This window comes from Achroia grisella, unplaced genomic scaffold (genome assembly GCF_030625045.1).
Source record: "Achroia grisella isolate CSIRO2021 unplaced genomic scaffold, CSIRO_AGI_Agris_v1 utg146, whole genome shotgun sequence".
Taxonomy (NCBI): Eukaryota; Metazoa; Arthropoda; class Insecta; order Lepidoptera; family Pyralidae; genus Achroia; species Achroia grisella.
Genome location: NW_026712636.1, coordinates 505536 through 570155, shown reverse-complemented (window position 1 = coordinate 570155; position 64620 = coordinate 505536). Strand labels below are relative to the sequence as shown.

The 64620-nt window shown below is 30.8% G+C and overlaps 2 protein-coding genes across 2 annotated transcripts; one reads left to right on the top strand and one right to left on the bottom strand.

The window, feature by feature from the left end:
- Window positions 1-4424: 4424 nt before the first annotated feature.
- On the top strand, window positions 4425-35116 carry LOC131855601 (fasciclin-2-like). Its single transcript, XM_059206886.1, has 16 exons — window positions 4425-4623; window positions 20840-21002; window positions 21352-21512; window positions 22214-22344; window positions 22768-22908; window positions 23501-23638; window positions 24461-24601; window positions 26523-26668; window positions 28369-28463; window positions 29727-29874; window positions 30603-30825; window positions 31219-31493; window positions 31811-31946; window positions 32244-32412; window positions 33339-33522; window positions 34227-35116. The coding sequence occupies exons 1-16, from the start codon at window positions 4554-4556 to the stop codon at window positions 34360-34362; spliced, it is 2457 nt and encodes an 818-aa protein (XP_059062869.1). The 5' UTR covers window positions 4425-4553; the 3' UTR covers window positions 34363-35116.
- Window positions 35117-50094: 14978 nt separating this feature from the next.
- On the bottom strand, window positions 50095-63794 carry LOC131855634 (galactosylgalactosylxylosylprotein 3-beta-glucuronosyltransferase I). Its single transcript, XM_059206929.1, has 5 exons — window positions 63474-63794; window positions 59963-60116; window positions 57583-57714; window positions 53571-53792; window positions 50095-50934 (listed from the first exon to the last, which is right to left on the bottom strand). Exons 1-5 carry the CDS (start codon window positions 63659-63661, stop codon window positions 50767-50769), a joined length of 864 nt encoding a protein of 287 aa, XP_059062912.1. The 5' UTR covers window positions 63662-63794; the 3' UTR covers window positions 50095-50766.
- Window positions 63795-64620: the final 826 nt, after the last annotated feature.

The window sequence follows — 64620 nt, the reverse complement described above, 5'->3', positions numbered from 1 at the left end:
TTTATATAAAACAATTACTAAATAATAAATTTATGAATTATTTTATAATTATAGTCATATATAATTTTTAGGTCACCATTTTCATACACACCATCAGGACTGTTATCCCAGATAAGGATTTAGTCAGAGTATTTTTTTTAATGGATGATAATGGAATGGTACTCCTACCTATGCTGCCGGTATTCGCTGGTGATTGTAACAAATTCACCAGGAATTTATCATGATCATTTCCAGGAGAAACCGCATACAGGTTAATTTGAAATTACTAGTAATGAGGTCTACAGTCCACTTCCCTTCAGAGGCATTGTCAACTGTAGATGTTGTGGTGAATGTACAACATTTAACATCCATACTTAACATACATACATACTTACATGCACATATTTATGTGTTTGAAACCAACGTAGCGTAACGTTGTTTTCGATGTGATATCAGTGTTTACATCTCAGTTAGAGATACATATAAATTGACACAAACATCTGAACTCACGATCTCTTGAATGTAATTCAGGGTAGTAAACCTAACTAACTAGGACACAACGGTCACTTACTTATTACCATTTTCATATTTTCCCATAATCGAGTTTGTACCTATCCCTAACAACTTTTTGTCATAATCGAGTGTCCCTAACAACTTTATCAATAAAACTGGAAGTTCACTAAGGGTATTCATTGTGTCATGACGATTGTGGAACTGTAAAATATTTCGACACAGATGTTGAATAGTTATTAGTTACGGAAATGGTTGGGGGCTGTCATTTAAAATTTAATTACGGAGATGCTGAACCGATTTGATAATATAAGTAGCAAAACTGGGTACACTGTGAACTATATTCCGATTTATAAGTAATATAATCTTTCATTTATAGTATTTATATACCTTTATTTATCACATGTATACCAAATACAATGTATAAATTACAGAGATTTTACTTTGATACCAATAGAATTTCCTCTAGGTTATAAGTATGTCGGTAGTTCTTTAATTTCATAAGGTTTACGTGTAAAGTTGGTTTATCTCTATGGAGTATGTTTAGGTAATATTAAATTAAATATAGTTAAATACACAGTCATATATTTCTAGATAAATGTAATGACCTTTTCTGTGCCCTGAAAGGGGTACCACTTTCAGGGTATGGCTACGGTTTCGCGCAGTTTTTCGCAGATTTCGTGTATTCTTGAAGAAAATAAAACCAACTTTCTTTTGTATGGATTTTTTACCTACCTTTTATTAATAGAAACTAGAAATAATATTTATTCAAATAAACTCAATACAAGTATTTTTGAATAGTCATCGCACAATAGAATAGCACATTTATCACAAGATGAGCAAGAAACTTATGTATTGCTCTTTTGAATAGATGTTTTTTTATATAAATAATTACACAATAACAAGTAAGAGGCATGCGATAATCAACATAGAATCCGCTACGCACTCATTTTTAGTGCAATCAGATAATATTGTCAGCGTTATGGACTTTCAGTTTTTCTGTTTAATTAAAACATTATTATCATTAACGGACTCTTCAATTTTATAGTAAGCTTTTTTTTACAAAGGATGTATTTTATATGACATTTAAATATTATTTCAGGTAGATTTATAATTTATTATTTAATTAATTTTTAGTGAGCCTTGGCTTTCATCCCGTCATCTTGACGTATGTCAATATTTTATTTAACACTTTTTTATTTTTAGTAACATTTTTGTACCTATACAAGCTGCATCCGAATAATTATAAATACAACAAAAGAATTAGCCAATTAGGTAATATTTTAAGTTTTACATCATTTAGATAAAAAATGAAGTGGGTACGCAATACTGAGTGTCTATATATAAAACTTTTCCAGTTCCCTTACAAAAACTGTCATTAGCAATGTCCATTACATAAAAGGCAACATAATTGTTTACACAACCTGAACAAGATAATAACTAAGTGAGAGGATTAGCTACAGACATGGCAACATTCGGTGTAAGGACTGGTAATGTTTGGACATCGCTCGGAGCGCTTACCTTCAATTAGGGAGAAGGTGCCCAAAATTGTGTCGTTAAGGGGAAAATGTTTATTCTCCATCCGTCGTTTGGAGAATTATCTGCTTTTGCCTTAATTTAATTTGACATGGTATTTTGAGAGTGAACACTGGTTATTTTTTTTAAATAATAAAATTATTGCTGGATAATTTGGGAATATTGGACCGACCTTTTTGTTGAAGCCCGAAATTTTTATGTTTATATAAAAAATGGACTACAAATGAGTTATTGGAAAGCCTCACATGATTAAGACAATTACGATTTCTAAGCGGGTTTTCTTATAGTATTATAGGTACCATAACATTTTGTATATGTAGTGTTGCGTTCGTGAGTTGTATTTTCGCAACAAAAATTCTCAAGAAAATTCTTTAAACAAATGGTCCTACCTACTCTAAAGATCATGAATGATCACTGAATATGTTATGTTACCAGGAAATTAATAAAAATAAATAACTCTAGACAATTTACACAGCGACATCTAGTCCCACGGTAAGCAGAGTTTGTGTTATGTAATAGAGATACTAGATAACTGATATAAATACTTAGATTTTTTTTGTAAATACATACCTATAATGTACATAGGACAGTCAGGCCAAACAAACAATCCTACACGCAGCACCTAACACGATGTAAACATTTAATTCAAGAATACAGAATTAAATATTTACATCGTGCTGGGAATCGAATCCGCGACCATAGGAAGTAAAGCGGTATGCTATACCGCTAGTTCACCGAGGCCATCAAATATATTTGCAATAATTATTATTAATAAATCAAATCCTTTTAAAATCGATAGGTATTATAATAATTAAAATTCAAAACAGAATGATGGACACACAACTGTTAAAAACACGAGTTTCGGTTTAGTACAAATACAACATAAATAGCTCGCGATATTGATGGTATGGGTTGAACAACAAAGAAAACTCGTACAACGATGGACCGACTGATTCTGTTTGAAAGCAAGATCCATCCAATCCCACGGATGATCTAAGATTATAAATCAAATAGTAGAAAGTGAGTCATCTGAAAATGTAGCTGAGGTTGTAACTTGCTGGTTTTAATGTAACTAATATTATCAAGTTGAAGAGTTTATTTGTTTGTCTGAATGAGCTAATCTCAGAAACAGATTGGAATTGAAAGATACTTTTAGTGTTGGATAGTACATTCATCGTGGAAACCTATAAGCTATATAAATTAATAGGTCGATGCCGAAAGATAGCTAACTATTAAGTTAACTATGTATATATACCTATATATAAGTAATTTAATTTCAATATGTACTCAATTGACATGTAAAACATATACAAATCTTTACAGCGCGAAAACAAATATGTTTCGAGCAACGGAAGTGCAAATAAAATATTGAAAAAATGGGGAAAATTTGACTCAGACGAAGTTACACGGGTGAAATAGTTTAGTGATAAAGAAATTTCATTTGTGCCTAGTCTGATATTGTTTATCCTATGATAATCGTAATAGACATAAGATTTATCATCATCTATGTCATAACCGTCAAATTAAAAAAAAAGCTTTGTGTTGATGTTCCACCAGCAAATAATACAATATTGTTTGATTAATTAATTTGCATACCAAGTTGATGCTTAAACAACCTAACCATTACACGAACCCCTTCTTCTTTTATAAAACGTTATCTTTTATTTCCATTTTAATGCTTTGCTTTTTGGTAACAAGACCCGATTTATTTAAGTGGGGAGACAACACATTGCTCGCTGGGCATAATAAGATCCCCTGATGATTTTAGAAAGGGTGGCATTCATGGGAAATATAAATATCATCGCTATAAACGGCAAAGTAACGATTGTACTTAAATGAAGAAAAATGGTCAGATCCTGCTTTTCCCTATTTTGGTTTAATTTTTAATTTTGTTCAAATAGCAATATTTAAAATATTATATAGTATCTATTCTTATTATTATCTAATGGCTCCTTTATAAAAGTAACTTATTACATATTGTCTACCTATGTCGGTACAGTATTACTCAATAATAGGATAGGATAGGAGAATTACTGTAGTGCTATTAATACGATTTTACAATCACTATTTAACAGGGAAGAAAATTAGGAGTAAACTCTCACAATTACAACAAAATGAATTGATAAAATTGTTTCCGAATTGAGATTATTCTTGAAAGTCTATTTCAATTAAAAAGCATCTATTCAGTCTAATAATTAGGTACATAATTAATCAATCATTCGCAGTAATTCTCAAGTATTTCTTACTGGAGAAATGTTGTCGGCTCCTTTATACTATAGAGTGACATTCCATAGAATAGCGACTGCGAGAAAACCGCTCTAAAAATAATCATGATGTTTACACTCCAGTGTATGACGTGCTTGTATGTCCCATTTCCGAGCATAGTGTCAGCACAAGAGGCACGACCAGTAAACGTCAGTTACGTTGCGTTCAGTCACAGCAGGCGAGAATAACATTTAAATTTCGTTCTATATTTGAACGGAAAACGCGGGAAAGTTCCATGTGTCAATGTCAAAATAGTTGCGTTAATGTACTACCGGGAAAATAAAATGGAATTTAAGTTTGCTGTTGTCTTTATAATATTGTTGTCAACAAAAGGTAAGTTAAGTTTTTTTTACTTTTAAATCATATTAATTATACTTAAAATGGAATCAATGGTATTTAATTAATTAGTTAGCAAATTAGTTCATGATCATGTCGCTGTATTAGACGTTTAATTACTCATATTTAAGAACTAAAAAATAATGTTGGATTTTTAATAACTAAAAAAAAATCAAAACAAACAACCGACAAATATGTATTACTTTTATCGGCATTGTTAGTTGGTTTTGTTTATCACGGGACTAAATCTTGAAAAATAATGGTTGAAATTCGGATAATTTCTAATAAGATATCACATTATTTTATGGTAAATAGAAAATAAATAAAGATAAAATACCATTAAAAATAATGTTTTTTATAGGATTGATGACTTATTGCTAACAAAGTACTATTCAGGTGGACCTCCACGCGGATCCCCCTGGAACAGGTTCCAGGTTCCCACAGGTTGCATAATAAATACTAGTGAATTTATCATGATGGGCTAACTGACCTGACCTCGTGTTCATATTGTCATCCTCCACTGGTGCCCCGCCAGCGTATACCGATAGTGCAGGCGGGTGCACGATTCCATTAATATCCGATTAAAAAATATATAGTAACTATACAGACATATTGTACCAATTATGAAAATCATTACAATTACTCTAAAATAATATACACTAGCGATGTGAAGTAGTGTATTATATTACACACTTAAATCTTTATCAGTAATTACTCTGTTGATATATGTATGGTATATATATATAATACAAATACGTAAATAACTAGTACATACAGTACCTACTCATTTTATTTTACTCTTCATTTTTTTGGGATATTTGTACACAAAATGTAACAATGATAATCCCACTGTAACTGTACAAAAAACATAAAGAACAACTTAAGTTCATAACCAGCCAGAAAAATAACTTACCTGCATCAGGAAAAGCCAACTAGGTGGAAATAACCAACTCATGAAATAAAATATTTATTTTTTAATGAATTATAATGGAATGGTGCACCAGCTTGTGCTAACGGTATATGCTAGCGGGGAACCAATAGAGGATGATAAGATGTACATGAGGTCAGGTCAGTTAGGCAATCGACACAAATTCACTAAGATTTATAATGATGGTTTCCAGGGGTAACCGCGTGGAGATCACCCTAAAAAGGTTTATTGCAAGCAATGGGGTTACTAGTCCTCATTAGTAACGATCCCTCCCTACCTTTCCCTCCATGAAAAATATTATATGGTAACTTTTGATTTATTCCGTTCATATTACACTCATTTTTATCCTTAGTATGTTGTAAATGGTGATTGAAATAAATGATAACATAATACTAAAAAAAAAAATACTCGAAATACACTAAATAATCCTATAGCAGTTTATGAAAGTTAGTACTAATAACCTAATCTCATGGGATTGACCTGAGATCAACAGTGGGATATTAAAGAGTTGTTATACATAAAAGAATTGACTGACCAAGGTCATATACTTATCAGGACTGTGTCGATAACCATTACTATATTTCCATAACTTCTTATAGTACAATTTCATGGGTAGAAGTTGATATGTTTAATTTATTTCTGCCACCAATTGCGTCTAAACTATTTCGATATAAGGGTGGCAATACCTCATGTGTTATGGTTGGTATATACAGCGCCTTAAATAGGAGTCTACCTCAGTCACTTTTCAATAGATGTTCGTCATACATACAAAAAACAAGCCCGCATGTAGGTACACCACATACATTTATTAAAAAGCATAACAGATCATGAAACGCGTGCATCAAACGACAATTTGATGCGCTCGGTCACCGACTAGTTAAGCTCGTTAAATGAAACAATTCCTAAAATTATACCCGCCATATTGGTGTCATGGTGCCGCTAAATAGGCCATTCGTTAAATAATATTCGGGATATGTATGATACGTTTCGTTCATAAACCATTAGTGGGAATATAATCGGGGATCGTAGTCTGTTAATTTTTGTATTATCCAAATTGCTTGTTATTTTATTCAATAAAACAAATTATTGGCAGTTCGTTTAATCTTGTGTTTTTTACCCTATCTTTTCTAATAACTTGATACAAAGTTACTAAAAGCAAAAATCAATACAATATTATGTATATTATGTATAATAATTTTATTTACTTTATATTTATATCATATGTATGTATATATAAATAACAATACAAGATATATTTCTCTCTTGTATACGTATATCAGTAAAGTCACTTTCTGATGATACTCTAAGGTAAGGGAGAGAATGGCATTCACCTCGCATATTAAAGAATAAATAAATAGATATACATACAATTTTGTTGTTAGCATACAGCATATACAAATTTGTAACTCATAAATGTTTAAAGTATAGTTATTGAGTACTTTTACTAGTATTATAAAGGGAAAGCTGATTTTGTTACAACCAAAACTCTAGAATCCAGGAATGGTTTTTTTTTTTTCTGGCTTCTGGAGCCGGGCGAAACTGAATGTGACTATATATTTGTATCTTTTTTATATAACATTATGTATCGTTCCTCATTTATTCTTTGTTAAATAATATTCTTTACTTAAGCATACAACATAAAACCTAGTTTCATAACTATCTTTCATATTTAGATTTCCATACATAGAGACATACTAGGTGACACGCAACTTCGTGTCTGACCCAAATTGTCTAACTTTTTTTAAACTTATTTGATTCTAAATTAGTCTTTCTTAATAAATACCTATATCCAACACTAAAATATTTTTTAAACTGGATTAATAATACTGGAAATCACTCGGGAGATAATATCCGAACTCTAACTAAACTAAAATAAACTTTGCCTATTTACAATATTACTATCTATTATTAAAAATGAAAGTCGTGTATTACATTATTACTCTTCTAATCCTGTTTCTAAAAATTTGTGCGTTAGAAAATTCCTGAAAAATAATATAATATTTCGTTTATAACTACGATACCATGTTCGTATATTTATACAATATTATTTGGATAGATTAACATTTATTATTGATGTAGGAGGTATATTACGATTACAACTCGTTGTAACCCACTGCTTTGCTGTGTAAATTGAGATACGTATTCTATTAGTCTGTTTATAATAAGTATTCTTTTATAAATTCATTGATCTACGAAATTTATAACAAATGTAATGACTACCATCTATAAAGAATCACTTAATATATGTAGATCTTATACCAGTATTTATCACTCAAGCTTTTGGTATAGACCTTATTCTACAACTTGGGATTTCTTGATATGGATTTTACCCACGAGAAATAACGGTGTACAGGGGGCATAATATTTTAGTCATCACCCACACCACGAAAATATTTTGCCGCGTAAATTTATTCTACGTCAAATAAAATTTATCGCACGATCTACAAAAATTGTAAGAGCTCAATAAGGCCTATTTTATCTATAATATATGTACCATGTGTCTTCTAGTCATTATCATTTGGGCGTTAGTAAGGGCATTTTTATCGCATGGGATTTCATTCACGAGAATTTACGGGACACATAGAATAGATACAGAGGAATCACATTTTAGTTCTAAAGGCATGAGGGGTACAATAAGTGTTCCTAGGTATACAGGCGATGCTAACTTACCACTTACCGTCAGGAGGACTATACATATGTGTATTTACCATTTTAGTTACCTAAGACAAACGTTTGGAGAAATGAGAAAAAACACAGTATTACTTCTATGAAAAAAACTATCCTTCATACCGCATCAAGATGTCATATATACAAATAGATTTCATAATAAGTCTCAAGAAGTACAAGCAACATCTGCACTAATTTGTTTGATGTTAGGCTGTAATTGTTGAACACTTAATGAAAACAATGACATGTTATTTTTAAAGAAAGCACGTTAAAAATAACAAACCGTGTATCGTATCCTGCAGTCTAATATTTCTATCACTTACTATATACCTATATAATATTCATAAGTATGCTATGAATCAAATAGCAATATATTTCCACAACTGGGACATAGGAACTATATCAGAATATAATAATTTTGATATAGTTCCTGACTATCACAATTTGAAAAAGACGTCATTTCATATTAATAACTTAATTAGAGTAAAAGCTTTCCTACTTGTGTGTATTGAAGTGTGTTGTGCTTAATTTACTAAAGCCGTACAGCAAATTGCTTATTATACTCCACTAATCTATCTGATTACTAACAAACCGAAACTTAATATCATTAATCAATCATTAATATCATTAAAATCATTATGTACTGGTATAGCTTCAATCTATTAATTAATATAATTTAAGTTTCATAGTATAAATGGCAGTACCTGTGACTTTGCTTTGATTTATTAGAATCTACTACAAAGTGATATCTATATGTAGATGAAAATTTATGTATAGATTCTCAAAAAAGAAAAATCTATAAATAATTGAATAGAAAAATTATTTATATTAATATTAGTTAATATAAATATAATATAATATATAATCCCGAAATGTTAAAATTTGTCACAAAAAAGGGTATTATTGATATCTTAGTTAATTTATCGTTTTATATTATACTAGCGAGCTAGTATTATGCTCAGGCTTTACACGTGTGTACATATATTATACATATAGTGTTCGCTTATTTGTTATTTATGTCTTCTTGTATGTAAGTTGTTATCGACGTAATATCGGCTCGTTAGCCATAGCTCCATGTCTTTGCGCAGGGAATCCCTTCCCTCTTGCGCACGGCACGGCGGCGGTCCGTGTACCCTCAGCTCGAGACGATAGATAATAAACTACTAGTGTTTCCACATACACTACAATACATATTAAACCTTCCTCTTGAATCACTCTATCTATTAGTAAAAATTGCATCAAACTACACAACGGTGTAGTTTAAAACATCTAAGCGAACAGACAGCGGAAGCAAAATCATTTTATACTATGTAAAGATTTAATGCTTACAGTGTTTTGTATTTATCCAAATTTAGTAGTATTATTACTAGCCATGAGGATTCGTGTATAATTCGATTTCTAGTAACTTTCCCTATAATTATATTTTGTTATTTTTGGCAAATGAATGGCAAACAATTTGAAGACTCACATCGTAAGCGACATCTGTCTATATAGCATTTCATGCCGTCATGTGTGCCGATACCCTTGGTACCTCTTCCATTGAGATTCCGTAGAACTAAAGACAAGTCAATACCTATCGACGCCATTCTAGGAATGAAAAGGAGACATATTATAATGGATCTCAACTCAAAGACCTTACGGGGGCGAACACGGTCATGGCATGTACAGTTTTGAATGACGACTTACTAGTAAATGCATTACAATAGCCCACTACATAACCGTAGGCAAGTGGGGCTGAATAGTGCAGCTCTTTCATAATTACCGCTTTCCCGAGTAGAAACGAACCACATTTATTATTACACAGTAATCACATATAGGGAATCTAGATAGAGAGGTACATAAGAAAATTCACTGAAACAGTTCTAAGTGTCTGGTTTCTCATTAAATCTGTTAATATTCAATATTATCGGTTCTACGCTTCTATATATCTTAATAGATTGAACATTAAAGCCTTATTAATAACATTATGAACACCAAAATTCTTTAAAGCTTGTTATAAAATATTTATAGATTAATTAGTGTTACCAGAGGCGAAGAGTTATTTAGTGCTTCATTGTAGATACTTCAAAATGTGCTCCAATTTGTTCAAGGGTAATCTTAATTGAAAAAAATGAAAATTCTATTTACATTGTATTAATGAGCGGTTCCCGTTTGTGGCGAGCGGTGTTTTTTTAATTGCCCGTTTGATCTGATGATGGACGGATCATTAAAGGTACTCGTGGGGAATAAACAAGTGAAATATGTATATTTATTTTTATCAATGAAATCAATAATCATTCAATGCCATTCTTTGAAATTGTCTGCTACGTCTTGTCTGTTATTCTGAGTACGTACTATGTATACTTATAAATTTACATAGACTTCAATGCCAATGTATTTTTTTTTCGAGATTTTTCCGTTACATAAGAGCAGATATCATTAGCACTGGTAGTAAAGTAGTGGTGGTAGTAGCAACTGGTATTATTGGTAATAGTAGCAGTTCTTCAAGTATTCTAGGTATAAATATATATTTTTTTATTTCATTTATGTTACTAATGGCCACGGTCACGGCACTGTTGACGGCAATCTGCCATGGCAGCGCTGATGCACCACATCCTTCGGCCAATAGTCCTTCTTCGTGAAGGTGGTCAGCAAGTTGGTGGGGACTCGGGCCACAAACGCCTTGAAACTAGTATTATGTTTCGTTCCAGCTGCGTCACCCTCCATGTCAAGCTACACATGGTCCGTAGTCGATTAATAATTAATAATATTCATTAATGAAATTATATAATATATTTTCAAATATAGTATAGGTATTAATATAATTCTTTGCAAGGAACAATAAAATGTGTCCTAGCTATTGTAGACAAAGTCACAGGCAACAGCATTATATTATTACACTAACAACGGAATGACACGTGCATAATTTTCAGATAAAAAAGGATTACACAAATTTAAACCTTATTCCTATAGAAATAAAAACTGTAACATATTACGATTATCACGCATATGTATGTAAATAGACAGCTAAACCGTGACGGGAGCTATTTTTGTTTTATTTAGATGGACACTGATTAACATGGATCAATGTCAAATAAATAAAATGTGACATGGTGTTAAAAGCATTCATAACCACATGAAAATAAAAAAATAGAGCAAGGTGATGTAACCGCGAGTATAATTCATTGCCATTATTTTTACGGATAAGAAACTATACCTATACCAGAGATTGGCCAAGTTAATTATTCTATTATATGAATATAATACATATCCTCACCGTTGCCTCACAGTACATTTATGAAAATATTATGTATACAAGGAAAAACTTAGATAGTTTCAAGAAACTTAAAGACTGTACAAGTAGAAACTTACGCAATAAAAATAAGCTAATTTACCTAAATGCCGTCTACACAAATATAATTCATTTTATGGTAATTGCGTAAGATTCTCTAACCAACTGCCAGAGTCTACGCTACATCTTACAGAGAGGCAATTCAAATCTTATATTAAACAAATGTTATGTAAAAAAGCCTATTATAAGATAGATGAATTTATAGATGATAGCAATATATAGCAAGAATAAGTTTATTTGCGGACAACGTTATAATTTTAATTTTCATACTGCTTTCTTGATATATGATAGCCGCATGCATCCTTATGTAAAGTGCGAATACTGTAACTACCATATAGTAATTTTTGTAGCTGTGACGTGGTCGTGTGGAATGAGTAGTCATGCTCACTAAAATGTCCAGACATGTGGCGGCGTGGTGGGCCGGGTTAATGGGCTCCCTAAAATATGGTCGAGCGCAGTGATGGCTGGCTCATCCGTCATACTCGTGAACGAGTGCTGCTTGTAGGGACTGGTCTGCTCTTATCACTACGACTGATTTAATCTTATTGCATATTTATATTTGACCCAAAAATTAGTGCTTGTTGGTAGTTTGTATTCACACGTTTCGACTTGTAAATGTAAACTTACAAGGATTATTTAAAGAGCAACACACAAGTTTCTTGCTCGTTCTTCTTGTGATGAGACAGCTTTCCGAACGAGTGGTAGATAAAAAACAAATTGTTATGACTATTCAAAAGTGCTTAAATTAAATTTATTTGAATAAATGATTTTCTATTCTATTCTATTCTATTCATCATTATATTATATATTACTCATAGATCAGAAATATTATTTATACTCAATATCGAGGAGAACGCAACATTTGATATTCCCATATTTAAAATATCAATAATAATAATGATAATCTCAGGAAAATTAACACAGCGCCATTTAAACCCAAGTTAAGGTAGCTAAAGCTTGTGTTATGGATACTAAACAACCGATACGTAGATTTTTTTTTTACAGTTTATACAGACATTGTACATAGAAAATACCCAGACCGATACAAACACATATACCTATGAATACAAATGTTTGGACCGTGCTAGAAATCGAACCCGCGTCCATCGGAAGTAAGACGGTGTACTACTCCGCTAGATCATACGGTAATAACGGTAAAGAACTTTTGAAAAATGGTTCTCACTTTTGGTGTCGGCATATTCAAAGTGATATAATGCATCAATGCAATGATACACAAAGTTTTTTTTTTAAATATTAAAAAAAATATATATATTATATATAAAATATTTATATATCAATTAAGTATTACTTTTTGAGTTCTTGCGTCACCCAGATTTTTTTATATGTAATATTAGTCCAACAATTTGCTGACCGAACTTTAGAAGTGGGTAGATACTAATCAGTATTGGTTTTCGATAAGAAATCTAGTGCTTGTGACCGAAAAGTAAAAGTTCAGCACAGTTGAACACCGAGAGTTCTATAAGGATTATGTAGACTTGTTCGCTTTGATCTGAATTCTTGAGATGCACTTGACAGATAAACACGAATTTACATTACTAGATTTGGTATCTGAAGCATACAAACTAATCGCAGCTCTAAATACTGTAGAGTATGGTCGAGTTTCCAATCATTAAATATATTGAATTCATACATATTAGTCGTCTTCCAATATTGGAAAGATAGTTACAGTTTTTTGTACAAATCTTTTCCACTATAGTACTTTTTAATACGTGCATAGTGAACCAATAATGAAGAAGTGTTAAAACTTAATATTCATTAGAAACTGCAACAAAAGTAAAGGTAAATAACATTTTTAGTATTGTATTTCATAAGTTTCAAATAGAGAGGTCTGAGAGTTCTTGAGCGTTTCTATTCTATTCTTGAGCGATCGGCTTTTGTTTTCATTTTTGTACATTTTACACACATCAAGTGTATTGGAATTATTAGTGAAATTTAAAATATAATTACTAATTAATTTCAACGACGTTTTTTTTAGTGGTATTACTATTCTATTCTATCAACGCCTCGTTGAGAGACATCCAATGTCTGTTGCGAAGGCTAGTAATTTAAATTTCACATGAATATTGTTTTACATTATATTTACGCCAAAAAAGTAAAGACTTCAAATATGGTTGAAATAGAAAAAACTGTGGCAAGTGTTGTCTTCACGACAACTTCAACAGTTGACAGTGAACTTCTGATTACCCCATTTACAAAATCTGTCATAAAGGAATGTTATAAACATATTTTATTTAAAAAAAAACCTAATAGGTGCGAATTCACGAATAATAAATAATATAATATTAGTAGGTAATTTTCACTTCTTATAACTCATATACCAAGAAAATAAATAATGTATCAATTTTAGATTATTATCTCAAACTTAGTGTTCTCAATTTCAGTTTTGGAAAAAAACCTGCCTAAGCACTTTCCATATACTTGGAAAAAATTATTATGTAAATATTATTAATATGTAAAAAAAAAAAGAGTAATGACTCCTGCCATATTGTATTAAAATTTTGGGTGTTAGGTTCTAACATATGAAATTGGCGTTTTGTAAGGGAGTAACCTAAAGTCGATTTTTTCAAAATATAATATATTTATTTAATCAAAGTATGTACCATTGCTATTTATGCACTTTTGCCATCTCATAGGTAGTTCCCTCTCATAGTTCATTGTCCTTTACTAAAAAACCATTCAGACATCACTAATTCTTCGAGACGTTTCTGCAATACTGGTGCCACGGCGGAACTCTTACTCGTAAATAACGGGATATTTTAAGTTTCCATTTTGTAAACTGAGTAACGCAAAGAAAAAACCAAAGATGAAATAAACATAAGGACTATGGCTTTCGAAAAACAAATACATAAGTAAATAGCTGTATAAATTTGAAATTGGAATTCCGAACCAAAGAGGAGATATTTGAGATCAAAGTGGCCAATACGACAATACGCCAATTTCATATGTAAGGAGGACCTAATATTTTCTTATCATTACGTCAACAATGAGAAATCCACTGGCATCTCACTGAGGAGTGAATATACGAAAACAATTGCGTCACTTCAAAGTATACTTAATTATATCTACTTAAGTCGGTGGATGATTAAATAACATGAACATAATAAAGGAAAATCTCTTTTAATTAAACTTGAGAAACCTTCTAAACCATACGTATATTAATTTAATTTGAAATTAATTTTACTTTATTTGTCTAATAATAGAAAAACAAGTCAATGAATATATTCATATTATTTATTTATATAAAATTGTTGCACGCACTACGAAACGTAAAAGTTTATTTAATTAATATTATCACTTCCGGTTTTTAGAGAGTAGTGGGAATAAGATGGGTCTATGAACGGCGACTCGGACAAAAAGGGCATTATACGAGCAGCCCGCGAACGGCACGGACTACAACTCGTCAATGCAGGTTTCTAACATGAACTAAACATCTTGCCAAATTTGTCGCTAATATAACAAACTAGCTACTCGCCCTGGCTTCGCCCGGGTGTATATATAAACCTCCCTCTTGAATCACTCTATCTATTAAAAAAAGATTGAAGCATACATATGGACGGACAGACAGCGATAGCGACTTTGTTTTAGACTATGTACCTAATGATGATAATAAGCCAGAATACATTATTACACATTTACACAACGCCATCTCAAAAACTAACCAGAGCTTATATTATGGGTACTACAAAAACTGATACCAGAAACATTATAATATTACATACTGATACAGACCGAAGGATAGTCCAGTAAAGTAGTGTACTAAACCGTTACACTACTGATATACCGGCATAAGCTTCAGTAAAGTTTGATAATAAACAGCACGTGATTTGATAATAAACTAGTTAATTCCCGCTGGTATGCATGGGTGGTGATGTTAAGGTGCTAATTTGAAAATCTTTTCTTAGCTAATGCTTACATTATAAAACAGAGCTCTAGGTATTAAAAGTTTTAGCATTCTAAGCTGTTGTACAGATTATATAAACGAGATAGTTGTAATGATAATATCTATAAAGAACTCACCGTCATCTTCAGTCGACTACATGATCAGGGCGTTTGTAAAGCATTGAAAATACTATTACGGCCAATGTCCTGATATTTTATACTAGGAAACAACCCTGAAAAATGTTTAAAACAGTATTTCTAAACTTATCTATATAAAGTTTTAGTTGTATTGTTGCAATCAGTCAGAACAAAGGGTTTTGTATATAGTATATGTATGTAGCCTTATAGATAGGTACAATATTTAATGGAGATACGTAATTTATTGTAACGAATAGGTGGTGTGCGTTTCACTCTACAAATTAACCTCTATTTAACCTTTGTTTAGTGTAGCAGAATTTCATCCATATAGCAACTACGTCCGTTGTATTTCAGTATACAGAATAGAGCAGTCAGTACATTACCTCTCACATAATAATAGATTAGTTCATAGCGCTAATTATAAGCACAGGCTAGAACGTGAGGTAAAAAAGCCTAAAAACAACATATTGGATACTACATTACTAGTTGTCAGCAGCGACTTCGTCTGTTTTTTTTTATATAACGGTAATAGACGGCTTCGACGGTTTACAGGTTTAGCCCACCGCCTTACTTGTGACAGTCATGGGTTTGATTCCTGGTACAGTACCTACACACATTTGTATCTCGGTCGTCTCTCGGTCTCCGTGTTTTCTATGTATGTAATGTATGTATAAAACATGTACATACATGTTTTTCCATTAGTTTTTGTAGTAGGTACTCATAGTCTAAACTCTGGTTAGTCTGGGACTAGATGACGCTTTGTAAATAATCCTGGGTTTTTGTTATTAGATAAAAGACAGCTTCTATTCACCCTTATGACATAATCTATCTTTAGAAAAAAATTCATTAAGATTCATTCAGCTGTTTAGTCGTGAAAAGCTATTAAACAAATATATAAACACTTTCGCTGTTATAATATTACAATCCAGAGATTGAGATCATTGTGAAGCATCTTATTACCTATTCTGTTCCTTCCAACGAAACAATTAATAAACATGTCGCAATATAAATATACCGTGGCCAATATTAAATTTATTAAAACTTCAAAAACCGTGATAATAAGATGTGATTTATATCATAAAATACCTTATGCTTCAACTTCACAACATCCATAAACAGTCACACATCAATACTTTTTCTATTTCCTCATGGAAACAAGATTGGCAAGGGCTGCCCCTACGATGTTTTCCATGTGCTAATTCCTACACTTGGGAGTAATAACATTAAATCGTATTCTGCAGCACTTTCAATGCTTTCCCTTTAACGAACCGACAATTCAGGGGGTGGATATTGCTTGTTATGCTGTTGTTGGATTTCCAATTTTATTAATAATTTGTGTTTTTCTTTTTTATTTTTGGCTTATTATTTTTATTCTATTATATCCAATAAAAATTGAAGTACCATCAATATTGTTCAATATTGATGGTACTTCAATTGTCATTGGATGACTATAAAATAGTAGCTAGATGTGTGATGTTAGTGGAGGATGACAGGATGAGGTTGAAGGTAATTTAGCCCATCGTGGCGAATACACTAAGAATTATCCATTATGGTCCAGGATTTCAGGGAAGACTTTATGGAAGTTGACCTGAAATGGTACAGTTCTAATTACTGTCTAAAATTTACCGATAGGTTATAATTTAGCGCCGTTGGAAGTTAAAAAGGTATTTAAGGATTAATTACGTAATAAAATATTTAACGGTTAATACGTATCGTCTGAATATAAACATACGAAAATGTGCATAATGAAATTATTACTTAAACCTTGAACGACATATGCGTAATAAAAATTTCACTACCAATTCTAACGTAATGTTTTATTAGTTGCACATTGCGTACATACTCAGCAATCTTAATTATTTCGACCTTGTGTCCACTAAAATTGTAATAAGAAAAGTTAACCACATGAATTATATTATCCAACAAGAACCGGCTAGATTAGACAAATTGTCGTAAAAACTGTCGTGTTAGATCGTCCACACATATACGATACGAGTCGGACGGTTCCTTTCAATGACGCAGTTCGATTCGATATATAGTGCCCACCATTACATTTTTAGAAATTTACCAACAGAACATTAACGTCGCGTTCTGAAGGTGTTACATATGCATGGATGGTTATAAGGGCGGACGACCGAAAAAGAGATGGAAGGATTATGTGAAAGATGATATGGTAAGAAAGGGAGCAAATAACGAGATGACTGCGAAAAGAGGTGAAAGGAAAAGAAATACAAATTACGCCAACGGCGAATAAATGGGATAAGGAAGAAGCCGATGATGACTATCCAGAGTGAACCTGATAATATGACGCCAGGCTTACAACCACAATAAGTATGATGTCACTTTTATCTTTATTTAGATTAGGTACATCTCTTTGTGGTATGAGGTTACAGTGAATAGTAAGTTAAGATTATTTAACCTAAACAACAATATATTGCATGTGACATCATTCATTGCTGAATATGGATATGACATAGTTAAACAGGTACCTGTTCACCTATGTCTGCTACCGAATTATAACGAATCGTTAAATATTAATTATATTCCGATTTACATTTTTTATATTATTCTAAATAATGGCAATGTTTATATAGATAGTCCATCATGTTTGTTACTCTTTCACAAAAAAACTACTGGACGGATTTTGATAAAACTTTACAGTAATATTATACATCAGAATAACATATAGGCTATAAATTTCATGTGAATGAAACCGCAGACATAAATAATTAGCTATAATTTTGAAGAAATAAAAAAAAAGAATTTCCATTCTGAGGAAGTTATTTTCAACAGTTACTGAATATTTGTAACAGACATAATGGTTAAAATTTAAACAATGTTGCCTGTAAACAAAGTAACATTAATTCAGACGTTACGTTGGACAATATTAAATATTGAGCATGGTACCGTAGAGATGGCGGAATACAATATAATTCATAGTAGAATTAATATTTCATTGTGTTGATTTATGAAGCTATCGTATCGCTTTGCAGTTCATACTATTATTTTAATTTTGTATACTAGATGTATTCGTAACCTATTGGTTATTTAATAAATAAAATAGCAGTGTATTAAAAAAAATATTTGAAAAAAAATTCCTTCAGCCCTTTGATATTTTTCTCAGCTTTTGACTTATTTAATAAAATATTCTGTGAAAATTTCAACCTAATTCTTGCAGCCATTTTTATATGTAACCAAAATACACCAATAGACAGTTTTCGCTTCATTTCTATTTTACCGGATAAGAACATTATAAACGCCACAGACCAGAGATTCTCTTCCTGGATACATGAATACAAGAATGTTTACAATTCAGTAATTATAACTGGACCCAAACACATAAAATACACATTATAGTTTGTTTATTAAACTACAATTACTCGACCCATTAAATTTTGTGAGATGTATCTCAATGTTTTACGATGGCAATAAAATGGATACTATGCACTATTTCTATGAGGTCAAAACTTTATTGCTTTCAAGATCAAAAAACTATTTTACAGTCACTTATGTGGATTGTCTCTGAAATTAATTATCGCACAAATTGGTCGTTTGATATATCAAAACAATATATACGGCTTTTCACAAATAATAATCAAGATATTGATACCTAAACACAAACACTTTGTTCCCCATGTCTGAAATTGGGCAGAGTTAAAATTTATAAGTAAAAAGAGTGCAGAAAGCATTTTTATAATAATGATAAAAAAATAACACTACTCATATTATCTTACATGTGGTCATACACACACATTTAAACTCTGACGATAGAACCTTCAAACTTAAAATGGGCGAGCACTAGTCTGAGTACTAGTGCCAATACTATATTCTCAAGAGCCTACAGCACGGGGGTTTTTCAAGAAGGTTAAGATTTCTTAAGGAACTGCAACACGCCCGTGACACCACTAGTGTTTATAGGCGTCCATAGGCTGCGTTAACAATTTACCATCAGATAGGCCGCATGCTAGTTTGCCACCATAAAAAAAGTAAACAACGTGTCCTGATTTACAAATACTTCTAAAATATATATTCTAAATTAATATAGGGTAACAACAGTTCATTTACTGTAATGTGTAAATGAACTGTTGTTACTCTACATTTATTTATTCATTCAACCACATATATAAAAAATAATTATTTTATATATACATAATATACCAAAATAATTGGTTTCTTATTACTAGTTCTTCTCAATAGAGCCCCAGCAAGCTTTCATTATTGATTACATGCGAAAAGACATTCCGAAACTATTTTTGGCTACTCAATGTTATTTCATTATAGTCTCTATGGGGTTTCCTCATAATAGCCCGTGGGGGTAAACTTATTATTTCTACCAATTGACATGACACGAGTCCAAAGTTGTAGATTAATTAGGTCCTTTCCTGTAGCATTTTATTGCATTTCATAACTAACTGATCTGGAAATTGTTGGTTTGCCATAAAAATTAATATCGCTGTATCGCTCGGGTTGACGGTACATATGAAAAATAAATATAACGTTATTATTTTATTAAAATTTATATTTAATAATAATGAATGTATACGCATATTTCTATTGCTAATCTAGGTAATTTTGAAAATTATCACTTATATGTGTCCAATGTATTAGATGCTTCAAATATGAATTTTCCGAAGTACCCCTCAAATAATCTTAAAATTAGACGGCTTACTGCTTATCTAATCTAGACAATCATTTCATAGAAGACTAGTCACTTTTCTAATTTTGTATTCCTACTGAAAACTCAGTCATCGATAGATGAACTTTTATAAAACTTGATATTACATTACCGACGCTTTAGATTATGATCTTTCCTTTCAACTGACTTTCAGCAAACTTTAATAAGATCCTCCATGGAAAAGCTCCTCCAATCTCCTACCTGACATTCGAAATTGCTTTGGTTGGATAATTCATGACACGGTTGAATAATCTCTTGCTTAAAATTATAATATTCTTGTTTGTGGGAAAAAAACAAAGCTTTATATAAGTTGACATTAAAATATTCAATGTTAGTAAAAATACAACATATGTGAAAGCGTATGTTGTATTTTTGGTCCGAAGCTTGTTCTTCTTTTACAGCTAACAAACACTAACAAAGGTTTGAGTAAGATAAGCACATATGACAATACACATTAGCATAAAAAAAATATAATATTTAATATTTCACTAAGTTTCCGCGCGCGTTATAGCAAATACGATAAAGATTTTTTTAATAAATATTTACAATAATCATTTTTATCTTTTTGTTCCAGGATCTTACTCGTGTAATAATGATATATCTATTAGTCCACCAATTATACAGGAATCAAAAAGAGCAACCACACCTATATATCTCGAATGCCACTGTATTGGTTCAAAGGTAAAAGCCAATCTTAAATGGTTGGATATTAACAACAAGGAAATTGAAGCATTACGGTAAGTTTTGCATTTATTAGAATCTGTATATGTAGTGCATTTTCTAGTATATATTTGATGGATTGTTTCGATAATTTCAATTTAATATGATTGTTTTAATTTTTTTTAAGTTGATTTAATAACATACTTAGTACTAAATATTAAGGCTCATTTTCTCGGAAAAGAGGAACAATAATAGGTTATAATTTTTTTTAATTACTTTCGTTATATAAATTGCTATACTATTCTATTTCACTACTACTACTGTTGTGTTCTATTTTAAGTTAGTTTAGTTTATTTAGATATCATTTATTTTGTACAACAAATCTGTTTAAAATAAAGCATGCCACCCAACAATTATTTTCATAAGATCAGGTCCAAAACCGGATATGTATACAGAAATACAACAGAACAAAATCAGTCTACATATACCGAGTTTAAGCAAAACTATGTCGGGAGCTTACAAGTGTATTAATGAACACAATAATGGAAGCAGTAATGAAATTCAGCAATATATATTGGATGTTTACGGTAAGTATGAATTATGTTCTGAACCTCTGCTCGAAATAATTCACAGTGAAGCAAATAGCGCAATAAAAATGTGCGAACCATTTACATCCTATATAGTGGTTACTACAGAATTAACGAGTCTTCGAAGTTACAAATCAAAATTGCTCTGAAATTACCATCAACAACAATCAACCATCGTCTTCTGAGTTTTAATATAGTGTATCTATTATAACTTCCTTTGTACTTTTTGTATTTTTATGTAAATACAATGATAACGAAGTTGATAACACAACTCATGGTAGGTCACAGTCAACGCCCGTCAACATGGTAGTAACAAAACTACAACCCAGTCTAAGTATAGGCGGGATGAAACGCCCCTGAATCCGCAGAAACGGGACCATAGTCCTCACGTCGACATATAACGCTGGTACTTCATGCGTTTCCAATACCGGATGATTTTTATTACCCCCCTGGGTACCAAAGCAAGTTGTTATGGCTCAGTATCCTGTAATTTCAGAGCCATGTCTTGCCTTCAACTGAAACAGAGCTTATAAACTAAGCATGGCGCCCGAAATAGAAGAGGCAAATGCGTATGCATTGCATATGCATCTGCGTGTATACGCAGATGGCATTGTACAGAATCTACCTCCGTATTGTACTAAAGACCAGAATATCTCTCACATTATTACTGCTTTAATAAAAGTATACAATGTATTTTACAGAGCGACCTTCAATCCGCAAGGATGATAAGCAATTCATTTCATTGGGAAAAGATTCCAAAATAAAATGCGAGACATTTGCCGTCACTCTTCCCATGATCAGCTGGCATAAAAAATCTGACGACCTCATAAAGGTATGTTTTTTATTTAATTTATAGAATAATCTCTATATTATAAACACATTTCTTAATTTAAAAAAAGCGGGACTAATCAGGTTGAGTTAATCATCTACGCCGCGCATTCTAAAAAACTATGATGAACCCAAAAGTCAAAGTTTATGATATTGTTACTATTTTTTAGTAAGCATTAATCATAAAATATTACATAACGTTTAAGTAAAGTAATACATCTATTGAACATTTTTACTTCTTAATAATGCGAGTAACCTTGTCAGTATATTCTACTAGAATCGAGACGCTAGAATATGAAAATGATGATAGAAAAATATGTATGATTTGTTTTCAATTCTCGAAATAGAAATCCTTATAAGAATATGTGTAGATATAATAGCATATATTTAAGTCATGAAGTCTGTTATCGTCATAAAATCTTTTCAGATATTTAGCGACGACAAGTATGAAATATTTTCCGATGGACTTCTTATAAGAAATGTAACACAAGAAGATGCCGGCAGTTATCTTTGCTCAGTGTTGGACCTAAAGTACAGCGAGGAAGTGGATATGGAGATTGCTGTCGAAGTAAGCCTTCTTATCCTATTTTTAAAATAGCATCTGATATTATTTTAAATGTATACACTCATAGATAAGTATTAGATGCTACTTTCAAATAGTAATTGTTGTATTACCCCGATACTGTTTGTATTTACCGATTTTTAAACTTTCTGTATCAATTGCTATGTTAGTCTACTACAGTCTCTCGGATTAGATTAGATTATAGATTTGGATTTTTATCGGTATTTCGATCACCGCATCAGTCTGTCAGTCAGAATTACTCTGAGAGACTATAGTAGGCAAACAGGGAACGTCGGATTAAAATATAATTTGGCTCACTAAATATGGGTATATCAAGTATTATGTTCATCACAACGCCGATCTCGCTAAGCAGAGCTTGTTATGGGTACTAGACAATTGATATAAATAAATGGATACCTTTTTTGTAAATATATTGAAAACACCCAGACCTATACAAACAATCATACTTATGAAAATTATTATACATTACACGGATTCGAACCCGCGACCATCGAAGGTAAACCGCTGGACCACCGAGGTCGTCAAACTGTAACACTGAATCTGCATTACATTGATAGAGACAATGCTTTTTATATAGGTAATGATTGAGCCAAAAATAGAACATCTCGTAGCCAGTCCAGACCGAACGCTAATTGCTGGAGAAGCATTAACGTTAGAATGTATTGCTGATGGTGTACCGTACCCTGAATTTACTTGGAGCAAGATTACAAACACGGTATGGTATTTATCTATTTATAAATATGATATGAAGCAAAACGGTTTCCTTGTGTCTTTGTCACGTTCTAATCAGAAACTGTCAGTAGGATTTGAAAAAAATCGTTTGATTAGCGAATTCTTAAAGAAGGCTTTTAAACATCTCGCTACGACCTCGAGAAGCTGTGTAAAACAACAGTGAGAATAGCCTCGTACGAAAAAAAGTATTACCTCGGGTAGGTTATGCGATAATGCATATAATTCGGGAGCCGGAGAAAGGGCTGACGTTACTCTGAAATTGAACGGGATTAAAACCGTGGGGCATGCTTCATTTTTACATATCAAATAGCCATAGTACTAATGAATCACATGTGCGGTCGGGTTTCGGACACCCATGATGCCAAACTTAAATAAATTCTCTAATTTGCGTTACATAGCAATTTCTTTACGTATTTGTTCCTCGAAGAAATTGCTTAGCTTGGCCCAGTTTAGATACTAGTGGTAAATTCTCTGAATTCTCTTTGTGTGTTTAATAACAACACAATATTTTATGAGAATAACTATAAATTTGCAAATATGGTATCAAAAAATTATTATTATTAATAAAATATAGCACTGACTGCAGGATGCACTACAAATAAGACCAAATTTAAAATTTCAACATTAAATCAAAAAATTGAAATAGATATGCTTTAAATATTTTTTTAAAACATGTTTTAATATTACTATAATTTTAAATTTCTTGTTTATATTAAGCAAGAATATTCCAAATTAGAATATTATAATAGAATTTTTTAGGCCTTACGTAAATATCTGGATAACCAGTATTGTAAAAATGTTTCAGAACCCAGCTGTAAATAATACAAATTGGATCGTCTTAGAAAACAAAATATTGTTTGAGAACATAACAGGAGAAGACCAAGGAACTTACGAATGTACAGCAAAAAATAACGCTGGCGAAGCGAAGAAACAACTCGTAATTGAGGTAAAGTTCTTAAGCAGAAAAAAAAAATAGATTAATTGGTTTCTTTTATCAAAACTAATATTATAAATGGGAATCGTTAAAATAAATAGATACTTATCTATTTTAATAATTCCATTAACTTTCTTTTCAAAAACATTGGAGTTTCCTACAATAATGATTCCAATTTGATCCTAAGTCCAGTAGTTACCTAGTAGTGTATTGTTATTGGTGTATTATTAATACTGATTTAAAAATAATTAAGTTCATTACATATATTGTTCATATTTCACAAGTAAAGATTTTATTACGCTCGAGGTTTAGCTAACCTCGTTAATTTATAGAACTAAAAATGAATCTGGTAATTTGGAAAGCGCATAATAATTTAGCTATTATTTTTAATTAATATTACTTGTAGTTTGAAGACGGTTCATAAGACTATAAAAATCTACTAATTTTCCTAGTTGTAATTTAATCAATTCTTGGACATAATACATAAAATAGGGTAAAACGGTTTAGAATGAAATAATTTATTGGAGGAGAATAATAAACACAGGGATATTGTATAAAATATAAAAAAGGCAAATATTTTAAGTAACATTCATTTGATCAAGAAGAATGTCATTTTACAGTTAGGGTTATACAACATTTTCATTAAAGACTAATATCCTAGTTAGTTGATCCGTAGTAACCACGTAAACTTCTCAAAGCTAGAGTATGCAGAACTAGCAAACTTCGAAACTGAATGCAACTCGTAATAGGTTTCCAATATGCAAGGATTTCATATTGATAGAACAGTATTATTTATCTATAGAATAAAAGTAATTTTTTGTTTGTTTGTATTTAAAAATTATTCATTATTCTAGCTAGACTATACGATATTATAGGAATGTATACAAAACTCTCAAAAGTTTGTTAAGCATTTATTAAGACTAGCTGTACGCGCGATTTCGTCCGCGTGGAATTTAACTTTATTTTCAAATAAAAGTATCCTTCCTAAGTTACTCCTTATTACATCAGCTACCTGCCAAAAAAAGTCCCGCCAAAATCGGACCCGCCATTTCAGAGATTAGCCGGATCAAACAGGCAGACAGACAGACAGACAAAATTGTAAAAAATGTTATGTTGGTGTATGTATCGTATTTATATTCATATTCAAGTAGCAAAAATGGTTATTTCAATATTACAAACAGATACTCCAATTTTATTTATATGTATAGATTTGCAAAATGTATTAAAAAAGAAAATAGAACTATTTATATAATGTTTCTTATAATGGCAAACAAAATGATGCTAAGTGGTAACTGTCGTCTATATGATGAATAGCACATTGTCTACTGATGCCCTTGGTACCACTTATGCGTTGCTATTCCGGAGGTCTAAAAAGACGTATTTCTGTTATAATAGCAATGCATTCTCACCTTTCAACGACAATATATCTTATAAAACAAGCTGTTAGGCGGCTGAAATAGGTGAGACAGAAGTTCCTACCCAAAACTACCTTGTACAAAATCTTTACTTTTAATATGATAGTTACCTATAATTAAGGGAAAAAAAAAACTTAAAGATTTTTATTATTTTTTTTAAATTATGTTAGTATGTGTGTGTAACCTGGCCAAGCGACTACTACCTGTAACTATATGCAAACTCTATGCATTGCCTGATGATGTCTCGTTTAGAGGCGAAGCACGTGTCGCAATATGGATGTATATTCGATAATAGTCGGAGTATGATCACTAGTGCGGATGGTCGTAACGCATCTGGTAGCGGTGGTCAGGTTTAATGTTGGTGGTCACACCCTACAAACATTTAGTGCCGATAATAGCAGCGGAATTAAACAAAGCAATATAAATTTATTCGGCAATGAAATGGACTTTCACAAAGTAACACCTAATGCTATAAAAGAATATAAAATATATATTCGTATTAATTATTATTTTCGCAGGTTTTAGTTCCACCACAAATAACGGAATTTAGTAATAAAACTGTCCCCGTTGGATCGGTTGCGCAAATAGTTTGCAACACAATCGGCCGACCGACACCTAACGTCTCCATCATTTTCATAGGAAACGGTAATGATGAGGAGCTCAGGTTAGTATGATTGATGTAATAAAAATGTAAATTGTTCCTGTCTGTGCTTAGAATATATACGAGTAAAATATTTTTGAAGGTCTTTATAACCCAAAAGAACATATAAAAATGTTTATTAAATTTTGTTTATCTTTTGCCGGGAATCTCTAAAACAGGTAAACAGATTTGGATGCAGTTTTATCCAATGTAATGCTGTAGGCGTCACTTAAAATGTAATCTACGTGATTTGCCAATCAATTTACATGACATAAAACTTATAGCTAACGAGGTATACCCGCGGTTTTATCAGCATGAAATTTATAGTCTTATACATCAGAATAATGTGGTTTTCTGATGTATAAGACTATAAATTTCACGCTGGTATAACCGCAGGTACAGCTCGATAGTTATAAGTTTTATATTATATAATACTATTATATTATATAGCTACATATTACTTCAAAAAATCATCAAAATCCGTTCAGTAGTTATTGCAAAAGGATAACAAACTTCCATCCATAGTCATAAACTTTCCCGTTTATAATATTAGAACGATTATTATTCCGATTATCGCGGGCACGAAGTCGCAACTAGCTAGTTGAAACTAAATATTTAAAAGCAAAATCTACTGTTAATCTCTCTAGTCAAGTTATCAATCAATCACTAATGACTGGCTAATAAAGAAATCTTAAAATTTACTTTGTCCGACGAAATTGATCAAGTTACTTTTTTAAGATTGATGGTTGACAAGTAGGTATACGTTATATAACCTACGTAGAATTTATATAAAATACTATACATATATACCGCAATCTCACTAATGCAGCTATTGGAAGCTGTCTCTTTGTTCAAAGAGATAAACAGTGAAATTACTAGATACTGTCAAGTCAACCATACTTCCGGAATGTCAATGTATCCAAAATATGTTGCCATTCCAGCCAAATCTACCAAGTGCCTCTTTTGTTAGGAAATTTTTATATAATTTATTTCCGTATTGGTGTATTTTTCGTATATACGTATAAATATAGAAGACTTAAGAATCATAATTTTTTTATAGTCTGTTTGTTTAAAACTGGTGAAATGTTCATTACTAAGCGGTTGAACAATCGTCTATAATGATGTAATGTTTTCTCAGTGCATCACCATGAGTAATGATTGATAGTTTCGAAACGGGAACAGAGAATCTGAGGCATCGGTATCTCAATTGGTAATGCACTGGCCCCGTTATATGATGCGGGTTTAAACACTCTACGTACTACGCTTAGATTTTTTTTATGGAAACACATATAAATTTATATTTCTTGTTTTTATACATTAACTAGAGGCCAATACTTAATGTTCATTTATATTGTTTCCAATTCCTTCAATTTATATTTAAAAAAATAATATTTATTACAGTCAATTTTTGTGAATAAAAATATATCGACCTCAACTATTAGGTTTGTTAAATGTAGTTTTTTTAGGTTTCTGAGCATTTTTTTGGTTCTAAACAAATGATAGAAGTACTTTAATGCATTTTTTTGTAAATACAAATAAAATATGCCTAAAAAGCACCCTGACTGATACAATAATCATACTCATGGGTACATCGTGCCAAGAATCGAACCTGCATCCAAAGACATGTTATGACATTTTTGTCAATTTAGAATTCAAATGTTTTTAATACAAGGATAAATTTTTATTTTTGTTTTATAATATTTAAGTTTATATTTTCATTTCAGTGAATCTACTGAGGATGATATTTTGAACAATTTGTCATTCATAACAGTAGACTCATCGTATGAAGGTTTTTATATCTGTAACGCCAGTAATGAAAGTAAGTCTAATTTTTAAGATTATTTAATAAAAATAACAATCCCGGACAATTCACACAGCTCCATGAAGTCCCAAATTAATGTTGATGATTGTTCACTAATGAGCATGTGCTATGGGTATTCTATAACTAGCAAGAATTCTTATACACAATTTTTAAATAAATACATACGTAATGTATTTTGAAAACACCCCGGCCAGACATATTCAGTCACACAAAATACAAATGTTTGTATCGTACGAGGAATCGAACCTGCAACCATTATAAGCAAAGAGGTGTGCTAAACCCTAACCTAAACTAGACCAGCTATACATATAGCATTAGTTAATAGAATTTATAACGTGAGTCACTAATAACAAGCGAACTTTATAGTCATGATACTCAAAGTCATGTTCTATTGATTTATTACCCCGTCTGGAGACTAACTATATGTTTACTCAGTGGAATATAGTCTCTGATAATATTAAACATCATTGACAAAATTACTCTGAGAGCAGATAGCTTCCGTCCTATTACTGCCACCCTGGATTCTAATATACTCGGGAAAATATCAGTTGGTTATACAAAAGTTTCTTATATGACTTTAAATTACATTCTGAATACTTGATGCATTTTCATTAACATCTTATTATTTCTACTATGATGTATTTTAGCTAGATATTTTATTACTTATATTGTAAAGGTATGTTGTACTTTCTAATATTGTTTTAACTTTGAGTTCCTAGATATTACGTTAATATGTAGCATAAATCACTTGAGAAAATTATATCGTATATATATTAAAAAACAAAATAGATAATAAAGCTTAGTATGCACCTACCAAACAGAGAGTATCTCAAATTGGTGCAATAGTTTTGAAGTTTACTTATGTTATAACAAAATCTACTCTCATTTTACATCTGATTATGTAATCAAGTATGGGTTAGATATAATAATGGTTCACAGTATTAGTAGACTTTAAGACAGAGAAGAACTTCCATGAATGAAATTCCAATATCCGCGAATCTATGGAATGCTTAATTCCATGGATTCAGCGTGCCGGGACTTGTGACCCAAGTGTAGGTCAATGAGACCCCTTTGTCGCCGTACGTTAACACTCACCTTCACCGCTCGTGAATCTCTCCCTGCCCAGCAAAATCTGGTAGTCTGCTAGAGCATCTTTTAGAAGATTGTCGAAAGATTTTGTTTGTATACCTCTCGCTTCCACTTCGACCGCATATAAATTGATCACATAGCCATTTTTCTAATATATATATTTTGCTACAGTTGACTTTGTAACCAAGACGATGTATTTGTCTGTATTGAAAAAGCCATATTTCAAACAACCAAATGAAACTATATGGGGTTGGAATGGGAAAACAGTTAATCTGAGTTGTGAAAGCGAGGCAAACCCCAAGCCAAATATAACATGGATGTAAGTATTGAAGTAAAACTGATATGATATATTGACTACACTCAAATATTATTCAATAAAAAAAATACAACTTAAATTTGTTCGTTGATCTGAAATAATCACGTAAATTGACATTCATGAATATTTTTTATTGTGCTTTAATTATTAAAATTATATATTTAATAAACTAAAACGCTTTTGAGTGTTAACTCCCTAAGAAACTGTGAACTCCCTAAGGTTGGCAGGTACAAAATGCTATTAGCATTAAACCCGCCTCTTGTACAAAATTCAATAAAATTTAAATAAATGAATAATTTCTGAAACATATTGACTGAATAACATATTAGTGTACTAACTAAAATCGCGGGCATTATCAGCATTATTAGCAGTGGTGGCCGTAAATCTGTTTGCCCTTCTAATTATATATTATAAAAAATGCCCCTGATAATTGTCATGTGTTTTTAGAACACAACATATATTTTTTATAATGTACAAATGTCATAAATATTTTAATAACTAAATGTAAATACACATTTCAACAGATATTTAGGTAACGAGAAACAATCTCTGGATGATTTAATGTAAAGAAACAGTTTGTGGAAAAATTAAACGAAAAATGCTACACTTATTATATATTATAAAAATGCCCCTGATTATTGTCATGTATTTTAGAACACAACATACATTTTTTATAATGTACAAATATCATAAATATTCTAATAATTAAATGTAAATACACATTTCAACAGATATTTAGGTAACGAGAAACAATCGCTGGATGATTTTAATGTAAAGAAACAGTTTGTGGAAAAATTAAACGAAAAATCCGACACTTATTACTTCCCTATACACATTACAACAAATTCAACCCAATTATATGGAGTTTTCCAATGTGTCGCCAGAAATAACTTAGGAGAAGCAACAAAATATATTTATTTCCGAGAAGGCTTCGTTCCACCTCCTATCAAGCATGTAAGTACAATACTAATATGATTTTTATTATATTCAAAGTCAATACGTTCATATTAATATTATTTAATATATTAAAAAAAACTAGACGCGACTTTGCCCGCGTGGAATAGTGACCTTAACCAAATAAAAAATAAATTCTTAATAATCTAAATTAAAAAAGCTCCTCCGAAAAGACTTGACAAATTATTAGTGTATATTTGCGTCCGAACTTATTTATATTATATTGGCCTATAGTATGTAGTAGTAGTATGGTTCAGTTCTAAAAGTATACTTAACTTTCAATTTTAAGCCTTTATGACGAACTTATTTATTTGAAGAAGAAAAAAATTAAGATTTATTTTTATTTTATTTATTCGACATAACTTTGAGACGTTTGTATTTCTGTTAATATAGGCGTCAGGAGCCACAACAGCCACTTCCGCCTCTTTCCAAATCGTCGGACCGGACTACTTGGTCGGACCACCAATAATAGGCATCACTTGCGAATACGACGAGGCTAGTAATTATGGTATTACAGATATCCACAAAAATAGAACTTGGTCCATTGACAGAGAGTTTAAATTAGATAAATTAAAACCTCAAACGACTTATAACATAAAATTCGCAGCACAAAATGAAGTTGGCATCGGAGAGTGGAGCGCGCCTTTTATTTTTGAGACGCTTAAACCGTAAGTGTTAACTTAGGTAGTAAGGATATGTGATTTTCATTTTACATATATACCTAGATAATTATTTTTTAAGAGTGTCAGCTTCATTACGATAGTTGCGAATTCGATTCTTCGCACGACGCAAAGATATAATCTATATTCATGAGTCTGATTGTTTATATTGGTTTTCTAAGTATGTATACCTTTTGTGCTTACAAGAAAAACATTTGTATCTATTCTTGCCTTGTACCTAATACACAAACTCTGTTTTCAATGCTGGGAGGATTGTCTTTATTACGGTTATTATAATTATGATTTTCAACTATAATATTATTTAGGTCAACACCAAACTCACCTGTTTGGGAAGTGGATTCCCCAGTGGTAAATGTATCGAAACCCAACCAACTACTCAAGTGGAAAGCGGCGGATGATAACGGTGACCCTATAGATTATTATACACTACGTTATTGTCTGGTAAGTATTTGTTAGTTACTGTAAATTAGTGGTCAACGAATATAGGTAATCATCATGGGAAAAAAGATGACGGTCCCATGATATGATATGATCAGACACACATAACCTTTCTCACTCGCCGGTCACAGCGTAATAGTCGCATGACGCCAGCAGTGTGCGCTAGAGGCGACATAATGCTTCCTTCTCTTTCCCACATATACTATAACAACTTATATAAAATTTGTAATATTGATGGTATATATATATAATACATTGAAAATAATTACTAGTGATAAAAAAACATTAATTTTATTACAGAATTGCGAGATTGATGAGGAGTCGTGCAAAAAAATGAACATCAACACAATAAATGAATTACAGTTGAACACAAATATATTTAATACAAATACGACGTATTGTATAGAGCTGCTTGCACATAACCACATGGGGGATTCAGATGCTGCCAGTATTACTGTTCATGTGGCAGGTAATGGTTTGGACAGGTTATTGTTCCGGTCATAATGAATTTAAATCGTTGAGCAGTCAAAGAAATTGTTTGTCTATAATAAGAAAATGTCTATAAACATAATATGTCATTGCGATTATCTCATCACCATCATTTCAGATAGAATAGTCAAATATATCGTAACCATTGACGCTGTGATGAACGTAACGCTTGATGTTGATATTGATCGTACTAATATTACAAACGCGAAAGTTTGTGAGTGTTAATGAAGGAATGGATGTTTGTTAGTCTTTCACGCAAAAACTACTCAATAGATTTGAATGGAACTTTACAATAGTATAATACTTTACAATAATATAGAAACCATGGGCACAGCGAATAATAAGTAAAATATCGCCGTCTCTTGGATACATTTCTTTTGATATCAATTTATTAACCCCTTGTACTATCTATTTCGACTTGATTAGCGGTAAAGAGTTATACCAAACTGAAATACAGATAACATACAACACAAAACAATTATGACCAAGAAAAAATGTATAATTAAAAAAAAATCAAAATTTTATTTTAAATTGATCATGCGATTATATTGAATTTATTAGTCTTAACATATGTTTATTGGAAGTTTTCAATTCATAAAGACACATGAATGTGAATTTGTGATTTTTTCATTTTAGCTTTAGTTACGGAGCATACGCCGGTGCTATCGGCTGGTGCTATAATTGGTATAGCCGTGGTAGTAAAGAAATATACCAAACTGAAACACAGATAACATACAACACAAAACAATTATGACCAAGAAAAAATGTATAATTAAAAAAAAATCAAAATTTTATTTTAAATTGATCATGCGATTATATTGAATTTATTAGTCTTAACGTATGTTTATTGGAAGTTTTCAATTCATAAAGACACATGAATGTGAATTTGTGATTTTTTCATTTTAGCTTTAGTTACGGAGCATACGCCGGTGCTATCGGCTGGTGCTATAATTGGTATAGCCGTGGTAGTAGTATTACTAGCTCTACTAATACTGGACTTGATACTTCTTATTTGGAGACAACAAGGAATTATAGCTAATTGTTACTACAAGAAAAACAAAAAAAGGAAGGACGACAACTTACAAACACGGTAAGATTTGAAATAATTATTTTGAGAGTAATTTTATTTAATCTAACTACAGCTATTGAAAATTATTAATTTAATAATATATTTATTAATTTGTTGTAACTTATTATTCTAATAATAAAAAGGTTAAATATAATATTTATTTTAACTTATATTCATAACCATATCTTATTATTAATCTCGTAGAATTAATAATTTTTCTAAAAACAATATTTTATATTAATTAATTTAATTATATAATTAAAAAAACACAATTTTTCTTAATGTTACGTTATGAATTCTCTCAAAATTAACAATGGGGTAGAATGAGAATTCCATGGAAATCACAAAATGACATTTTTCGTGGTAATGTTGATGTGCAAAGATAACATTTACCATCCCTATGTGAACCGGCAGCTTGTTTACATTAAAAAAAATGTGAAGTGAAAGTGAGAAAGTAGAAAATAAATAGATGATATTATCATGATATATAATTATATTTTTCTACAATACATAACATGTATGTTATAAGACACTAATAATCTTTTCAGGAGACGATTATATATCAATAGTGAATAACCAACAAAAATACCTAAAAATTTCCTTTAATATACTTTGAGTAAAGGGTGCATGCACGCTTGTTCTACAAATTCATATGAACTGTGATGATAAATGGTTACTTTTGGTGATATAATGGCTACTAACACTGGACGTATACCAATTTTCAGCGACAAAAAAGGTTTATTAAGAGCAAACTGTGAGTCAGTGACAGAAGATAGTTTGAATAAACCGGGAATAAAGCACAAGGAATATGAATACAATAAAACTACGGGTATCATAACTGGAAAACATTCTGCTGTATAGATATAAATTAACAGACGAATTGTTTATGTTGAACATGAAATCAAAATTATATTATGTATAAAATTAGTCTTTAATTATATTATATATTTCTTAAAAAATACATTTTTTGTGATTTTTAACCAGATAAATGTTAAAATTCATATTGGATTTGTTATTAATATTTAACGAAGGTTTCCTATGTTTTTACCATTTCAGAAGTTGTTATTTCCCATTCCCATATATTGAAATACGGCTTCGTTGTGTTTATTTACTTCTTAACATCTTACATGTGAGTAGGAACATCTGCGTAAAATTTAGTATTAAACCCAGCAGTTCAAGTTATGTATCTTATAGTGTTTTGTTTTTATTGAATTTATAGGAATAAAGTTATAAATTTAAGTATAAAATGATTAAAACGCAATTTCATTTTCTACTTAATAAAATTATTTTACAATGTACCTATAAATAATTAATTTGTATCTGTTTTGATTATGTATGTTTGAGGAGAAACAATGTTTGAATGTTACAATATATTTTATGTTGAATAACTTATTTAATAGTGTTTATTATTGTAAATATTATATTATTTGATTTGGCGACATTTTTTTAATTACCAGCAATAGTGTGAAAATATCGTATAGTTTGACTGTGGATATTTAACACAGAATCATCTCTCTTAACAAACAAATAGAATATATATCTTTTTAACCATTTTTGAACTGTTTTAAAGATTTAATATAATGTCACCGATGTTGTTATATAAATATATTGTATTTCCGCCAAAGATGAATAGAAATAAATAGTTACTAAATATTTTTGGTTTGTTATTTATCTGAACAAGGTTGCATTATCGTTAAATAAAAAGAGGTAAAGTTTGTACGTTTGTTTACTTGAGGTATTCTCTGATTCTGGCAATTCGATTAAAAAAAATGTTTCACTATTAGAAAAGTTATTATATATTATTCCCGAGTGCTATAGGCTATGTAATATCACGCTACGACTAATGGGAGCGTAGCAGCAATGATAAATGTTTATTTTGAGTTCTTCCGCTACATACCCTTCGTAAACGGCTACAGTTACGTAAATCCTTCTAAATTAATGCATTTTTTGCAAAGGTGTACTTACTTACTACAATGTTGCGAACAGTTTAAAAGTTAAATTAATATTGGACCTATACGAAGCCTTACTGTTACCTTAGGTTACTAGTTCTTATATACAATTAGTCTCTCTCATACAGTTATCCGTGTTTCAACTTTAAAAAATAATTATACCACCAGAATATTTAAGCTTAAAATTGAACAATAACATTCAAATTTGAATTTAGAATAGCGGATTAGTACCTACTTCGCATGATTTTTTTTTAAATTTTGCATGTGATATTTTAGAACAAGTTGGAGCTATCGCAAATACTACGCACCGAGTACAAACTAACTGGTACCGAACTTGTAACTATGTGCCTTTTCGTTACTTTGGAATTCTTGTGGTTAATGGTACTCTATATATACTAATATACTGTAGTTAATTTATTTTACCGAGGTAGAAAATCTTCTGCGTGTGTACATTTGCCTCACCTATTTTAGCGATCCAGTAGATTGTTTTGTAATATATTCAACGGACAAAAATAGTATGCATATTCACATATATAATATAAATAAATATTTAAGCAGGTATATCACTTTAGCTGGATTAAAAAGACTTTAATATAAGCGGAGACAAAGTCCCCACGTGACTGTGCAATGAAATGAGCGCCTAACAATATTCATGCATAATTATTATGTCATAAAAGTTTTAATGATGTTACACTGAGCGGCCATTTTAGAAAATTAGTAAATTATGAGACTGTATGTTAATAACTAAATAACAGTTACCACGTACCATCAGCTTGTTTGCCATAATTGTTAATAAAAAAACTTGGAGAATTGTAAGGAATATTTGGGTAACTAAAATACTTCATAAATACAGTATTAGGTAGCAACTAATATTCATTATAATATATAAATTGTAAAGTATGCTCGCAATATCCAAAAGTAAACTGAGACAAACTTTTCACAATTCAACGTAACCTATTTCCTATTAAAATGCGAGTTATTGGAATTCCTTAATTAATATATAAAAGTACATTGAAAACACACCTGTTATCGAAAATTAATATTTTGGAGAGAAAGAATTACAGGAGGTTTGGATTAAGTGAAAAGCATAAGCGGTTCTTCAAATCATGAACGAAGTAATTGCGTACCCTTTTCTTTACTTTAATATAAAATATAGTTATTAAAGATAACTTGTATTCACAGATATCACCTTAAAAATGTACAGTTACAATTTAATTTATTTTTAATAGCTTCACGCAAGATATTTGCTTGTTCTTCTTGTGATAAGACATCTTTCAAAATGAGCTGTTGATTAAAAAAATCAAGTAATGACTGTACAAAAGTGCTTCAATGTCAGTTTTTTTAAGGAAATAATTTTATATTCTATACCAGGGTAGGAGAACCTTTATGCATCAACGTGCAATTTTTTCCAATAAATGTTTAATGGGGTCATTGACGTGCCATCAAATAATTTTGACTTTCTGATTATTTGGAAAATAATAATAATAAATACTATCAAAATGTCTATGAAATAAAGTAAACAAAAGAGGTACATTTTGGATTGTTTTAATTACACGCATAAATTAAATTACTGTAAAATTAGTGTGACTTCTATTGCTGCAGGTTAGATGAGAAATAATTTATGTCAGGATTGTTGATGTAACTTTTAGCAAAATGCATGCTGGACTGGATTCATCCAACCGAGTTTTTAATGTTATTCATCTCTGATTCATCTATGACTCGCAGGCATAGGTAGGTGAAAATATTGTTAAAATAGCATGAGCCAGCTTCTTCAAACAGTTTTATGACCGACGATGTGCCCAAAATATTGTGTCGCGTGCCGTCAATGGCACGCGTGCCATTGGTTCGCCTACCCTGTTCTATACTATTCTAAAGTTACAATGGTAAGAAAAGTCTTCAGGTATATTTTTAACAAGTCTTCTTAAATCATACACTTTTAACAATGCTTGTGATTTTTATAATAGTATGATTATGATTATCTATGTGATCATACTATCATAAAAACCACAAAGCGAAAAACATATTACGCCGACCCCAATTAAATGGGATAAGGAAGAAGCAGATGATGATGATGATGATGACGATGATGATGATGATGATGATGATGATTATCTACGTGATCCTCGAGATTTCTGATTAAATTATTCAGTATATGCACAGATAACATAATATTACATATATGTAACTTCAAAAGTAGATATGGCTAACTACAAAAGTAGTGTTATGATAAATGGAATAATAAATAGTGTTATGATATACGAACATGGTATCATTTTATATAATTTTAATAGACATAAAACTTGTAAATATTGAAAGTTATACCTTAATCGCTACAGCTTTAGCCTTAATCTTAGTGAAGAGCGCACCTGTACCATGGATATTAAATGTTTGAAGTATAGTCCAATGTTGTACGCCCATTATATATTTCACCTTTTTTTCATTACACACATTATAGGAACAAGAGATTTGTTTATTTATGTTGAGATTAAAGGAGATACAATATATTCCCAGAATAGTAGCTGTTGTTCGAATATTTAAGGATATTTTTATTTTTCCGACTTATGGACTTACGCTGTAAATAAGTTTTTTGCACCGAACTTTTTGATGGTTATATTCCTGGGTATGAATGCAATGTATTTTAGGAATGATAATACTTGAGAAATAGGAATTATCATCTAGATAAAGTGATATCTGGTAGAAAATGCCGTAAGGCGTTAAGTCCGCCATATGTACTTTTACCTTGGTATTTTGTGCATTGAAGTTATATAAATAAAATAAAATGTCTGTGGCAATTTTGTGTCTGAGATTTACGGAAGTTACATCAGTTATAAGTTGAAATTAAGGATTTAACCAAATTTATATTTTTATTAAATCTTTGGCGATTTTGTGTGTAAGATTTACTGAAGTTACATCAGTTATAAGTGAAATTAATGATTTAACCAAATTTATATTTTTATTAAATCAAGTTATTCCTTAATGAAAACTAGGTACTTGTTTTGCTAGTAATTTTCCAGTATTTTTAAAATTTCTCATTTAGTATACATTATTAATTAAACGAGTTTTATAAAAAATACCTTCTTTTATTGTCGGTTAGCCTAATAGTCATCTCGTGACCGCCGTGGTCACGAGTTGAGTACAAACTAGTCGAAACGTCGATAGAGGTAACCTTTATTTACCATAAAAGTATTCATTGTATAGTTTTTCCAGTTTGTTTACTTAGGTATAATGCTGATCTCACTCCCCAATATAACAAATGAGTCAGATTCTCGGAAAGTTTCTATCTCCCCCTAGACCCCCAAATGTCTACTATATAGAATGAATCTATTTCAAATGTTTCAGACATTTTGTATTATGATTCATAAAATAAGTGATATTTCAATCAATGCTATTAGCAGCCCTATTTGATTTACAATAATGAACCCTACAGTAAAATGTAGTAAGCCTTATATATTTTAACAGTTAATTGTAAACTGTATTCATAGGCGAACTTAGCATTCTACTAAGAATACCTCATAAATAAACAAAGTGAAAATATTTTCCTACAAAATTGATCACGTGACCTTCGTATGAAGATCTTAAAAACATCTTCAATTATAGTTACTTAGGTTTATCCGTTGTAGTTTATTACTTATGTTCACTGCAAATCACCATTAGTGCAAAATCTGTAAAAGATGCCCCTGGGCGATCCATGCAACTGCTATTTCCCACGTGGGAATGGCAATTTGGCGAATTTATAGACCTTTTAACTGAATGGTTACCACCAGGTGTCAATAATAGCTTTCCGCCGTGCTAGTGGGAAAAAATCCTTAGAGACGGCACATGCATTACGGAGAAATTTAATTAATACTAACGTCAACCTCATTTGTTACGAGTTTTTATCGAATCGACAATCAAAGTGAATGATTTCTATGATTTTATTCACGACTAGCTGCACCCGCGACTTCGTCCACGTGGAATTTAACTTTATTTTTCTAAAATAAAAGTAGCCTAAGTTACTCCTTATTACATCAGCTACCTGCTAATAACATTCCCGTCAAAATCCGTCCAGCCATTTTAGAGATTAGCCGGAACAAACAGACAGACAAAAATTGTAAAAATTCTACTTTTGGCGTATGTACCGTATTTATATTCGTATGCAAAAAACGGATATTTCAATATTAAAAACAGACACTCCAATTTTATTTATATTATAAGCGATAAGATTTACTATAGTAAAACTACATAGTAGGGCAGAAAATAAATTTACATTGACACCAATATCAGTAATATTAGTAATAATCGTTTATCCCGATGGCAAAGCTAAAGAATCAAATCCATTTAGACTAACCGTATCTAAAAATTGCCTAACATGTTTTGTTTTTCGAGATGGAATTACCATATCATCTTAATCCAATACAATATCTAATAAGTTTAACATGAGTTATTAAATAAATTTCCAACAAATGCCCAAAAAAATTAAAAATGAATAAAATATTTAGTTACATATTTATATAGTTTTTGTCAATTTTTATCAATAATATGACAAACCTTCTTGAAGCGAACGTATAGTCCGCGAACCAGAAACATGTTTTTCGTGACCTTCTGATGACAAAATGCTTCAGGTACTATTATATCATGAAACCTTATGAAATTTTAGGTGCAGTTCGAGATAAAATACGTTCCTAGCTCGTGGACTAATCATATCAGTACTATAGCAACTATATTTTTTTGTCACAAAAGTGTGCAGAAAGCATAAAGCATAAAGATGCTAAATGATAATCAGAAAAAGTGAAGAAGAAATGAACAAAATATCAAGAAACGTTAAATGAGTTATAGTTACAAAGCTAGATAAATAAAATAAACTAATCAATATAGGTAAATATAATAATAGTAGTAGATATTTATCAAACCTTCACATAATCATCATATTGAATATGATTCAATTATTGGAATTTACTTTCCAAGTTAACTCTTTAGTCATAAATCACGAGGTACTGAATGCTTCCCTTAATTACAGCCAGTATCTCGCTCGCCAATAAATTATACCTTTAACACTTTAATTAAAATGACTGATTTATTTCAAAAACAATATCAGTGCTTCGTTTAATATCCAATATCAGGCCGTGAAAGAAGTTTATATGTAAATGTAAATAAAATTTGGTCTAATACATATTCCTAATTTGAAAAGCCTCTCATTTAAGTTGTTATAAATGCATCGTAGCTAACGTAGTCAAATACCGTCTATAAAAAGATAGATAGCATAGTAACCGAAGGATAGAAATTAAGTGAATCAATAATAGTAGAATTTAACTTACTGTTACGACGATTTAGTCTTTGGGAAACGACGATTGAATAAATTCAGTCTAAGATTATGGCATCTAAGATGGTATTAAAACCTCTATATAAATATATGTATATATACATGCATATTGTAGGCATACAAATTATACTATATGTAATAACCCAAGAATAATTTACGCAGCGCCATCTAGTGTCAGAAGCAAGACCTGACTTCTGTTTCGAATTTATAACATCAACATGTGGTATGGATAAACTATTCCACATGCTAATATTATAAATTCGAAAGTATCACTATCTGTTAGTATAAAACATTGTTCGCTGTACTATGTAATATTATGTTATTTGTGGCTGTACTAAAGCTGTAGATACTGCTTACTGTCAATAAAGGGTAACCAATTATTCAGAACTAAGAGAGACTGAACGAAACTTTCAGGACTTTTCTAATTCACTCGACAGAATTCTACAAGTTTGTAAGTAATTGTTTTAATGGACTGAAAGGAAGTAAGAAGGTTCTTGATAATTCTTTCTACAGGGATAATTTGTTAATTAAATCGTTTGATCTGATAGATAGAATTATTTTTTTCTGCTCTTACAATAAATGCTGGTTTCTTTAAATATCTTACTAATATTATAAACGTGAAAGTTTGTGAGTATGGATGGATGTAGTACAACAGTGAATTACAGTGATATATGTAGCTTATACATCAGAATAACATATAATCTATAAATTTCACACATAGCTAGTATGTGTATTTTCATACAAAACAAAATAAGACATAAAATTACATACACGTTTTTTATAACAATAAAGTGGTTTTTTAAGGAGGCCAGCAAAATGCCACTGTGTCTACAATATATTTGTTGTAAACATGCTCTTGCATGTATTTGCAAAAGGGTTTATTTATACATCTATATTCATCTATGTTTATCTATACTATCTAGTTTATCTATACCTATATCATAAATAAAATTGGAGTGTCTGTTTATAATATTGAAATAACCATTTTTTACTACACGCATATGTATGTATGTATATTAAATTCCACGCGGACGAAGTCGCGTGTACAGCTAGCCCTAAATATGTTTTCATTATGTATCATTATGTATACGAGGCGAATGATTTTAGCTATGCGACAACTGGAATTGTAGTAGTAGCCACTATATATTAAATAGGTATAAGAATATTTAATACCTAGTACAACGATTTTAGTAGTTGTTGTATAACTAGTAAAATAATTCACCTTGTATGATTACATACCAATCGTTCATAATTTCCACTGCATTTAGTATCTTAAGGAACTCAGTGATATTAATAAATATAGGAACATCGGCACGTTCAAATCGAGCTATTAGAGAATTGGCACGATTCCCCAACGACTTATGTGCGAGACGTGAGCTGGCATGCCAGTTGCTTGGCATAGCTTTAATTATTTACCAACAGTTTATACCTTTTATAGTTCACAATTAATTAACGGTACCATTATTTGGAAATTATTATCACCTATATACAATTAAGCTAACTGTAAAATTAGAAGCTAAAACGAAGAGCAGTTATTGGTATAACTTGTAAAACACTTTATTGTACCTACTATGACCTCTGTAGTAGTATATGGAAATCACAATAAAATGTTTTCACTCCAAATACACTTCTTTTAATATAAGATTTAAGTAATTAAATGTATATAAGAATGGAAACTGTAAACAGTTTGTGTTTAGAATCATAACACAAACTGTTTACAACTGAATCTAAACATTCAAATATTTCGCTTCAAGCAGTAGATAGCGTCCCCCGACTCCAATGCAATTGTTGTAATGATCTCGGTTTTTTTTTTAATAAAATATATCTCAAGTTATCTAACAATTTCGCTGAAAGAATTGTTAAGGTCAGTTGCATATTTTTCATTAGGTATTCATATCTATTACAAATACAAAATCAAATCTTACCTCTGTATAATATTACTTTAGACTTCCTTTGCGGAGGCGGTAGGTATTAAGTGGATCAGTTGTAGGTATACCCAAAATACGCAATAAGATTTTTTTTCCTAAAAATTGAAAACGGAATTGATTGATGAGGTCGCAATTTGACCTGACTCGCCCTTCCTTATAAGAAAAGAATTCCCCTTCATGATACTGAATCAAATTAAGTAGAAGGTACCTACGCACCGATAAATTGTTTAAATTAAACAATACTAGCAATCCGCTTCGGCTTCGCCCGGGTGTCCAGGAGCCGTAGTTTGTACTGAAGGTACTCATATATTAAATACTAGCTGTGCCTGCAGGTCCACCCGCGACAATTTTATAGATGTGTTATTCTGACGTATAAACTAAATTATTATAAAATTTCATTAAAATCCATTTAAGTTTTTGCGTGAAAGAGAAACGAACCATCTACAACCCATCCATCTACACTCACAAATTTCCGCGTTTATATTTTTTTGTAAATTGTTACTAATTAATATCTAAAAATAATAATAATACCTTTACATACATCTTATTAATATTATATTTATTTTTTATAATCTTCCAGAAGAAGTTATCTAAATTATTTCAATAACTGTGAAACAGTTTGCTTTAACAGACCGACGAAAACAGCGACTTTTACCTATAATGTTCTTTATTTGTGCCTATACTAGAATTATATTAACCGATCTGATTTCAATAAATACTTACCTACCTACAAACATATAAGTGGGTAAAAATTATTATTATAGACTTAATATAACTTTAATATCTTTTTAGTTATTTAAACAACAAAATGAAATTCAATTTTATTAAATACTAGCTGTTCCCGCAAATTCGTCCGCGTGGAATTTAACTTTATTGTTCTAAAATAAAAGTAGCCTGAGTTACTCCTTCTTACAGCATCTACTTGCCAAAAAAAATCTTGTCAAAATTGGTCCAACCATTTCAGAGATTAGCCGGAACAAACAGACAGACAGACAGACAGACAAAAATTGTAAAAAATGTTATTTTGGTGTATGTATCTTACTTATATTCATATGCATGTAGTAAAAAAACAGTTATTTCAATATTACAAACAGACACTCCAATTTTATTTAAATGTATAGATAGTAAGCCAATTCTAAATCGCCTACTACATTTCTTGCTAAACAAGTATTTGTTTCCGCTATGTACCTTATATAAAGATGTGTATTATTAAAAATGTATTTTTAAAATAGTAAGAAATATAAACAATAAATAAAAAAATATTCTAAACAAGTTGTTGTTGTATATCTATAGATACTTAATATTATTATAGCTATTACTATGTTTATCTTAACTGTGCTATTACTTACAGATCTAAACTTAAAAAACCAAAAAAGTATTTATAGTTATTACTATATTAAGTAATCAGTAAGGTTAGTAATTTATTTACAACACTGGGACTGTAGCTAACGAATGGATTGTTAAAGAACAAGAGCTCAAATTATGGGTCCCTGCCTCACAATCCTGCTTGTACGCGACTTGCATGATAATTTCATACGGTACTAATATTATATTGATACGTAACAAGGGACTATAGAAACGCAGTCCTAAAATTTAAAAGTAATCACGTCCTTTTATAACCCACGTAAGCATTTCTGAATTTATATTTGCAACCTACAAAAGTATGCCGATCTTGATTTCGAATTCCTTTTTTAATATATATGAAAAACATTTTGCAATTTACATATGAGTATTCAGAACGTACACACAATCGTAACTCTGAAATCTAATATGTAAGTCATGACATGTGTATAAAACATTAACCAATTATGTTTTTGGAGATCACAGATCACAGTTAAAGTAATTTCTCGTTAAACCTATGTAAGTACGTACCTATAAGTAGTCGTATCAAATCGTTTTGTACGTTCTCTGTGATTTTCTTCCTGAATGAACACATATGTTACTAATACTATAATCGCGGAAGTTTGTGAGTATGAATAGAGGGATGAACGTTCGTTACTCTTTCTTGCAAAAATTACGAGTGACCGAATATTAATGAATCTTTACAGTAATATTACCTGCACAACATGCAATAATTGTGATTTTATTGCACTAGAACTCACCATCCACCGATTGTGATACTATTAGCAATTGTCCTATCAACCTATTAGCAATCAATCTTACGAATAAGACGAAAATTGTCAAAAACTGTGATAATTTTCGCCTACATAAATGAACAGTTCCACGGACATCATGTGATGCACTTGGTATCCTTTTATGCATTGCCATTCTTAAGTACTGAGAAGTCATGACTTTGTATAACAACGTATATAAGTGCAAAAATTTTTCTGCGTGACGGCTGACACTGAAACATGCGAGAAAGAGGTACGCAGACGATTTTCTATACTCTGCTTCGTTAAATTTCATTTACATCTATAGAAAAAAACATATAAAACTCATAATACCTACGGTATCTACCTAAATCTATCTAAACATAGTCTCCTATCCTATCTTGCCATGCTGTAATGATAAACACCATTTTATTACAGGATGGCAAGTCGAATTCAATGAATAATTTCACTAGGAACCTATAAATTAAAGAAGGTAGTAACTAGATATTTAAAGGTAGGTAACCTTTAAATCAGTCTGGTTAACTAATGAAACTGACCTAAATTCGATGGAGCACGCTGCAAGTTAGCTATTTGCGAGTAAATTATGGTAATCAGATTGGCTTGGTAAATCGCTAATATACGTTCGGGAAACTTAAATAGCAATAAGCATAAATCCCTATTAATAAAATATATAGATAAAACGCATAAGTAAAGACTGTTATAATGATAAATATCTACTGTTATTATAGTTTAAAACTTTTATTGTAGCAGAAGATACAAGACATTGTACAACACGCTGTGTAGTGTTGCCACTACATTTTATATAATACTATGTAATATTATATTATCGATCTTTCGGTTCACGGATTTTTGTTTTTATTTTGGTACCTATTATTGAAAAGCGCTGAGCGCTTGTATTTGCCACAGATAAATTTTGTACAAGTCGTTTGTATCTCTCTTAGTCCTTTCAGCTATGATTTGGTTAGGGGTGAGATTCGGCAGTTAATAACAGGATGTGGAACCAAATTTACTATGATCATATAATGACGTCATGTGCATGGCGCTATCCAGGTATAAACCCGACGTTGGGAGTTATCACCAGGTGGATCGTTAGCTTGATTATTTTAAAAAAATACATACCTATGCGATAGCCTCCTCCTCCTTCTCTCGGTTTGTTCTCTTCAGTCGTTTCGTAAGGCATCTTTAGGAATGAAAAGGATTTGTCTATAATATACATTGTTCATAATCCCATCTTTTCATAGCCACAAAGTTGTAAATGGTGATGCCGATTAGATTAATGTAATTGTAACTAATAACTAAGTATGTATTGCCTATATTTTGCAAAAAAAATTAATTACTTAATTATACATATGCATATCGTCTGTCGGGTCAGGTAGTAATAAAGAGTATTGAAAGATGGAGACGAACCTTGTAACCCTTTGAACTTATTTAGGTAGTTCGCTATCGATATTATCCAACTGTGGCCAGGTCGAACATTCTGAAACAAGTAATAACTCTGGACAATTCACATAGCGCCAAGCTAAACAGAGCATCTATTTTAGATATTAGACAACTGATAGAAATTACTTTTTTTTTTATAAATATATACACGATATTATACATACATAGAAAACACTGACCAATACAATCATATTCATAAATACAAATGTTTGCATCGTGCAAGGACTCAAACCCGCGACTATTAGAATTAAGGCGTGTGCTAAACTAAAATACCAATGAGGCAATTAGAGAACTAAAAAGGTACTCACTACAAAATCATATTCCACGTGTTAAGGAAGGTACATACGATATTATATGAGAAATAAGACGAGTTTATTACTTTGTACTTTTTTATATTCGTATTGTAAAATTATGCATTTAGGTACATATTTACACAAATTATATTTAAAATAGAAATCTAAAAAATCCATCACATAGTTTCTTAGCTAATTATTTCTAATATTAATTTCTAGACTTATTTAATTACAGCTTTGTTCATCTAAAATAAATTAATGTTGTAACAATTCGAATCTACGTGTCATATATATTCAAATTAAGTATAGTATACAATACATACATGTACAACGGTACAGAAAATATATATGTACGTAAAAGAATTTTACACTTCGAACCTAAAGTTTGTTTTAATTGAATGAATTTGACAGTGTGAGCCCACTCGTCCACGTGTGATTTGTAATCGGTAAAGGATAATTTTGTAAATATATATACAATAATAAAAACTAGGTAAATCAATATCAACCCATACAAAAAATGACATTCTTACACAAAAATATTGCAAAATTAACATTCCAGTATAGCAACACTTAAAACTGGCCGTTTTAAATGTTGATTCATGTAAGCTGATTCGTGTAAATAGAAAGGAAAGTATACAAAATTTTTAAAAATCTCTACACCTTTAGAGATTTTTTTTAATTTAGGAATTAGATAGTGTAGTTCCTAATTAGATAGTGGTTAAAACGTTAAATACAAATTGTGACAAAAACTAAACTTTTAATCTCATTGAAACGGGTATTTTTAACTACCGAGTCACATATTTAACTGTATGTCCCAAATTGGAGGATTTCTGTACATAATGAAACTGATGATCATGCTATAAGAGTCTTGTTAAATTAGTACTATTAGTGGTAAGGGGACTTATCCATAAATTACTACATTTAAATATTTACTACATCCTAAACGTCTGGTCACATTTGTAAGGTCTCTAATATTGAAGAAAAGAACAATTAAACTTTATAGTCATCTATTTGTATGACTAATTCAGCCTTTATTATAGTTGGAAGTATAATAAATATATAATTAATTGTTAAAAGCGTTTCAATACTTAAATATAGACTTTGTAACATTATAAAACTCAAGACTCTTCCAACCCATTGTGACAATTCGTCTCGAGACTTCCGTTCCTTTTATTATGTGAAGTAATATATGATGGACACTAAGATAGCGTTTGAAAACTTCAAATGCGAACTATGAAGAGAATGCAATATTGTAAATAGTTTGTTATCGTGCTAGATCTATGAAAATCATTTTAACAATCCCTTCCATAGCATACAATAGAGATAATCTTTATATTACAGTATAAACTGTATTTTTTTATCAAAATTAAAAAAAGCCTCATACATCATGTTTCTATTGGCCACAAGTCTCTTGTTAAAGGGTTATGCATATTACCATCCCGGTCAACAGGCTGAGTACAGTTTTGAGTTTTCGAATAATCGACATAGAATTTGTGCTTTGCTTTACATCCTTAGAATTAAATATATAGTGCGAAATTATTATTTTACTAATAAATGGGAGAAGACTAAAGCTATTATTGATTTCCAATTAAAAATTCTCATTAACAAGTCTGTAACTTGACATTTTTTATACTTCGATAACTTTAGTCAAACTAATGTTAATTTTAGTCATAATGCTTTTTTTTGCTTTTTAGACCTACATAAAACAAAAACCCCGTGCCTAATTGAATTATATATCCCTCACATTTGTTCCCCATAAAACCTTATCGCTACAAAATCCCTCCCAATTTAAAACAGACAGAAAACTTCCAATCTGGGATCACTATTTACAGCATGGTCAAAGGACGTTTTGGAACTAGTTTTTCCTATCTACATATGAAATAAAAGATGCCATATAGAAGATACATTAACCTACAACTGCCACCTTAGCATACCATAAACAATACACAAAAATATGTATTATAACATTTAATAGAAAATAATTTACTAATTAAATAATTTCGCTACCTACTATTATTTGTAATGTAGCATCGCTTGTCCTTCACTTCTATAAAATTAAATGATTGGTACAATCTAATGAGCATGTCGTATGCAGTGAGTGAGACGGCAATACAATTGCGCTCTCGCTCACAACGAGATTATAAATATATTCGAGGAGCGTTGCAGTAGCAGCAGTTAGGGCGCAACTGTATTACGCAAAGGACATGCGATGTTCCACTAATAATTACATTCTGTAAATAAAACTGTAGATAATTATATAATAATTAAATTTTACGGTCTTACCTATTCAGAAAAAATGAAATAAAAGACTAGTAAGTTAAATCTGAAGTTATTAACTGTTTAAATAACTTAATTAACAGTATTTGATATTAAAAATATAATTTAATAATAAAGTTGTATTTGTAATTAGTAATACTGAAAGATGAACGATTTAATTCTACATCATAACATGAAAAAAATGAGACACATAGTTAGGCCTTCCGCGCATGCGTCGGGTCATCGTTGTTTATTCATGTAGGACATTTTAGCCGCTTATGAAAGTAATTTTTTTTTTATATATATAGAATTTGTTCTTTACGAAAATGACCGGCGTCTATATAACGATAAAATTAGATGTTTTTGGAAATATTTTATTTAGACAATTTTAAGTTTACAATACGTAAACACTTCCAGTCAATCTTGTAACGTGACTTAATTGGGAATACACAAGCATCCTGCCAATTAAATTGATTCCATTACCAAAAAGCCTACAGTCATCTAAATAAAATTATAAATATTATTACAATATACCTCACAACTAGTATCCAAATGGAGTAGTCAAATGGCAACGTCATGGTAAACTCAATAATTCACTACATAATTCGACAAACAAAATTTGATATCAGTTAGATGCGAACACACAATCTCCCGGTCAAAGTAGGGTGGTAAAAACTAGGCTACGGCGCTCTCAAAAGTAAATATAAAGTGCTACCAAATTATCTCAATTCTCTTTATTATTTAATATTATGATAATTGTATTGTATAATGATAATTTTCTAAAAAAAATATGTCTGTTCTTCATTGCATGTCGTTATTGAGGTACTAAGTCAGTCACTAATACCCATATAATATTAGCAAATGCATATTATGATAGAAGCGGCAATAGCAGTTTTTAAAGTTTACAGAAACCGTAATATTTGCATACATAAAGGATATTAAGAATTGTATGAACAGATTGATAACATTAAGGACATGAAATTCCATCATTATATTGTATACATCTAATACAAGGAATGCACATAATTTCGTAGCAGCTTATATTCTTCCAAAAAAACATGTACTGATCTTAATATTTATGTTTTTGGGATCAACTTGGTAGTAAACTGTATGTACACAAAATGGACCCTTATGAAAATCATGTACAGTTCATTATTACCATATTTGTTTCGTATATTGGAAGTTTTTTTCTATTTAGTTTTGACTTATGACAGAAAATTTTATATTTCAGATTTCAAGTCATAATTATTATATTACTATATGTCACTCCATACAATTAGAATAAATACGTTACGTAATAAAATAACCAAGAAGTTTTTTAACATCATGTAAATTGCAAATAATTATGTGATCCTAAGTAATCTCTATGTTATGATAAAACTATATGAGCAAGTTCACGAGACTTTCAATATTGTACCAATTTTTTATTTGCTTACTACCTAATTAGTATAAAGATTTATTCCCCAAACTCACATTTACTAAATACTTTGATCATTGGGTTGTTCCTTAAAATTAAATATTATTATATTACAATTTAAGTCGCATTAATACATTTTTTCTTAAATATGGATTTCACTAATCACTCAACTGTATAAACAGAAGGTAAATATTTTTCGGAAGTACTTCATTTCGGCGCAACTTATAACTTAAACGGTTACTTATATTTTAATAATTAGGGTGTCGTTAGTTTACTCGTAACTGTAGGAATACTGTGGATGGCTATATGCTGTGAAAAACTTGGGATATATATTGCTTTTCAATTTATTATGTGACTTGTCACGTCTACTTATCTATTTGAATTATGGTACATTGGTATTGCCACCACTTGAATAATAATATACTCATTATGTGTATACCATATTCGATGCTTTCCCAAATATTTTGGGAAGCGTGTTGGTTACACGAACATAGAATAGGGTCAGATACCCTACAGATTCTGAGCAATGTTGCCCATTATTATGAAGACCAAACAAACCAACCAATGTGAATTCATACTTCGATGTGGTGGTCGGGCATGGGTGTATGTTTCAAATTCTTTGGATTGGTAATGGACGGTTTCTGTGTACGCGTGTGCCATACAAAGACCTTTGTGCAGTTCTCGGCGAGCGGCTCTAGATCGTCCTTCGTTGCTGCGAAGTATTTGAGAATCTCGCTTTCCTGAAAATTTATAATATATTTATTCATTAACTGTTTTATTCAGTTAGATTTTTTAAAAACTCATCTACGTATCCTCAGTCTCCCCTATTTCAGTCACCAAGTGGCTTGCTCGAAATAATATTAAAAATAACAAAACTATCATGTCATTCGAAACACAGATTACAAGCCATTGGAGATTTTTTATTTCTTTGATTTTAGTGACTTTTTAGCAAATTCAAAATTTTATATTTCAGTCCCATTTGTACCCTAAAAATTGCCTATACAGCACTTACGGTCAAGACAATTTAATCAGCAGACATGACTTGAACAGCTCAGTCCCAATAGATAATCGCGCAGTTGTAGAACGTATAGAATTTAAGATTCAACTGAATTACAAGCGAAGTGCCAACCGTCGTCGTGACCGACTTTTTGCAACTGCGGCGGTACGCACTAGCCACACTAATAATTGTCCCACTATGCGAGCATTGCAAATATTAAATTTATTTTTAATTAATTTAGGTAAGGTAACCAAGATGCTGACGTATACAGCTTTACCTTCCATAATAAATAAAATAAGAATGTTTTTGTCATTGTATAGTATATATATGTATATATATATATGTCATATTAAATAAATAAAGAGAAAATAAATAGTAATTCTTTAACGGATTTCATCACTACACTTGTGCCCGCAACTTCATATACAGAATAACAGTATGTTTTTTGTTTCTGACCATATTGGAATGTAACAAGCATTAAATGTGTAAGCTTGCTACATGCGTATACAAATCGGTTAAGCCTGTTTCAAAAACAGACAATTTAAAATACTAATAATATTTCTCACGTCCTTAACATGAGTAGAATGTAATGTAGACATCGTACATTTAAATGTATGATGAACTGGCTGTGCCCGCGGTTACGCCCGCTTGTTTTTAGGTAATTGTTTGTATAGAACTGGGTGTTTTTTATATATAATATATATATAAAAAACACCCAGTATACTTACACAAAATATATATATACATGTTATCTAGTACCAGTACCAGTACCAATACCAGTTATCTAGTATCTATAACACAAGCTATGTCTAGCTTGGAACTAGATGGCGTAGTGTAAATTATCCTGATATTTCATTATTATTATATTCTGATATATATCAGAATATAATAATAATGAAATATCAGAAACTACAGTACAGTACTGTAGTTTCATCAAAATATGTTTTGTAGTTTTAGAGAAGGAGTAGCAAACGTCCATCCATTCTCACAAACTATCGCGTTTATAATATTATAGTCAGTAAGATATAAAAGAAATCTTTTGCCTACATAATAATCATTTGTATAATTATTTAATGAGATAAATGTTGAAGTATATTGTACGTGTTACTTTATTTATACAACGCCAGGATGCGATAAGTGTGCACCCGTCACAAGCAATAAATATAAGAGAAAGCAAGATAACGCTATCAATATACCCTCACATCTAAACTAGACTGAGTGCGGCATTATTAAATTACTCGTAATTTCTGCCTAAACTTAAGTTTATGCTTGTGGTTAGTTAATAGGATAATCACCTTTTATTCTACTTCCAAAAAATGATTATGTGTATTTTAATCTAGTCCAGGGCGAGACATTTTTAGTAATGTGGACAAATAACCCTATCGCTATCAGTGTACCTCCTGGAAATCATCGTAATGAATTCCTATTACATTTGCCACATAAAAAATGTTAATAGGTCGGCCTTTTGTTCTACTTCCAAAAGGTGATTATGATACTGATGAATTTGCTAATCTTATCATCCACCACTGATACTCCGCCACCGTAAACTGATATCGCAGGCGGGTACACTATAACATTATCATCCATAAAAAAGTTAATAAGTTAATCACCCTTATGTTGTACATCCAAGACATGATTATGTGTATTTTAATCTAGTCAGAGTTATTTATAGTATTGTGGAGAATTAACCCTATCAATATAATAACACTATCAATGTACCTTCTGGAAATCATCGTAATAAATTATATATTATCATCCTCCACTGGTGCCACGCCAGCGTAAACCGTTAGCGTAAGTGGTTGTACCATTCCATTATCAACCATTATAAAAAAAATCTACTTAGAACTCAATCTAAATCAATGTTATAGTTCTGAACCAGAAAAAACTAACTGTAATGTTGTTACTGTTGTATTGCGTGTATAAATGTTATATAAATAAAAAGCACAAGATTGATTTCTCATTTGCTGAATTAATGAGGTCGCGAGTTCGATCTTTACACATTACAAACAAATCTACATTTGAGTGTTTGATACTAACCTGAGCGTTTTCTATGTATATTATGTATGTATAAAATAATTTAAGTATTAAGTATTTCTGTGACCCTAATACAAATTGTTAATTTGTTTGGGATTATGTTATCTATAGATATATATAATATAAACCCCCTATTTTATCACCGCAATAGAACCTAAAACAGTAATATTTAGAATTCATGTCTCGCGAATTCATAGTGCACAAACGCTGCAAATTTGTGCGCTTCAATCTCAGAAACGGCTGTACCGATTTAGGTACCGTGTTCACTAATATATTGTTGTAACTTTCACGAAAAATTTACTGTTCGTATTACCCTACTTCAAAATATGGTAATTAATTACAGACCTGAAATCCAGACTGCACTTTTCTAGAAAACATCGCTTTCGGCTGCTCCAAAAACAATGTGGCGTTGATGGCGAAACCGGCCATGTCAATTGGGAATGGTCGAAAAGGCTTCCAAACGGCATTGAATTTGATCACCTTCCCATCCTTGACTACAGGCATCTCGACCCTCATACCTCCCACTATGCCAACTGGCCACACGCCTACTTTGTCGATTTTTCTCATCTGTAAAGCGAAAAATCAGTATTATAGAACAAAACAAATTTTATTATCTTTAGGTTACTTTCTCTACCCAAAGGTAGTCTGGAGGAGATTATTTTATTACAAAAGCTTTGCATTTAATTGCATAATTAATTGCATAATTGCTTTGCATAATTTTACAGTAATTAGTTGGTAGGTATCATTCAAAGGAGATCAAATATGGACCCTGTTGGGCACAGCCAGAGGAAGAAAATAGAGGAGGACGAGTTCATTTTTGTATAATTATAAAATTGTATATAAAGTACTTATATACCTAGACATACTAGATATAAGATTACTTAGCTATAAGATCGTCTTTTGTATCAGTTTACGTAAACTTACAATTTTAATTATTACAAAATATATTAAATTACAGTATAAACAAATAAATCAACAATGTACTGATGTGAATGAAGAGAAAAATTTATAGCCTATGTGTTATTGTGATGTGTATACTCGAAAGTTCCATAAAAATCTGTTCTATAGTTTTTGCGTGAAAGAGTAAGAAACTTCCATCCATCCATCTATCTATGCACCCATACTCACAAACTTTCATGTTTATAATATTAGTAGGATACAAATATTAAGACTTTTAAACGCTAGTTCGCAACAAACATCAAAACTTTCATTGTGAACACCTAATTACGCATAAGTTAAACAAATTCTTCTGTCATACAAACAATAATATTTTACAATAAACGAAACAATGTTATGAACGACCGATGATAAATAGAATGTAATGTTTGCTATCGCTTTCGGGGTTATTGGGTCACCGATCATTTCACATTCCCAATATAATCATACGTTATGACCAACTGTAGTTATTTAGCAATTACAATCACAGGAAAGGTGTCAAGGCTTTAATGGATTGCTTTTAATCATCTCTAAAACGTGAGGTCATAGAACTGACCATGTACAACGCTTAGCAATTAATTCGTGCAAACATGCAAGAACAGGTAAAAAAAATCACTAGCACAGCATTCCTTTCGCACAATTCTTATCCTATTGCCTTTAACACACGTTTGCAACTTCACCGAACGAAAAAGATCGTACAGGCGAGTGCAGAACACAATCTAAATCCGCGTGGAAGGACGTATGGAACGGCTGAACGATGATTACCTACATACCTAACAGACTTCAGTTTGAGGATACCGATAGATCGAATCTCGACTCAGACCGTCGTAGTTTCTATCCGTTTGTATGGGACAGGGGATCGATGCCAAAAAATAATACTATAAATTCTGAGATATTCACAGAATTTGTAATACAAACACAAAGCATATAATAATGAATGAATCATTGTTAAATATAAATGTTTATTATTCTTATTATATATTTAACTATCATCATCAACTATATTATATATACATATAACTATCATATTCAACTATGAATACTATCTACTTATAGTGAATGATAAGAACCTAGAAGGAGATAAAAATTGATCAAACTAATCCTTATTTCCACCGATATAAACTTTATTTATTCATTTTTGTCTACAACATATTATATAATAGTTAAGTAATTGGAATGGCAAGCAATTTGACGGTGGGCCAGATGGAAAATATAAATATTTGCATACACCAAAAGAAGAACACAAGGAACATTGTCGTGATTTTACTAATATTAGAAAGGTGGAAGTTTGTGAGTGCGGATGGACGGATGTTTGTTACTATTTCACGTACCAACTACTGAATAGATTTTAATAAAACTGTACAATAATATAGCTTATACATCAGCGTAACACATAGGCTATAAATTTCACGCGGATGTAATTGCTGGCCCAGCTAGTATTAAAGTGTTGGTCCATTTGTTATTTTTATGGTTTTGCTCCTACTAAATCTACATTTAAGAAGTTGTAAGCAACTCTACGGATAATAATATTTATTAAATATATTATTATTATTGGTCTATGGTACCTCTCATGATTGCTATTCCCTAGAACTAAATGATATCCCGATCCAAATTGCGGATCCCGTAATATCATTGACATATCTCATGCATAGATACTTTACAAAGTCCCGTTAAAGTCTTAATGAAATGGATATTCAGGACTAGGACAATAGAACACATAAATCATATCATATTTTTATATAAATACTATATTACACCTGCATGTACCTAATAGTATAGAGTGTCGTAGTTGTAATGTAATATTGTAGGTATAAAAAAATCTTGATAATACGAGTAATATATAATTATAGTCCACTAACTGTATATAATCAGTTTAATACTGCTACTGATCGCTATCTGTACAAGGCAAATGAATTAAAAAAAACATTATTAGGCCGCATATTATTAACCTAAAGAGCATACAAAATAAAATTTATAACAATTTTACTTTGCTTATGCCAATGTCTAATTTTAAACAGAAACGGCTAAACATTATCTAATTTTTTTATATGTTTTATACCAATTGATTTACAAATAAAAATATTTCTCATACATCTATTATATTTTAGTATAATATTAACGAAGCGTCATAATTCATAAAAGACAAATTAAAACTTGTATGTCTTTGTTTTTATTCATTATATCTCACTGGTCTGCATCTTAAGAATTTGGTTAGTCAATTATTTATCAACGCAATCTATAATTTAAACGGAACAAGTCATAATAACATAATAAATCGTGTTTATTAAACAGTCAACTGTTAACATGTAACAGATGTAAATAAACTAGTAACACCGCTAACAATCATACGATATAACAGATGTAACTAGGGTTTACTGTTTTAAACAGTATTATACTGTTTTTCACTAAGTTATACTTTTTACTTTGAACAAAAATAAAGTATTCAAAATACTGTTTTCAGCATTTACCTACTGAAAGAGTTTTTTCAGTAATTAATGCGTAGTAAGTTTCAGTAAATAAGTGGCGGGATGATAGAAATAGTATCTATTAATCTATGCATTTAATAAAAAAAAAGAGCTCCTTATTTAGTGTAAGCGTAGTAAGTTTTTAAAAAATACTGTATATTAGTAAGTTGTGCGAACTCTAAAAATATATATTTAAAACAATAAATAAATGAAATATTGTTCATTTTTATAAAATACTGAACTTATTATATTTCTTGTAAAAAAAAAGTTGTCAATCCTAGATGTAACGCGTCTGATAATTGAATGGTGTCGCGCCTGATCTAACTTATTCTCTTATTCTTATTTCTCACTGGCGGGGCACCAGTGAAGAATAATATTTTAATGAGAATGAACTCAGGTCATTTAGCCCATCCTGTTATTCATCAGGTTCAGATCCTCACGCTAACCGCGTCCTTGGAAACCGCTTCGGTTAATTCCGACTGAATTCGCCATGATGGGCTTGCTGACCTGACTTTATCATCATTGACTGGTGACCCGCCAGCGTATACCGTTAGCCCAAGCGAGTCAACCATACCATTATCATCAATTATATAATACAATAAAAAATCTATAAAATAAAATAAATTTTACCTTACCGTATAATCTGAAAATTGAAAATTAATGTGTAATAAAGAAATTGTACAATTATACTTTTAGACAATTTTACAGTACGTTTAGTATTCATTGAAACCATACATACCAATTTCATCGAAACTTTCTACATAATACATAGAATGAAATGTTTTATGTTCTAATTTATTATTATTGTATATTATTGCTGTGTGTCAGACACCGTGATTGATTTTCTTAAACAGACGGGATTTATATATATATTTAACTCACCAAAAGTACGCAATAAAAAAATAGTATTATGGTTTCCTTAGAAGAAGCGAAATAGTATATTAGTCAATAATTACCTCTTCAAAGACTCTTAAGGAATATGTGTTATCATCGTCCATGAAGTAAACGACACCTTTCGTGTCTTCAGATTTTTTTAAATGGCCTCTAAGCCAATCAAGCGCCAAATTTCGCTGTTCAACTCCGCTAGCCTGCAAACAAAATATGTGATTGTGAATATTTGAAAGTTTTCCGTGTTCCTTTATAAATGAAAATATAAGTTTGCTACATATTATCACCATCCTACTATAATATATATTATTCCAAACATATACTTAGTAATAAAACAAACATAATAAATTTCGTTTAAACAAATTCACTGATATCTAAATTTAACCCAATTAAATTTATATTTATATATTATTATTATACCAAGCTAATTAAATTTGATAATTAATTTTAACAAATGACTGCACTTTAATTTCATTTAGATATAAATATTATCCAGGAAATTAATGTAATTTTAATAAAAGTTACTACTCACTATTTTAATCTAAGTAATATAATATAATAAAATAACATACAAAAATATAACAGTTTTTGTTATTTTTTTTAAACTTTATTAAGTGTAATTGGTTATCATTTTCAATGTTATTATAATTATTATACATTTTATCCAATATTCTACATTAATATAGGTATAAGCAGGTTAAATTAAAATAGTACATATATACGATTTCGTGCACCGTAGTCGTAAAATAGTTATCTCTACATATATACGAATATGTACCTAATAATTATGGACTAAACTAAACAGAGAAATAAAATAATACATTTATTTTGTTACACAACAAGTAGCACTTATTAAATACTATTGTAAGTTAGTAGTCGCAATATTGTATCGTTCTTTAATATTGGAAATTGACATATTGTCAATTTTCAATATTTTTAATACCTCTTCCAATAGTAGGTAATAGCTGCAGTTGCCGAATTAATAATAATCTTTCAATTAACTTTGCGTCTGTATGCTTAGATCATTTAAACTATGCAACGGATTCTAATGCAGTTTTCAGCAACAGATTGAGTGATTCAAAAGGATAGTATGTATAATATACGTACACATGTAATACAAGAAAACATTCGGCGCGGGTAGCTGATTATAGATAAGATATAACATTAAAGCGCCAACTCAATAGTGTGCGAAAATGGGCAACAAAAAATAATAGTTTTCGTAAGTGCATTTTGCAAAATCTTCTGAAATTTAGATATTTTATCGCTAAATTTATAGTAAAAATATTTAAATTTAAAAATGTATCATAGTATTCTAGTAAGAACGGCTTTTCCTTGACAACTGAGAACAATACAAACTGCAAATTAATAAAGCAGTAATATATTTAGTAAATAAAATTTACTACGTATTCATGGTATTTTATTAATAAAACTAATTATTTTATTATCTATTAGTGACAATTCTTAAATTATAACATTATTGGAAAGTTAGATTAAGGTTTAATAATTTACTGAATTTGAAGCGTTTGCCACTCTAATACAATTTATTGATCTACATACACAATACCAACTAGTGTTGAATGTATCCGTCTTAAATAGACAAATATTGATATCCAGAACCTGAAATATTATATTCAATATATTGACCTACATACGACTACGTATAAATAATTAGTTTACTTCAAGTGGAAAGCATAGATAACTTTGTTTGTAGTAATAGATATATATATTATATTCGTATGTTGTTCTATTATTATAAATGAACATTATTATGGAATGTAAAATAGTTGCCAGCCTAAATCTTTGATAACCAAAACTAATTAAATAGAAATATTTAAATAATATAATATAGATAATAGATATCTAATAAATACCAAGAATTGTAAAGCCTTTTATCTAATAAGTACAACTATTTATCAGTAAAAATTAATAAATAATCTGTTTGTTCCAGCTAATCTCTTTAATGGCTGGACCGATTTTAACAGGATTCTTTTGGCAGGTAGCTGATGTAATAAGGAGTAACTTAGGCTACTTTTATTTTAGAGAAATAAAGTTAAAAACCATGTGGACGAAGTCGCGGGAACAGCTTGTACATATATAAAATACTAACTTCTACCCGCGGCTTCGCTCACATTGAATAAAAATATTTGTTTTTAAAATAAAAAGTATCCTATATTCATTCTAATACCTCCAAGAACATGTGTACAAAATTTCATGATGATCAGTTTAGTTGTTTTTGGGTGAATATGTAACAAACATCTCTACTTCCACATTTATAATATTATTAAGGATTAAGGTAGTACCAGCGTGACAGTTGATATCCAGAATATTAGCAGCCATCACTGCGCTCAACCACATTTTTTTCGGGACCACTGCCACATACCACAATTTTGTTGCCATTCTGTCATAATTAAGTCTAGAAATAAATAATAAAGAAAAATTAATACTTACTGAGGAGTGTTCAGAAGTTTTCGTTTTCACATTAAGATGTGTATATTTCAGTGTGGACTCTTTAAGAAGATTTTCAACTAATTTTGTTTTTGTTGTTGAATCCTCAATAACAATCCAATGGAAATTCTTCACAAGCATCAAAGTTTGTGATAGCCTGTTAATAGAAACATAAATATAAATAATCTTTAAACACTTATAATTATGTGAGATATATTATATACACTACATAATTCTAATAATTTTTTTATTCGACCCTAATTCGGAAAACTAATCCAGTTGTTCTTTTAAACAAATGTTAATTAAGTTTACAATTTAAATATGTTACATTAAGCTTTGAAATAGCATCAATTTATAAGAGATATTAAGCAAGAAGAGCCAGAAATTTTAGAGAACCCTTTGATCTCCATACAATACCACCAAAAAATATTGTCATTGATTCATAATGATTTTGTCATAATGCTATAACTAAATTATATTTATTCTTAATTAACATTTTTGACACCGTGAGTTCCAAAATTAATTTGAGGGATAGACTCGCCACATAAGCAGTGAATAAACTTGGTAACTTGCGATTCCTCATAGTTTTTTTTTCTATGAATTTTTGAAAATTTTTAGGTTAGGACGCTTTTTGCATTAGTGACCATTGCTACAGTTTTTTTTGTGTGATCATTAAACTCTAACCTAACCTAACCTACGGATTGTTTTCTGTGCGAGGGGATGAGGGGGTGGGGATACCCTTACCACTGTGGTGGAATCCCCTTTGGGGGGTTGCGTACCTCAATGTTCATCATTCTGAGGGTATTAGTGACCATCGCTCTAGTTTATTTTTGTGTGATCATTAAACTCTAACCTACCTACAGTTTGTTTTCTGTGTGAGGGGTGTTCCCCGCGAGCACCCCCCTTTTGCCCCTCTCCTCTGTTAACTGAGTTGAAATTCAACCTGTCACTTAAAACAAAATGACGTCGCGTCGTTAGTGTTGCTATCATTATTATTGCGTTTTAATTTCCTTTTTTAAGAAAAAAGTTCTTTACCAAAAATTAATATCATAACGAAATTATGATAAAAAATATTTCAAAGTATTTTTATATACATTACAATGTGTATTACAATAAAAACTAAATGAAAATAGGTAAAAATTATACAAAAACTATTTAAAAAAAGTTTAACACAAATTATGAAACACCGAGCGGATGTCAAAAGTGTTTACCAACTAGTTTCACATATTCTAATTAATATTTCAATAACTATGACTTTCCACAAGTTGAAATTTTAGGAGTAGACTAACAATAACAAGATCTATTAAACATAAAATTTTCAACTCTCAAATCGATTGTAGATATTGTACAGTTGAGCCATATTTTGTTTCAAAAAATGTCTCAACCCCAGTAAATGGTAATAAATACAAAATATCTATTCACCGTGATCACAGCACTTGAAAAGCTATTTTAACCACTGAAACTTAATCCTGTTGATTTCCCTAATAAATAATTAGAATAATAAAGGACCCAGGGAATTTAAATTTAGAACTGTTCAGGATGGGGTTTGAAAACACAATTAAGTACGAAGTACGAAACAAGCAAAAAGTACAGTGGGTTGCCAAATTAATAGGGACAGTCACGAAATATTCGTTTTTTGTAAAACATTGGTCTATAATTAATTAAAAACGTCACTTTAGGCTATAATTATATTTAATAATATCAGACACATATCTTATAATGAATTTAGACTATAATAATTTAATATTTGAACAACTAGAAAATATAAACAAGTATAATAAAAATGATGATGGGAAATTATTAGTATTTTGTCACATTTCCTTTTGCTTCTATCAGTGCTTGAATCCGCCTCGGCATACTTTCAATACACTGTTTAGCACTTTCTTTTATTTTGGGATTGTGAAACCATACATTTATTAATTTTTCAATTAGTTTTACTTTGGTAGTTATGATTTCCTTAGCAATTTCCGCCTTGGTAATTTCCCACAAGTTTTCTATGGGATTCATATCAGGAGAATTGCCAGGCCAATGTAAAACTGGAATGTTGTGGTCTTCCAAAAATTTGGTTACACTCCTCGTTTTATGACATGGAGCTGAATCGTGCAAAAACACGAATTCCTCCCCATTCGGGAACCATTCCTGAAGTTGCGGCAACAGGCGAGTTTCTAATACTTGCTTGTATTGGTCCTGTCTCATGGTTCCCTGGACGATATAGAGGCGCCCAACTCCTTTTGCGCTGATGACAGACCATACCATTATTTTTACAGGGTGTTTAATTCGTTCCACTATGCAATCAGGATGAAATTTCTCGCCTGGGCGCCGCCTCACGAAGTTACTTTTGTTGGCCAGAATTTCAAAAGTTGACTCGTCTGAGAAACATACCTAAAAAAATATAGAAACTATTTATAATTTTTGTAAATATGATTTTATATAACACAAATAAAATTAACCATAGAACTGACCTTATTCCAGTCTTCAACAGTTTTCAGGCGGTGCTCACGAGCCCAAGCAAGCCTTTTCTTTTTCATCGCCTCTGTTAATCGGGGTTTCTTAACTGGACGATGACCTGTCAGGCCTTCCTCTGCCAACCTTCGCTGTACAGTTCTTTTTGAAACACGTATTCCAGATTCCTGTACTATCTGAGTTAAAAATCCAGCACTTTTCTTTCTGTTTTGCAAGCAGATATCTCGAATTTTCCTATCGGAACGTGTTGTTGTGATACATTTTCTGCCACATTTGCCTTTTCTTTTGGGCGAAAGTGGCTGATTTTGATCTAAATTTATTTTTATTTTATTGACGGCAGATTTCGATATCCCGGCCAGTTGTGCTATCATCCTCTGAGAGTGATTTGTGTGTAGGAGAAGGGTTTTAACCTCGGATTTTTTTCTCGGAGTCAAATCTACCCCTCGACCCATAGCCAAAGCTGAAAATATAAAAATAAATTAAAATTGTTCTAAAATCCGCTCCAAAATACTTTAATTTTAATTATAGTAAAATATTACTTACTTGCAGGTATTGATTATTTCACAAAACCACTAAAGAACTGTTTAAAAGAATAATTTACGTGTTTCACTTTTACACGTGTGAACGACTGTGTGTCTCTCCCGTCATTAAAATATATTTCCAAAATAAACAAATCTCTCAGCACTTGAAATTCACTTTGAATTTGAGTTATAGAGACAAGGTGAACATAAAAATATATCAGCAAAAAACTTTTACCACTTAAAAACGTAGTCAAGACCACTTGAAGAACAAAAATTATAAAAAATGTGACTGTCCCTATTAATTTGGCAACCCACAGTGGGTTAATATAATAAACAAGTTATTTGAGGGAACCAAGGGAACAGATTATAACTAAATCCTGTATAACACTTATTTATTTCTGAAATTAGTAAGTTGTTGATAAGTCTAGTATACACCAAATAGCACCATACCAAGTTTATGAGGTCATTTATTCAGTTAGTTATTAATTATTGGGTGTCAGCAAGGGCAAAAATATCACGACAAAACTTACCTAGTGAGATCAGCTTTTTGGGCCAGCCTTGCATACGTCGGTGTAATGCCATATATTGTTGGAAGGTATGTGGCAACTTCAGTAGACAACTGACATTGAAGTGCTGGTTTATTGTTGAAGAAAAATAGTACGACGAAAAACAACATCCCTAATGCTATGTATTGCTTTTTAATGTTAACAAAAGGCATTTTATTGTCACAAAACACTTGAACAGCTATTAATATTGCGTCCCGGCCAACGTGTCTTGTTTCAATTTACGCAACAAATTAAAAACATTCTTATTGTTTTTTGTGATTTAGTTTAAATACGCATTTATAACAAAATGAAAAGTATTTCATGGAATTTAATTTAGTAGACGTGTATATAAAACTGTGGTAAGTACCAATGTGTGCGCTATAATAATAAGTAAAATTTTACAAATGACAAAATGACATTGACATTATTATGACGTAAAAAGTGACATTGACGTCCGTCTATTTGATAATTATGACATTGACAGATTTACTTCGAAACGGCATATTTCCAATTTAATAATGTAAAATGAATTTGAAGCGTATGTATTAGCAATAAAGTTCAGTGTCATCCTATCAGTATTTTAGACATCAAAGTTTATTTTGAGAGATCGTGATAAAGTATTCTATCCCTTTCACGCAGTCATGTTAAATTAAATTATTTTAGCGGCTATGTTGGGGCCACTGTTATTTATGTAGATTGTGTTCTTTGTGGAAGCAGCAGGAAAGGAGGAGGTGAAGTGATGAGTCCAGATCATGGTTATGTACATATTTATAATATAGAAGTATTTACGATTGGTATGTACAAGAAAGTGATTTAGTCTCGAATGACAGGCTCGTTATTTTATTGTTCTGTCGTAACTAGGCAACGGTGTTGCCACGCGATAATAGTGAATTCGCCATAGTATAATAAAAAATATATTATCGCCGTCTAACGACACAACAGAAAAATATGAAAAATGCAACTGTTATGAAAGACAACTGCTATTTACCCTTTGCCTTCCCTTTAGCATATAACGAAACAAAGGCAAATTCATCAAAAAAGCAAAGTCAAGTCATTTTAAAACTGATCTTTGAATTTAAGTAGGTACTTCCTTATTAATATTAATTTTACTCCCTTGCTCAGTGTATCTGTC

What these genes read in the sequence shown, in the direction of transcription:
- LOC131855601 (XM_059206886.1), top strand. Translation starts at nt 4,554, where the DNA reads ATGTACTACCGGGAAAATAAAATGGAATTTAAGTTTGCTGTTGTCTTT. An exon ending in TTCCACCTCCTATCAAGCAT is followed by an intron (nt 30,826 to 31,218) that starts GTAAGTACAATA and finishes CTGTTAATATAG; the next exon opens with GCGTCAGGAGCCACAACAGC. An exon ending in GACGACAACTTACAAACACG is followed by an intron (nt 33,523 to 34,226) that starts GTAAGATTTGAA and finishes ACCAATTTTCAG; the next exon opens with CGACAAAAAAGGTTTATTAA.
- LOC131855634 (XM_059206929.1), bottom strand. Translation starts at nt 63,661, where the DNA reads ATGCCTTTTGTTAACATTAAAAAGCAATACATAGCATTAGGGATGTTG. An exon ending in CCTTAAGAGTCTTTGAAGAG is followed by an intron (nt 53,793 to 57,582) that starts GTAATTATTGAC and finishes TTCGCTTTACAG; the next exon opens with ATGAGAAAAATCGACAAAGT. An exon ending in AAGTGCAGTCTGGATTTCAG is followed by an intron (nt 50,935 to 53,570) that starts GTCTGTAATTAA and finishes ATAAATTTTCAG; the next exon opens with GAAAGCGAGATTCTCAAATA.